We start from the raw sequence: 72,089 nt of genomic DNA, 5'->3' as shown, positions 1-72,089 counted from the left end.
AAACCTCGGTCATCAAATCACATAACTCATAATACAAATAGTCATCGAACGTTAAGCGTGCGGACCCTAAGGGTTCGAGAACTATGTAGACTTGACCGAGACACATCTCCGGTCAATAACCAATAGCGGAACCTGGATGCTCATATTGGCTCCTACATATTCTACGAAGATCTTTATCGGTCAAACCGCATAACAACATACGTCATTCCCTTTGTCATCGGTATGTTACTTGCCCGATATTCGATCGTCGGTATTATCATACCTAGTTCAACATCATTAATGGCAAGTCTCTTTACTCGTTCCGAAATGCATCATCCCGCAACTAACTCATTAGACACATTGCTTGCAAGGCTTATAGTGATGAGAATTACCGAGAGGGCCCAGATATACCTCTCCAATACTCGGAGTGACAAATCCTAATCTCGATATATGCCAACCCAACAAACACCATTGGAGACATTTGTAGAGCATCTTTATAACCACCTAGTTACATTGTGACATTTGATAGCACACAAGGTATTCCTCAAGTATTCAGGAGTTGCATAATATCAGGTAGAGGAGCATGTATAAGTCATGATGAAAGCAATAGCAATAAAACTAAACGATCATTATGCTAAGCTAACGGATGGGTCTTGTCCATCACATCATTCTCTAATGATGTGATCCCGTTTATCAAATGACAACACATGTCTATGGTCAGGAAACTTAACCATTTTTGATTAACGAGCTAGTCTAGTAGAGGCATACTAGGGACACTCTGTTTGTCTATGTATTCACACATGTACTAAGTTTCCGGTTAATACAATTCTAGCATGAATAATAAACATTTATCACGGTATAAGGAAATATAAATAACAACTTTATTATTTCCTCTAGGGAATATTTCCTTCAGTCTCCCACTTGCACTACAGTCAATAATCTAGTTCACATCGTCATGTGATTTAACACCAATAGTTCACATCTTTATGTTATTAGTTCACATCTCCATGTGACTAATACCCAAAGGGTTTACTAGAGTCAATAATCTAGTTCACATCGCTATGTGATTAACACTCAAAGAGTGATAAGGTGTGATAATGTTTTGCTTGTGAGACAAGTTTAGTCAACAGGTCTTCCACATTCAGAGCCATATGTATTTTGCAAATTTCTATGTCTTCAATTCTCTGCATGGAGCTACTCTAGCTAATTGCTCCCACTTTCAATATGTATGCAGATTGAGACTTAGAGTCATCTGGATCAGTGTCGAAGCTTGCATCGACGTAACCCTTTACGACGAACTTTTTGTCACCTCCATAACCGAGAAACATGTCCTTATTCTACTAAGGATAATTTTGACCGCTGTCCAGTGATCCACTCCTGGATCACTATTGTACCCTCTTGCCAAACTAATGGTGACGTACACAATAGGTCTGGTACATAGCATTGCATACTTTGTAGAACCTATGACTAAGGCATAGGGAATGACTTTTCATTCTCTTTCTATTTTCTGCAGTGGTCGGGCATTGAGTCTGACTCAATTTCACACCTTGTAACACAAGCAAGAACCCTTTCTTTGACTGGTCCATTTTGAACTTCTTCAAAACTTTATCAATGTATGTGCTTTGTGAAAGTCCAATTAAGCATCTTGGTCTATCTCTATTGATCTTGATGCCCAATATATAAGCAGCTTCACCGAGGTCTTTCTTTAAAAGAAACTCCTTTCAAACACTCCTTTATGCTTTCCAGAAAATTCTATATCATTTCCGATCAACAATAGGTCATTCACATATAATTATTAGAAAGGTTGTAGTGCTCCCACTCACTTTCTTGTAAATACAGGCTTCACCGCAAGTCTGTATAAAACTATATGCTTTGGTCAACTCATCAAAGCATATGTTCCAACTCTGAGATGCTTGCACTAGTCCATAGATCGATCGCTAGAGCTTGCACACTTTGTTAGCACCTTTAGGATTGACAAAACTTTCTTGTTGTATCATATACAACTCTTCTTTAAGAAATCCATTAAGGAATGCAGTTTTGACATCCATTTGCCTAATTTCATAAAATGTGGCAATTGCTAACATGATTCGGATAGACTTAAGCATCACTACGAGTGAGAAAATCTTATCGTAGTCAACACCTTGAACTTGTCAAAAACCTTTTGCGACAATTCGAGCTTTGTAGATAGTAACGCTACTATCAGCGTCTGTCTTCCTCTTGAAGAACCATTTTATCTCAATGGCTCGCCGATCATCGCGCAAGTCAACCAAAGTCTATACTTTGTTCTCATACATGGATCCCATCTTAGATTTCATGGCCTCAAGCCATTTCATGGAATCTGGGCTCATCATCGCTTCCTCATAGTTTGTAGGTTCGTCATGGTCTAGTAACATGACTTCCAGAACAGGATTACCGTACCACTCTGGTGTGGACCGAACTCTGGTTGACCTACGAGGTTTGGTAGTAACTTGATCTGAAGTTTCATGATAATCATCATTACTTCCTCACTAAATGGTGTAGGAATCACTAGAACTGATTTCTGTGATGAACTACTTTCCAATTTGGGAGAAGGTACAATTACCTTATCAAGTTCTACATTCCCCCCACTCACTTCTTTTGAGAGAAACTTCTTCTCTAGAAAGGATCCATTCTTAGCAACGAATATGTTGCCTTCGGATCTGTGATAGAAGGTGTACCCAACATTTTCCTTTGGGTATCCTACAAAGACGGATTTCTCCGATTTGGGTTCGAGCTTATCAGGTTGAATCTTTTCACATAAGCATCGCAACCCCAAACTTTAAGACACAACAGCGTAGGTTTCTTGCTAAACCACAGTTCATATGGTGTTGTCTCATGGATTTAAATGGTGCCCTATTTAACGTGAATGCAGCTGTCTCTAATGCATAACCCCAAAACGATAGTGGTAAATCAGTAAGAGACATCATAGATCGTACCATCTCTAATAAAGTACGGTTACGACGTTCGGACACACCATTTCGCTATGGTGTTCCAGGTGGCGTGAGTTGCGAAACTATTTCACATTGTTTCAAATGAAGACCAAACTCGTAACTCAAATATTTTCCTACGTGATCAGATCATAGAAACTTTATTTTCTTGTTACGAAGATTTTCCACTTCACTATGAAATTCTTTGAACTTTTCAAATGTTTCAGACTTTTGTTTCGTTAAGTAGATATACCCATATTTGCTCGAATCATCTGTGAAGGTCAGAAAATAATGATGACATCGAGATGAGCACCCCAGACATGGATGATTCGGCCATCCCTAACGTCAAGATGGGCAATGACCAACAGGTAGAACCAACCACTGGGGAAGGAGACACGAGCCACACTGACAGGACTTCATCCAACATGGCCGCCACAAAGAAGAGCAACCAAAAGGCAAGGGATCCAAACAAGCTTCATGAAGGTAAAATTGCAGTCACCGCAGTTGCCCCGGGTGGCAAGCCCATCACCCCATAGGATGCAGCAAAAAGGTATAGAAAAATACTAGGTTGCATCTTGCGAAAAACTGTCCCGATCAGTAGCAAGGATTTGGTCGAACACAAGGAGAATCTGCTACTAGCGTTAAACCGTTGTTATGAATTTACACCTGATGTAAAGAAGTTAGCCGAAAATTATGCTATGTAAAAATGGCCAAAGATGTTAAGGGTCTGGAAGAGCAGTGCTCGTTGCAATCTTGTTGGTAAGGACTTCAAGGTTGTTAAGCGGCTCAATCCAACTATGGATCATGAAGATTGGACGAAGTTTTGTGAATCCTCTGGTAGGGAGTCAAGCAAGGAGATAAGCGACCATTTCCGTAAATTGCGAAAAAATATGCCAGGTAACCACCATTTGGGCCCTGGTGGTTACAAAGCTGCAGAACAAAAGTGGGAGAAGGAGGCCGCAGAGTGTACCAATTCAATCGTACACTAATCATACAAGCAAACATGTACGATCAAGATCAGGGACTCATGGGAAGATATGACAACAAACTCTACAAATAAAAATAAGTCATACAAGCATCATATTACAAGCCAGGGGCCTCGATGGCTCGAATACAAGAGCTCGATCATAGACGAGTCAGCGGAAGCAACAATATCTGAGTACACACATAAGTAAAACAAGTTTTCCTTAAGAAGGCTAGCACAAACTGGGATACAGATCAAAAGAGGCGTAGGCCACCTGCCTGGGATCCTCCTAAACTACTCCTGGTCATCGTCAGCGGGCTGCACGTAGTAGTAGGCACCTCCCGGGTAGTAGTAGTCGTCATCGATAGTGGTGTCTGGCTCCTGGACTCCAACGTCTGGTCCCAGCAATCGGGTATAGAAAAGGGGAAAAGGGGGAGCAAAGCAACCGTGAGTACTCATCCAAAGTACTCGCAAGCAAGGAGCTACACTACATATCTATGCATTGGTATCAAATGGCAAAAGGGGTAACATATGTGGACTGAACCAAAGAATGCCGGAATAAGAGGGGGAGAGCTAGTCCTATCGAAGACTACGCTTCTGGCCACCTCCATCTTGCAGCATGTAGAAGAGAGTACATGGTAAGTTCACCAAGTAGCATCGTGTAGCATAATCCTACCCGGCGATCCTCCCCTCGTCGCCCTGTGAGAGAGCGATCACCGGTTGTAACTTGGCACTTGGAAGGATGTGTTTTATTAATTATCCGGTTCTAGTTGTCATAAGGTCAAGGTACAACTCCAAGTCGTCCTGTTACCGAAGATCACGGCTATTCAAATAGATTAACTTCCCTGCAGGGGTGCACCACATTTCCCAACACGCTCGATCCCCTTTGGTCGGACACACTTTCCTGGGTCATGCCCGGCCTCAGAAGATCAACAGGTCGCAGCCCTACCTAGGCACAATAGAGAGGTCAGCACGTCAGTTTAAATCCTATGGCGAAGGGGTCTGGGCCCATCGCCCATTGCACACCTCCACGTTGCGAATCCGGTCGGTGAGCAGACCTAGCCTCCCTTATGCAAGAGAAGGTGTTCCAGTCCAACCCGGCGCGTGCTGCTCAGTCGCTGACGTCAAGAAGGCTTCGACTGATCCCACGACGTCGAGTGCCCATAACTATTCTCGCGTAGTTGGTTAGTGCGTATAGGCCGGTAGCCAGACTCAGATCAAATACCCAGATCTCGTTAAGCTTGTTATTTTGAAGTAACCGCAAACGCCGACCAGGGCCAGGCCCACCTCTCACCTAGGTGGTCTCAACCTGCCATGTCGCTTCGCCACAAAGTAATAGTCGGGGGCCGTCGGGAACCTAGGCCCACCACTACCTGGGTGGAACCACCTGCCCCTTCAGCCCCCAACATCGGAATCACTAGCGGGTACTCAATGAGCCGACCCGACTTTAGTCACAATATGTATAGTATGTATCTATAGTATATACCCATGATCAACACCCGATGTGATCACAGCCCGTTAGTATAGCATGGCAGACTGACAAGAATGTAGGGCCACTGATGATAATCTAGCATCCTATACTAAGCATTTAGGATTGCAGGTAAGGTATCAACAGTTGTAGCAACAATGACAGGCTATGCAACAGAATAGGATTAATGGACGAAAGCAGTAACATGGTACACTACTCTAATGCAAGCAGTATAGAGGAGAGTAGGTGATATCTGGTGATCAAGGGGGGGCTTGCCTGGTTGCTCTTGCAAGAGAGAGAGGTCGTCAACAGCGTAGTCGAACTGGGGGGTTGCCGACAGTCTCGAGGTCTACCGGAAAGAAGTAAGGGAGGGGGAACACAATAAATAACAAAGCAACCAAAGTAACAAAAAACGTAATATGGCAATGTGCGGTGCTAGATGTGACCGAACACAGTACTAGCTGATACCGGCGAAGGGGGGAAACATCCGGAAAAGTATTTCCCGGTGTTTCGCGTTTTCGGACAAATGAACTGGAGGGGGAAAGTTGCGTGTTTGCTATGCTAGGGATGTGTGGCGGACGAATGGGCTGCGTATCCGGATTCGTCTCGTCGTTTTGAGCAACTTTCATGTACACAATTTTTTCATCCGAGTTACAGATTATTTTATATGATGTTTCCAAGTATTTAACAATATTCTGAAATTACCTTTAATTCGAGAATAAAGGTTAAATTGCTAGGGGTACCCAGCATAGTGTACACAAAGTGTACATAGTGACTGACAGGTGGCCAGGGGGTCCCTGTTGACCAGTCAACGTTTGACTGGTCAACAGGGGGTGGGGCCCCCTGTCATACGCACCTATAGCTAATTACAGATTAGTTAGACTAAGTAATTATGTTAATTAACCCAATTTAATTAAGTTAATTAATCATTTAATTAACTAATTAATTAAATAATTTCATTTTTTATATGCCCTTTTTTATAAACAGGGACGTGGGGCCCATATGTCATAGGCCTAGGGGGGCCTAACGGGCGCTGGTGTTAGTGGGCAGCGGGCGAAGGGGTTAAGGGTGCGACCCGATCGGGCGCGGGCGAGGCCTTAGCGTCGGGGCTCGCTGGAGCACAGCCACGCCGAGCAAGGCGGTAGAGGGCGAGCGAGCGGGTGGGGGCGCACGGTCCGGCGGAGGACGAGACCGATTCGAGCAGCGAGTAGGGGAGGCACGCATGGTGGCTGGACAGCAGCAGCATGAGGCGACACGAGGAGTGGGGCGGCCGGCGCAGCAAAGCAACAGCGGCGGCGGGGGTGCTGCAGGGAAGGGACGACGCGACGCGGTAGAGGTGACCACGGGCCGGTGGAGGGGCGCACGCGGGGCGGTGAGAAGCGGCGGGCGTGGCCGTAGTGATGGGTGCGACATTGCGCACGCAGACGGCGCGAGCTGGTGATGGCGGACAGGGACGGGGCGGCCAGGAGCTCACGGCAAGCGCAGCTAGGGTGCGGTAGGAACGGGAGTGTGTTGGCCTCATGGGAGCTCCAGGAGATCAATCCTCACACATTGCATGATTAGGATCTAATTAAATTGTGGGATGGGAAGTAGATGAGGTAGTACCTATTACCTGTTTATTATCAAACCTTTGGGAGTTACTTCTACGTTTGCTTATTATGCCATGCTATGCTAGTAGACGTGGATTGGGTGAGTGAAATCCATGACAGATGTGAGATTGTTAATTAATGGTTTATCTAAGGTGGCAACCTAACACACATCTGGGTGGATTGAGGCACCTGGGGTTTCTAGGACTTGCCTGTTTTCTTTGGACCGCCACCCAGGCTCAAAGGGATCATGAGATTATTCATAATAGAAACTTCCGTGTGCAGCCACAAGCCATTACGGGCTCTGGCATAGTTGACTAAGTTGTGCGAACTCTTACAGTGGTAGACTAGCAGATGTAGGGGATGTAGGTGGTACGGTCTACCCGATCGTAAGGTGCTAGCGCTTCTGAAAGACTATGTCTCGGTCATCCGTCTTCTCAAACACCCTGTAGTGCAAGAAACCAAACGGAGGCGATCGAGTCTTGTGGGGAAAAGTGCGCAAACCTCTGCAGAGTGTAACAAACTAATCATGGTTAGCCGTGTCCCCGGTTATGGACATCTTGAGTATCTAGTACCTGGATTTTCATGTGAATCTCAACATGTTACTCTAAATTAATTTTGATGGGTTTTAATGATGTTATTTAATTGGGATTGCGAATGCTGTCAACCATTCTCAATGTTTCACAACCACCATGATAGTAATTAATTTTATTCCTTTGAAGTAGGGAAAATTGGCTTTACGCAAAAACTGTAACCATAGAGCTTTCCACCAGCCAAATATGCATATAGTATAGTTGTTGCATTCCATTACTCTATGTGTTACCTTGCCAGCATATTCCACGTGCTGACCCGTTTTCGGGCTGCAACGTTAATGTTGCAGACTTTTCAGACGACGATTAAGGAGTATTAGGTCGTGGTTCTATACTCAGTGATGCCGTTGGAGTTGATGGACTCACTTATCTTCCAAGCCTTCCGCTGTTATCGTTATTAGATGGCCTTAAGCCATATTTATTTTAGTAAGTTCTCTTTTGAGACACTCGATGTAATAAGTGTGTGATTGCTACTCTGCTATAAATACTCCGAGTACTGTGTGGTGTCAGCATTACTGATCCAGGGATGACACCGGAGCACAGAGATCAGACTGTTTGAGGTCTAGTCGCTACAGAGATGGTATCAGAGCACACGCTGACTGTAGGACACGACCACTAAGCTAAAGACCTAGTTCACTAGATCACTCTCTTCTCTTCTGACCTCTCATCTTTTCTACTCTTTAGGATGGCGGATGCAAGGAATAAGTTCACCCAACCGGATGAAGATACACCCTTTGGACGCCACTTGAAGGAAGTCACTAGATACCTGAACATAGGAATACCAAGCTTCACAGGAACCTACAACGCCACTCTACCTGAAGAAGAGCGCTGGATGATTCAAGTTCAAGTTCCAGGAAGGACGTTCATGCCAGTCACTGAGCCCATAGAGTTTTCTTTTGATGCACCAACTTGGAGTCTAGGAAAGAGTATGGCAGCTCACATTGCCATGGGACGCATTGGAGAAGTCTACCGCAAGGATCTTAAGGATACTATCTACCAGATTTGCGGACGCCGAGATGAACACTGGGAGATGATCAGCACCAGGAAAGATAGATCAATTGCAACTTTTATCCAGGAGTTAAACCAGCACATTCGACGACAGGAGAATCAGATGTGCGCCGACATGATAGATCTGAAGAAGGCTAAGACTAGAACTAAGGAACTAGAGGAAGAACTCAAGGCTACACGCGAAGATTATGAAGAAGAAATTGAAGTATTGGTGGATAAGAATGCCAACCTAACTATGAAGATTGGAATATTTATGGGAGGCCCAACACCAATAGATGAAGACGAAGAACCCAAGGAGATTAGCCCGGAAGACTACATCATCATTGACGCCACCGACTCGGAACAAGATAGTAGCGATGATGACTATGAGGATGAAGCAGGAGCAGATATCATGGAGTCTACAACCGTAGAGTATTTCTAGTAGACCACCTCATCAGTAGTAGTAGTCCACCATGTAAATATAGTAGTCCGAGCACCTTTTGCGATAGTTAGATCGATTGTATGCCTTTGTTTGTTTGATTGAAGTGAAATTGTGTGTTTTGCCTCATGTGCATATGGGTAGTGTTTTCCCTTTAGACCCCCTCTATTCTTATATCTCATCTTTTCTAAACCCTCAGATGCCTCTGAGACGTGACCCCGGATTTGCCTTTCCGCCAGAGCTCACCCAGTTGATCCAGCAGCAGAACACCTTGATGCAGTTGCTAGTTCAGAATCAGCATCAGGGGAACAACAACAACCCACCACCACCACCACCACCTGTTGACCACTTAGCCCGTTTTCTTAGGCTGAATCCGCTGATGTTTTCCAGTAGCACCGAGCCGATAGTAGCAAATGATTGGCTCCGCAAGATAGCTAGAGAGTTGACCACAGCAGGATGCACAGATGTGGAGAAGGTTAAGTTTGCCGCACATCAGTTAGAAGGACCCGCAGCATCTTGGTGGGAGAATTTCACAGCCACCTTTCCAGTCGACACTGTCACATGGGACCAGTTTCAGCAAGCTTTTCGTACCGCCCATGTTTCAGCAGGGGCAATGGCCATGAAGAAGCGTGAGTTTCGTAACTTCCTCCAAGGAGGACGGACAGTTGGCCAGTATGTGGAGGAGTTTAGTAAGCTAGCACGTTATGCCCCAAATGACGTTGCTACAGATGCAGCTAAGCAGGAGAAATTCCTGGAAGGACTGAATGATGAATTGAGCATGCAGTTGATGGTAGCCACCTTCAACAACTACCAGGAGTTGGTAGATCATGCTCTTATGATTGAAGGGAAGCAGCAGCAAATTGAGAACCGCAAGAGGAAGTATGGACAAGGAAAGTATAATTCAGGAGCTCAGCAGAAGCCTCGTTTTACCCCTAGACCAGGAGGACATTTTCAGCATACCCATGGAGTAGGTAGCTCACACAATCACAATGGCACCAAGAATGGTAATGGGAATGGAGGAATCAATGGGCAGAACCGCAGCACCTGATCGACCCCAGCCAAGAAGGACTTGAGCCATGTCACTTGCTATAAGTGTTCGAAACCAGGACATTTTGCAAATGAATGTCCTGAAGGCCAAAATGGCAATGGAAGTTCTGAAAAGAAGCCGAACCCTTTCAACAGGGGACAGGTGAACCACGTTAGTGTGGAGGAGGTTGAAGCTCAGCCCGAGGCAGTAATAGGTAAGTTTTTGGTTAAGTCATTTACTGCACTCGTTCTTTTTGATACTGGTGTATCGCATTCATACATATCAAGGGGATTTGTGGATAAGTATAATCTACCAACACAAGCCCTTAGGTCACCCATGTTAGTAACCTCGCTAGGAGCAGAGTATGTGGCAAGTTTATGGTGTGATCGGTTACCATTAAGGATTGGTTACTATGTTTTTCCCTCAGACCTAATAGTATTGGAATCGCAAGGATTGGATGTGATATTAGGCATGGATTGGTTATCAAAGTATAAAGGGAATATTGAGTGTGCTAGTAAGTCAATTTTGCTTACCACACCAGAAGGGAGAAGGATCAAGTATGTATCCCGGCATGTACCAAAAAGGACACAAGTAAACTGCCTAACAGGAGTTGTGCAGGAGGAAGTACCAGTGGTAAAGGATTTTCCTGATGTATTTCCTGAAGAGTTGCCAGGCATGCCACCGGATAGAGACATTGAGTTTTTGATTGAGCTATTGCCAGGCACTGGGCCAATATCGAAGAGACCATATAGGATGCCAGCAAAAGATTTGGTGGAAATTAAGAAGCAGATTAAGGAGTTACTGGATAAGGGATATATTCGCCCAAGTTCTTCGCCTTGGGGATCACCAGTACTTCTAGTGAAGAAGAAGGATGGATCGTTAAGGATGGTTGTTGACTATCGAGGATTGAACGAAGTAACGATCAAGAACAAGTACCCACTACCAATGATCAATGATCTGTTTGATCGATTGCAAGGAGCTAAAGTGTTTTCCAAGATCGATTTGCGGTTAGGATACCACCAGTTGAAGATTCGAGAACAAGATATACCTAAGACAGCATTCACCACAAGATATGGACTGTATAAGTATACCGTTATGTCATTTGGTCTGACTAACGCGCCTGCCTATTTTATGAACATGATGAACAAAGTGTTTATGGAGTTTTTGGATAAGTTCGTCGTAGTGTTCATTGATGATATCCTGGTTTATTCGAAGAATGAAGAGGAGCATAAGGAGCATTTGCGTTTGGTACTTGGAAAGCTCAGAGAACATCAGTTATATGCCAAATTCAGCAAATGTGAGTTTTGGTTGAAGGAAGTAGGATTCCTCGGACATGTTATATACGGAGAAGGTATAGCAGTATATCCCGCTAAAGTTGAAACCGTGACCAAGTGGGAAGCACCAACAATAGTTGGAGAGATCCGGAGTTTTCTTAGACTCGCAGGATACTACCAGAGATTTATTGAGAATTTCTCAAAGATTGCAAAGCCTATGACGGAGTTGTTGAAGAAGGATACTAAGTTCAAATGGACTGAGGACTGTGAGGCTAGTTTCCAGGAGTTGAAGAAACGTTTGGTTACCTCAGCAGTGTTGATTTTGCCTGATCAGACCAAGGATTATGAGGTGTATTGCGACGCTTCACGTCGAGGACTTGGAGAAGTGCTTATGCAGGAAGGAAGAGTTGTTTCGTATGCTTCACGACAACTGAAGCCCCATGAATTGAATTATGCTACTCATGATTTGGAGTTAGCAGCCGTAGTGCATGCATTGAAGACATGGAGACATTTCCTCATTGGAAATCATTGTGAGGTGTACACGGATCATAAGAGTTTGAAGTACATTTTCACGCAGAAGGAGTTGAACCTCAGACAAAGGAGATGGTTGGAGCTTATCAAGGATTATGATATGAAATTGCATTATCATCCCGGAAAGGCTAATGTAGTAGCTGATGCATTAAGCCGCAAGAGCCATGTCAATACACTAATGACGGGAGAAATACCCAAGGAGTTAGCAGAAAATCTTCGTGAACTATGTTTGGAAGTAGTTCCAAGAGGCTATGTAGCAGCATTGGAGATTCAGTCAACTTTGATGGATAGAATCAGAGAAGCTCGGAAAACTGACAAAGAGATTGCCGCTATAAAGGAGAAACTGAGCAAAGGAAAAGCTAAAGGATTTCGTGAGGATGAGCACGACACCCTATGGTTTGAAGACCGTGTTTACGTGCCCAATGACCCGGAGATCAGAAAGTTGATTCTGCAAGAGGCACATGATTCACCATATTCGATTCACCCAGGAAATACCAAGATGTAGTTGGATTTGAAGGATATTTTCTGGTGGACCGGAGTGAAGAAGGATATAGCGGAGTACGTAGCAGTTTGTGATGTATGTCAGAGAGTAAAGGCAGAGCATCAGAAGCCAGCAGGATTGTTGCAACCATTGTCGATACCCAAATAGAAGTGGGATAAGTTAGGCATGGATTTTATCACGGGATTGCCAAGGACTCGTTCAGGCTATGACTCGATTTGGGTTGTAGTTGATCGATTGACGAAGGTAGCACATTTCATCCCAGTAAAGACCACTTACACCAGTGCTAAGTTGGCAAAGATATACATGACCAGTATCGTTTGTCTGCATGGAGTTCCGAGGAGTATCATATCAGATAGAGGAACCCAGTTTACCTCAAAGTTCTGGAAGCAGTTGCATGAGACTTTGGGTACTAGGCTAGAATTTAGTACAGCTTTTCATCCGCAGACAGATGGACAGACTGAGAGAGTCAATCAGATTTTGGAGGATATGCTGAGAGCTTGTGCACTAGACTATGGATCTAGTTGGGACGATAATTTGCCATATGCAAAGTTTTCTTACAATAATAGCTATCAGACCAGTTTGAAGATGGCCCCTTTTGAAGCTTTGTACGGAAGGAGGTGCAGGACACCGTTGTCATGGGACGAAGTTGGAGACCGCCAGTTGTTTGGACCAGATTTGATTAAGGAGTCTGAATAGAAGGTAAAGTTGATTCGCGATAGGCTCAAGGTAGCCCAGTCCAGGCAGAAGAGCTACGCAGATTCTAGACGCAAGGAGACAGTTTTCGAAGTCGGAGATAGAGCTTATCTTCGAGTATCCCCACTTTGAGGGATTAAGCGCTTTGGAGTTAAAGGGAGGTTAGCGCCATGATTTGTAGGACCATATCGAGTTTTGGAGCGTATGGGAGAAGTGGCCTACAAGTTGGAATTGCCAGAAGGATTGGCCGGAGTGCATGATGTGTTCCACGTTTCTCAGTTGAAGAAGTGTCACGCGGAGATGGCTGACATACCTTTGAGAGACACAGTACCATTAGAAGCAATTCAGTTGGATAAAAATTTGACCTATGAGGAGAAACCAGTCAAGATCCTCGAGTTTGCCAGCCGAGTTACTCACAGCAAGGTTATCAAGTTTTGCAAAGTTCAGTGGAGCCACCACACGGAAGATGAAGCCACTTGGGAGCGAGAGGAAGATTTTCTCAAAGACCACCCTCACCTATTTTCTAGCCATCCCGAATCTCGAGGGCGAGATTCATCTTAAGGGGGGTTGGTTTGTAACATCCCAAATTTCCATGGATATCATATTTTATTTTGCTTTTGGTTTTGATCCTAGAAAATCCTAAGCAACTCAAGGACCCATGGAGAGAGTTGGGGATTTCGTTATTTACGTATTTGAGTTTTCTCTAATTATGTAAACAGGATCATTTGATTTTATTAATTTTATCATCAATTATTTCTATTACAAAAATATGAGAGAGGGAATAAAATGACTTTCCCAAAATATAGAAATATTGAGGATTTAATAAAAAATCAAATAAGTTTTATTTCGGAGTTTTTCGGTATTTTTATTTGAATTTAGGAAAAATGCGCGTTTTTCAAAGTTGTAGTTTGGGCCCAGATAAATGTTCACTTTATCGGGCTTGATTTTAGAAACCCGGCAAAATTTATTTCGTGATTTTTGGAGTCCGTTTAGTATTTCTTTTTATTTTTCTTCCGAGCGGATTTTTTTTAAAAAAAACGCGTAACCCACCTCGGGCCGTACCTGGCCTGGACTCCGCCGGCTAAGGCTATAAAAGCCGCCGCCCCGGGGCCCGAAAGCCCAGCCGCCGCCGCCAACTAAACCCTAACCCTAGCCCCTGTCCAGCCGCCGCCGCCGCCCGCCGGACTTGCGCGCCTTTCGAGGTTCGCCGCCGCCTCGTTTTCCGTGCAGTTTTTTTTAAAAAAAAATTCTGTTCGTCGTTTGTCTTTTTCGTCGGATTTTCTGCGGTTATTTTCTGATCGCGATTTCTGATCCGATATTTGTTTTAGTATAACTTTTAGCTCGTTTATCGGAATCAGGCGATTCAAGCGCCTGGAGTTTCGTCTCGAAACCCTCTTTCCGAATAATCAACTTAAACAAGTTTTTGCTACTGTAAAATTTGCCCTAGATCCAGATTACTAGAACGAAGTTGTTTTCTTTCGCCGTTTGATTTCTTCCGCTTCGTTCGATTTGATTCTTTTTGCCAACCAGGGTTCTTAAGTTGAACTTTCTGGTTAGATCTTCTATTTGAGTTTTACCTATGAATTAGATGAGTACTTATTGTATGCTTGTTGTTTGTCTGCGATAGATTACCCGGAGTGCGCCGGCTGTTACGTTGAATCTCTAGGTTACGCGGATCATCAGCAAGGCAAGTAACAATTTGATCATACCTTTTCTACAACCCAGTTTTATTGCATTAGATCAATCCTCACACATTGCATGATTAGGATCTAATTAAATTGTGGGATGGGAAGTAGATGAGGTAGTACCTATTACCTGTTTATTATCAAACCCTTTGGGAGTTACTTCTACGTTTGCTTATTATGCCGTGCTATGCTAGTAGACGTGGATTGGGTGAGTGAAATCCATGACAGATGTGAGAATGTTAATTAATGGTTTATCTAAGGTGGCAACCTAACACACATCTGGGTGGATTGAGGCACCTGGGGTTTCCAGGACTTGCCTGTTTTCTTTGGACCGCCACCCAGGCTCAAAGGGATCATGAGATTATTCATACTAGAAACTTCCGTGTGCAGCCACAAGCCATTATGGGCTCTGGCATAGTTGACTAAGTTGTGCGAACTCTTACAGTGGTAGACTAGCAGATGTAGGGGATGTAGGTGGTACGGTCTACCCGATCGTAAGGTGCTAGCGCTTCTGAAAGACTATGTCTCGGTCATCCGTCTTCTCAAACACCCTGTAGTGCGAGAAACCAAACGGAGGCGATCGAGTCTTATGGGGAAAAGTGCGCAAACCTCTGCAGAGTGTAACAAACTAATCATGGTTAGCCGTGTCCTCGGTTATGGACATCTTGAGTATCTAGTACCTGGATTTTCATGTGAATCTCAACATGTTACTCTAAATTAATTTTGATGGGTTTTAATGATGTTATTTAATTGGGATTGAGAATGCTGTCAACCATTCTCAATGTTTCACAACCACCATGATAGTAATTAATTTTATTCCTTTGAAGTAGGGAAAAATTGGCTTTACGCAAAAACTATAACCATAGAGCTTTCCACCAGCCAAATATGCATATAGTATAGTTGTTGCATTCCATTACTCTCTATGTGTTACCTTGCCAGCATATTCCACGTGCTGACCTGTTTTCGGGCTGCAACGTTAATTTTGCAGACTTTTCAGACGATGATTAAGGAGTTTTAGGTCGTGGTTCTATACTCAGTGATGCCGTTGGAGTTGATGGACTCACTTATCTTCCAAGCCTTCCGCTGTTATCGTTATTAGATGGCCTTAAGCCATATTTATTGTAATAAGTTCTCTTTTGAGACACTCGATGTAATAAGTGTGTGATTGCTACTCTGCTATAAATCCTCTGAGTACTGTGTGGTGTCAGCATTACTGATCCAAGGATGACACCGGAGCACAGAGATCAGACTGTTTGAGGTCTGGTCGCTACATTCTCGAGATACCATAGTGTAATACTCGACGGTAGAGCAGAGTAGAGGGTGGACACGTGACATGATCTGTAGAAGACAAGTACTTCATCTTGTTTGAGAAATGGAATCAAAGGAGAACAATCATGGTCGGAGCCACAGTTGCAAAGGATCAATTCATAGATACCAGATGATATTATATCAAGGAATTAGTTATTATTTCAAGAAGCTTCCATGATAGGATCTACATCTTGTCCATGGGCATGAACACAAAGTTCAAGGTCGACTCCCACTTCTCCAATGCATAACCTTTCATTCACTTCTCATTTTCGAAGAGGTTGTAATGTTGAAATTTTATCTAGCAAAATTCCAGCAGAGTTTGACTCGTGAAAGCTTTCGAGTTCACACATATTAAGGAAGGCATAGGTTCAACCCATCGGGGCATCTTAGAAACATATACCACAAGCTTCAGGCGCGAATAACTCAAGTTCGGGAGCAGAGCATGATTGACAAAAGCAGGGGATACAATTTACCAATGGCATTATGTATTGGAAGAAAAGCTCACAATGTCTAATGAATATGAAGGGCGGTGTCGAACAAAATCCAACAAAGGATCTGGTGGTCCATAAGGGATCTGATGTGAGTATCGGTACTCAACCAGAGGAAGAAAGAATGCAAGGGGATCAGATTATAGAAACAACTGACTGACTCAAAGCTCAAATGCAAAGGAATTATGAATTCCAAGACAAGGGATCAGAAGCAATGATCTGACTAGGGATGGATAAGTTGAATAGCCTTAGAGGTACAATCGATGGCAACTTGATTGGTCGAGATACAGCTCATGTTTAAAATGACGTCTAAGCCGGAAGGATGAAATGAAGGATCTGATTAAGGAATGCGAGCATTCGCAACATATTGAATCAATAGATTGAAACTGATAATGACTAAGGATGCCAATAAGATTACCGGACTTATGAGGTTAATCATAATGCAAGCAAGCAAGAATTTCAAGAGCAACAGGCTGTTGAGGATTTTCGGGGATCGAATGGTATTTTTAAGACTTTTGTGAAATACATAAATCAACTAGGGATGAGCGGATACTCGTTAAGTCTGAGGAATTATCCGTAGGGGTATTTCTGCGGCAAGGAACTACAAGATAGCGGTACAAGGGATTCTTAAAAGTCGGAGAGCAATTCGATGCATATTGTAACAACAAGAGAAACTCAGAGTAATGATATGAACAACGAGGGCTTTCTTTTTTTTCTTCTTTCTTGTAACCCGGTTACTCCTTGTAATCAACTTGTTGTATCTGTTATTCTTCAATAAAGTTTTGATCTGCTGTGGGGGTTTTGACCCACAGTTCCCAGTCAAAAAAATGATATGAACAACAAGTGTATGCCGTTATCCATATGGATATATCGGTAGTAGGGAATTGAAAAGGCAGAGGACACAAGGGTCTTGGGAATGATTGAAGAGTATCTACAAATCTTCTGGTGCAGTAGGAGACCATCTGTGATAAAGGGCTCTTCGAGAGAAGTAGTTATGAGAACCTAGAGTCAGATTTAGTAAAATCATTTAACCCGAATAGAAGAGAGATTAGAGCCCGAGAGTATAGATGAGGAACAAAAAGATCCTAATACCACCCAATGGCAACGTGGGCCCGTAAGCTGCACAGCCATGTTAGTTAAAAGTTTTGCAATGACTAGACTCAACTTCGGCCAAGGAGTGTGGAAGAGGGACTCCTACAGGCAGTTGGCTCTGATACCAACTTGTGACGCCCCCGATTCAATCGTACACTAATCATACTCGCAAACGTGTACGATCAAGATCAGGGACTAACGGGAAGATATCACAACACAACTCTACAAATAAAAATAAGTCATACAAGCACCATATTACAAGCCAGGGGCCTCGAGGGCTCGAATACAAGAGCTCGATCATAGACGAGTCAGCAGAAGCAACAATATCTGAGTACAGACATAAGTTAAACAAGTTTGCCTTAAGAAGGCTACCACAAAATGGGATACAGATCGAAAGAGGCGCAAGCCTCCTGCTGGGATCCTTCTAAACTACTCCTGGTCGTCGTCAGCGGGCTGCACGTAGTAGTAGGCACCTCTTGGGTAGTAGTAGTCGTCATCGACAGTGGCGTCTGGCTCCTGGACTCCAACGTCTGGTCGTAGCAATCAGGTATAGAAAAGGGGAAAAGGGGGAGCAAAGCAACCGTGAGTACTCATCCAAAGTACTCGCAAGCAAGGAGCTACACTACATATGTATGCATTGGTATCAAATGGCAACAGGGGTAACATATGTGGACTAAACTGCAGAATGCCCGAATAAGAGGGGGATAGCTAGTCCTATCGAAGACTATGCTTCTGGCCACCTCCATCTTGCAGCATGTAGAAGAGAGTAGATGGTAAGTTCACCAAGTAGCATTGTGTAGCATAATCCTACCCGGCGATCCTCCCCTCGTCGCCCTATGAGAGAGCGATCACCGATTGTAACTTGTCACTTGGAAGGATGTGTTTTATTAAGTATCCGGTTCTAGTTGTCATAAGGTCGAGGTACAACTCCAAGTCATCCTATTACCGAAGATCACGGCTATTTGAATAGATTAACTTCCCTGCAGGGGTGCACCACATTTCCCAACACGCTCGATCCCCTTTGGTCGAACACACTTTCCTGGGTCATGCCCGGCCTCGGAAGATCAACACGTCGCAGCCCTACCTAGGCACAACAGAGAGGTCAACACGCCGGTCTAAATCCTATGGCGCAGGGGTCTGGGCCCATCGCCCATTGCACACATGCACGTTGCGAACGCGGATGGTGAGCAGACCTAGCCTCCCTTATACATGTGTTCCAGTCCAACCGGCGCATGACGCTCAGTCGCTGACGTCAAGAATGCTTCGGCTGATACCATGACATCGAGTGCCCATAACTATTCCCGCGTAGTTGGTTAGTGCATATAGGCCAGTAGCTAGACTCAGATCAAATACAAAGATCTCGTTAAGCGTGTTATTTTGAAGTAACCGCGAACGCCGACCAGGGCCAGGACCACCTCTCACCTAGGTGGCCTCAACCTGCCCTGTCGCTTCGCCACAAAGTAATAGTCGGGGGCCGTCGGGAACCTAGGCCCACCACTACCTGGGTGGAACCACCTGCCCCTTCAGCCCCCAACATCGGAATCACTAGCGGGTACTCAACGAGCCGACCCGACTTTAGTCATAATATGTATAGTATGCATGTATAGTATATACCCATGATCAACACCCGACGTGATCACGGCCCGATAGTATAGCATGGCAGATTGACAAGAATGTAGGTCCACTGATGATAATTTAGCATCCTATACTAAGCATTTAGGACTGCAGGTAAGGTATCAACAGTTGTAGCAACAATGACAGGCTATGCAACATAATAGGATTAACGGAAAGCAGTAACATGCTACACTACTCTAATGAAAGCAGTATAGAGGAGAGTAGGTGATATCTAGTGATCAAGGGGGGGCTTGCCTGGTTGCTCTGGCAAGAGAGAGAGGTCGTCAACACCGTAGTCGAACTAGGGGGTTGCCGGCAGTCTCGGGGTCTACGGGAAAGAAGTAATGGAGGGGGAACACAATAAATAACAGATCAATCAAAGTAACACAAAACGTAATGTGGCAATGCGCGGTGCTAGAGGGGACCTAACACAGTACTAGGTGATACCGGCGAAGGGGGGGGAAACATCCGGGAAAGTATTTCCCGATGTTTTGCGTTTTCGGATAGATGAACCGGAGGGGGAAAGTTGTGTGTTCTCTATGCTAGGGATGTGTGGCAGACGAATAGGTTACGTATCCGGATTCGTCTCGTCGTTTTGAGCAACTTTTATGTACACAACTTTTTCATCCGAGTTACGGATTATTTTATATGATTTTCCAAGTATTTAACAATATTCTGAAATTACCTTTAATTCGAGAATAAAGGTTAAATTGCTAGGGCACCCAGCACAGTGTACACAAAGTGTACACAGTGACTGACAGGTGGGCCATGGGGTCCCTGTTGACTAGTCAACGTTTGACTGGTCAACAGGGGGTGGGGCCCCGTGTCATACAAACCTATAGCTAATTATAGATTAGTTAGACTAAGTAATTATGTTAATTAACCCAATTTAATTAAGTTAATTAATCATTAAATTAACTAATTAATTAATTAATTTCATTTTTTATATGCCCTTTTTTTATAAACAGGGACGGGGGGCCCATATGTCATAGGCCCAAGGGGGCCTAATGGGCGCTGGCGTTAGTGGGCAGCGGACGAAGGGGTTACGGGCGCCACCCGATTGGGCGCGGGCGAGGCCGTAGCGTCGGGGCTCGCTGGAGCACGGCCACGCCGAGCAAGGCGGTAGAGGGCGAGCGAGCGGGTGGGGGCGTGCGGTCCGGCGGAGGACGAGGCGGATTCGAGTAGCGAGTAGGGGAGGCGCACGCCGTGGCGGGGCAGCAGCAGCATGAGGCGACGCGAGGAGTGGGGCGGCCGGCGCAGTGAAGCAACAGTTGCGGCGGGGGTGCTGCAGGGCAGGGACGACGAGACGCGGTAGAGGCGACCGCGGGCAGGCGCAGGGGCGCACGCGGGGCGGCGAGAGGCGCTGGGGGTGGCCGTAGTGATGGGCGCGACGTTGCGCACACAGACAGCGAGCTGGTGATGGCGGACACGGACGGGGCGGCCAGGAGTTGCGATGAGCGCAGCCAGGGTGCGGTAGGAACGGGAGTGTGTTGGCCTCATGGGAGCTCCAGGAGCTCGAGACCAAGCTCGGGTGCGAGCGACAGCAGCAGCAAGCTTTGTGACGACATGGTCGGCGGCAACGAGCTTCGGCCGCGACGGGAACGGTGGCTACGAACACGGTTTCGAGAACTAGGTAGAGGGATTTTGTGCGGGAGCTCATCGGGGAGCACAAGAAAGGCTCGACGAGGGACTGGGGCAGCAGAGGGTGCCGGAATTGATGGTGGCGCTGTGGTGGCTGGAGGTGGAAGAAGGCTTCAATCCGCTTGACATGGCGCGTTCCAGCTCGATCCTTGGACGTAGTCGAAGCAGTGGACGGTGATGAATGGCGGGGACAAATTCTTAGGTGCCCGGGAGCTCAGTGAGCGCGAGAACGGTGAAGGCCATGGCGGTGCTAGTTTGGCCTAGCGGGGGCAGGGAGGTCAATGGCGGCGCGAGGAAGGGAGGGGAATGGAGCTAGGGTTCGGGGGCGTCGGACGACAACTTTATAGGCGGGGCAGGAGGTGGATGGCTGCACGCACGGCCATCACCAGCGGATGGCCGCCACGGTACCCCTGCCTCCTGTAGGGAGAGGTGAGAGGCAAGTGGGGGTTGGCCTCGGCCGTTTTCATAGGTGGGGCAAGGGACCCAGTAGATTAGGTTTATTTATTTAGCTACTGTTTTGTACTTTCCTTTTTCATCAAAATATTTTTATAAAATGTAAAACCTTGCCATATAATTACTATGCATCATTTTGCACTGCCACAAAAGGTTTGGGTTCAAAATAATTTATTAAGTTTGAGTTTATATTTAAACGGGAAAAAAGGCGTTGTTGGTGCACTATTTTAATATCCAGGGACAATTTTATATTTTCAAAAATGTTAATTCTTCCATGAAAATTGTTAGTGAATATTTGCATCCCACTAGACATTTTTTTACCATTTGAAAAAATAACAATTTGAATTTATTTTAAATTAGAATTTGAGTCGGTTTCGAATCAACGCGAGATTATCAATAGTAACCAAGGTGACGTGGCATCATTAGCAGAGGTTCACTGTAGCTTAATTATCTGGGCGTCACAATATCCACGTGTAAACAACCTCCATTCTAGGAACTTCGAGATCGTACTCGGGACTTCCATTTTCTCATGGCCCATGTAGTGCAAGACCTAGACAGTAAGGAGTTGGTCCTCCCGATGCAGGAACTTCGCTCGACGGAGGAGAACTTGGTAACATCGATCAACACTAATAGTTTAGTCCCCACAACTTATTTATTACATACGATACTAATATATGTATTTTTTGTAGAGACAAATAAATCATGAATTTGGACGGGGTCCTCATGAATCTCCCCATGACTATAGGTATGATGACCCTCTTACCCGTGCAATGAATGCGAGTTTTAGGGTTAACAGGAAGCCCAAGACCGGGCGTGCGTTGCGAGGGGTAAAGATGTTGTGGGATGATGCCTACGCCGAAACCAAAGAACTAAAAAAATACAGAAGGAAGTACGTAAGCAAAACCAAGTTAGATGCAGTAGTAGATGCAATAGTCGAGAAAAAGGTTAGCAGAAATTTTTCCGCACGACGCGCCAACTCCTATCCAGCAGCATACACCTATCTTCACTCATCAGCCACGTGCATCCCACTTTTATTCCATGCTAGCTGCAAGCCAACGTGGACGGGGTGAGGACAAGCGTTGCCAAGGGTCAAATCATCCCGTTTACTGATGGTAGCAGAATGATGCACGGGGTCGTCCTGCCACTTGGCATGAAGAGGGTGCGGGTGCAGGAGGTAGTGACGGGCTTTGAATCTTGTTCGTTGCCTCACCCCCTGAAGACGGCATCACGATGTTATGGCATGTGGCTTAGAGCCACCTACTTAAGTGGCCAATAAATGATATAGAGGAGATTCCCCAAGGATATGCCGACACCAGCAACGTAGTGCCAGACAATCCGCATTCAGGGGAGAAGAATGCACGTGATAGTTGCGGACCATCTGTGGACATACCACATATGCCTGTTATCATCCCCGAAGGGCAGAAAATGAACATATATAAGCCCGGGGAACCGCTTCTATAGGACTCTATGTTGGAGACCCTCTTGATTGATCTGCAAATTCTAGACGCCCATGTGATAGATCAGTCAAAAAAGGTCAACATGGATATGCGACCAAGGTGATAGAAGGTTATAGTTTTGTCCAGGAGTTTCCGGTAGACATAATCGATCTGGCCTTTAATGAGGTCATCCATGCAAATATCTTCTCTGTCAGCGCAATCTCCCCAGAGTTAATGAGGCTCTGGGTACTTCATCGAGCTACACATCCCCTACTACCGCATGGTAAAGTTTCCTTACCTGACCATTTTTATATGCATTGCCACAACCTGGAAAACATAGAAGGCCAGGAGGTCATCTCAGACTAACCGTTCCCGTTCTTTATTGTCAATCATCCACATGCGGACAATTTCCTACTACCATACTATGAAAGTAAGTCATTAGTGTTCACTAATTTATTTTGAAACATATAAATAGCCTTCTGGTTTGATCTCATCAATGCTAATTTCTTCATTATTTTGCGCAGCGACCAACATTAGATCATAATCGCATTATTGTCGATGCAGGGCTTGGCTTACTTCTTCGATTCAAAGAGACGCCCTCAAAAGCAGTGGACCAGACTGAAGAAGGTTCTAAATGATGCTCTCGCCAAGTGACTATAACCGAACATTCAGAATTCAAGTTCTTCACTAGTGCTTTCCAAGTTTAAGAACATCAGAGAGACTATAACCGAACATTCAGAATTCAACTTCTTCACTAGCGCTTGTTGCTATCAAGAACAAAATGTGGAAACCTCTCATAGGTCTGGATATTGTGCCGTGGCTATCATGGATGACTTTTTGAAGAAAAGCAACTATTTGCGTAATCATAACCAGATCATCAAGTGGCCTGAAGAGATGGAGAGGGACATGGACATAGGGGAACTATTAACAGAGCATGGCCTCCTCCAAAAGGTGTTGGCCAAAATCATCAACAAAGAGGTTCTAACTGAGGATGGGAAGTTTCACTTGCAGCTAGAGCGAGATGAAGAACGACTTTACCGAGTCAGAGACATATTGCGGTAATCGATTGCGAGTGATACAGTGCTTCAAAACATCCTGATTCGTTGTTCATTTTATGAGTTGATAATTTTACATGTTTATTTGTTGCCCTACACTTCTTATATTGTATGTTTGCTTCACTAATACCCTTAATTATTGTAACACCGTTGTAATATGATTGTTTGAATTCAGTGGGATGACTGAGTGCAAAATACTTCTTGAACACCAAAATAACGCTGCCGCGGCAACAATTTTTCTATATGCTGACATCACTACGAGTAATGAGCAGCAAAGGTGTCTGCCACTACTAGTACGCACAATGGTGGCAGGCAGTGATTGTAGTTGTGGTGAGCTGTAACTTCTGCCCACCACTACAACGCTGTCATCAGTGGCGAGCGACGGCCCGTGACTGATTCCATAGTAGCAGTGGTAGGAGATTACTGGGGGCGGCCCTGAGAGCCTGGCCTGCCACTACTAGGTTTTTTGCACCCGCCACTATTGGGCAATCCTGCAATAGCGCGTTCTACTTTTATTTGCATTGACTTGAGTTTTAGTTATGTTCTAGCAGTGTTTTTTCATACATATTTGTTTTGAAAGGAGAGTGGAGATGTTTGGTTAGTGTCAGTCGGTGTTGGTTGTGTGAGCCCCTTGAAAGCTATTATTCCATGTTGGAAGTATGGATTTGTTGCTATAATGCCATCACATGAAGCCCTCACTCCCTCAGCTCGGCTCCCTGCTCCGCTCGCTTCATTAATTTATTTCGCTCACTCCAGTGCTAGCTAGAAAAAACCGACTATCATTTATTTACTTGAAAATTTTGTTAAATTAAAGATCTTCCTATATTTTTATTAATATTAATGAATTTAAAAAATAGGAGTGAAAATCTCAAACAATGTGAATTTGAAAAAAGCTTTAGAACTTGGAAAATATTCATAGAATTTAAAATTGTTCACGAACTTTAAATATACTCATCAACTTAAAAAGTGTTCTCTAATTCCAAAAAATCTTCAAGATATTTCTTAAATGTTCATGAGTGAAAATATGAAAAAATAGACAAATAAAAATAAAAGACAAACAAGTGGTAAATTCACCGAGTGAGGAGAGTGCTCCACGCAGCCGGGTGGAGGAGGGCTCTTCATTTTGAGCGGGCATAGTTACAAAAAAATACACTTCTGTGATGATACGTGTTTGTCACAGTAGGTCGCTTTTTTGTCATGCATGTACATCCATGACAAATTTATGACAGAATCAAGATAGTCAAACCTGTGCTGTCATAGAAGTGTTCCATGACATTACCAAAATTATCATCACGGAAGTGTCCACTTCCATGATGATAAATCGCGCGTCACAGAAGTGCTTTCGTCAAGGGTGACCGACACATGGCATCCACCGTAACGGAACGCCGTTAAGATATCGGGTCGGGTTTTGGATCCGATAACCCGTTAACAGCCCCGACCAATGGGAAATTTCCACGTGTAAAATTCTTATTGGCCGGATGAAACACATGTCAGCTCGTCAGTGGGTCAGATAGGCGCCTATGATATGTCGACACGTGGCACGACACAATAAGTTTAAATGGGCCAGCCCAACTGAAGGCCCACAAGATTTTACGGCCCATAATGGGCCGGCCCAGCTAAAGGCCCACGAGATTTTGCGGACCGTAATGGCTGGCCCAGCTAAAGGCCCACAAGGTTTTGCGGGCCATAATGGGCTGGCCCAGGTAAAGGCCCACAAGATTTTTGTGTGCAATAATGGGCCGGCCTAGCTAAAGGCCCACGAGATTTCGCCGACATTAATGGGCCGGCCCAGCTATAGGCCCACAAGATTTTGAGGACCCTAGTAGGCCGGCCCATTAACTGGCTGCCATGTTTTGGGCCAAATGCCGGCCCATATTTGATCCGGTTCATTAATGGCCTGCCACGCTCCGGGCCTAATAGTGGCCCATATAAGATCCGGCCCGTCAAAAGCCTACCACATTCTGGGCCAAATTACGGCCCAGATCAGGTCCGGCCCTTTAAGAGGCTTTGGGCTCAATTATGGCCCATATCAGATTAGGCCCGTCAACTGGACACTATGCTTTTGGGTCCACTTGCTAAAGGCCGACTTAGTAATTCGGCCTGATATTAGTTTTGGCCTGTTAAGGGCCCGTTTAACATTTCGGCCCTATATTAATTTAGGCCTGTTAAAAGCCAGTCATATAGTTGGGCCTAACTACGGCCCTATTTGCATCCAGCCTGCTCGCAGCCGATATCTGATTGGGCCAAACAAGGACCGAGACAATTTTTGCCTGTTAAAAGCCCGTGATTTAATTCGCACAATCATGGGCCGAGGTTCATTTCATGCTTCTGCATAACTAGTATGAATTAAGAACAAAGCTACTCTATACAATAAAGAAATTACGGCATAGTAACTTAGAATAAACCTACATTATACAATAAAGGGTTTAAGGTATATTACATCCACTGGGCATCGAAGTTCGCCACCAGTGATCACAAAGCGCAACGTAGAAGCAGATTACAAAAACTGGGCACCATTGCAGCGTAACAAAATAATACTGAACCGAGACCACTTCCAAGACAGTTCAAGAAAGGTTAGCCTTGCGGGGGAACTGCTGCGCAAGCTGTTGAGCAAGGCTGTGAGACCGGCCTAGCATGTCGGTCATAGCTTCCAGGTGTAGCTGTTTAGCGACGAGGTTCTCATTGGGTGTTCTCTGCAATCTTTCTTAGAGATAGGACTTCAAGTAGAAGTTGAGTTGCAGAATGCCTTTCTGCTAGAACTTGGGACTGAAGAAGTCGAATTGATTCAGACAACGAATTCTGTGAGCTTGTGTGACTATTAGTGTCAAGTAACTTGAACACTGCATCAAGACAAGACTTTGGGGTTGTCTAGCTATCTTCAAGATGTTTTGCCTTCTTTGCTGCAATATATGTTGGGTTTGTCTCACAGCCTTCACCAGACTTGTGCATGCCATTAGGCATATCACCCTGAAACAAAGCAGAGGGATGACAGGTTTTCCACGTGTATAAACAAAGATGATAACTGTTCTGTCAATTCTATCCAATTTCAAATTAGAAAATAAAGAGTATGTTCAAAATATCAATAGCATAATTTGGCATTGTTTATAATGCGGGGAGCTTCACCACACTACTGGATTACCATGTCAACATAACAAGCATAGATGAAGGGCAAAGAAAATCATTGTATCTATTTTGGATAATGTGCATGGCATGTTGTTCATATCATCAGCCACATCAGTAAGATAAAACAGGAGATGACAAGGTGCAAACGTGGGCTGCTTCACCACACACTAGATTATAGATCCACAAAAACAAGCATACATATAGGGAGTATTAAGTAATGTGCATGGTATGAATAAGGAATTTGGTTTTACAAGTAAAACTTAGAACTTACGGTTCTTATTACGAACATGCATTTTGGTAGAAATAGGAAAGTAAACAGTAGTAAACGATAGGGAGTATGAGCAAATTAAACAGCAGTTGAGGATAAAGGCTTTAGAAGGACTGACTTACATTAACAGTTAACACCGGCTTTATAATGCCCTTCTCCATGTCAAGGGAAGGATAACTCAAGATAGCACAAAATCTTCTTCATAAGCATTGCATGTACTCTACATTTTGTAGAGAGTAATTATAGATATGATAATACTAGAAGGGGTAGATGATAATTAAGATAAGATGCAGATTGATGCTACATGATCAACTACCAATCCCTGGAAGTACAAGCATTACAGGACAAAATGTACTGACAAGAGAAATGGGCTACACTTCTGCACTGGCATTATCTGTGTATTCTACTTGTTGGTAAGATTAAATATAGATCTGATCTTTTTTAGTAAATGGTGGGCGAGGGAGATAAGATGCAGAATGCTACAAATGAACCAATCCCTCTTCCCATAATACAAGAGTGTTTTGAACACTGGTGTACTGTACAAAACGTTCTTATATTATGGGATGGAGGGAGTAGCTGTTAATGTAAGTATAGTGATAGACCATGTTCAGTCCTTACAAGAGGACTACAGAGCTAAACCTCTTCAAAAGCATTGCGTTGATTCTAAATTTATGTAAGAGTCCATACGGATCTTATAATGCCCACCAAATGGACAATTACGAGGCTAACATGTCCAGTGATGCTACATAATCAAACAGCTATGAAAGTAAATATGGTCATACATGGCAAGAGGTACTCACAAGAGCAATGCAGTGTGCAGTATAGTTGCGAGATTCTGTGGTCCCTTGAGAACGAATGTTCTTCTGCTAACAGTTTTCGTACAAGTGAGACATTAAGGCAAATGCAGAAATGTAGTTCAAATTGTGATGTCATATCATAGATAGTACCTTACGCTGCAGCCAAGACCAATGTGTAACAAGATTATTCCAGTCACTGTCGGATAAATGTAGCACCGGAGACTTCACAAAAATTTCGTTCAGAGGCTTTCCATCGAAGTGCGCTTGCCTCAGGTAGGAACGATACTTCATCAACGAGTGCTTGAAAAGAGCAACCAACCCTTGCTCGTCATCACAATCCAGTTTGCGCCTCATCTATTTAAAAGAATGAAATCTTGTGTCTTCTGTCAGCAGAAACATATGCAGTAATAACCATGAATAACATTAGTACATTACTTACGCGTAAGTTGCAGAGGAAGACTGGAAATTGTTCTGTGTCTGCGGTATAATATTTCCATGAAGGAAAGATGCGCACAAAGTTCCTGACAACAACATAAGCTTCGTCTTCTAACTGGGAAGAAATGGAACAGGGGTCCTATTTGCTGCAATTGGGGCTCTCTCTGGTTCGAAAAGGGATTTGACAATTGGATTTGGTGTACTCTTTGCTGGAATGGGGGTTTTGCGTCGTGCAGCTGGTGCTATGTCAACTGGCATAATCACACTGTTTGCTGTAGTTGGGGTCTGCTGAGTTGGGGCATCATAAATGACCAGTGTAGTAGGGCTAGAGTCTGCTAGAGTCGGGGTATTTTGTGGGTCAGGTGATATTTCAACTACACCTAATGGGCTATTTGATTTATCAGGTGCCACTACCTTTTCCAAGTACTTTGCTTGTGCTCCTCCACGATCAGCAATCACCCTCTTCCTTTTGAACGTATGATACACAAGAACAACATTTGAATGGATAAATATGGTATGATGACAGATGGAATATGTACTAAAAATGGATAGGCAGTGCGTATTCACATACACGATGTGTAAACTAAGCTAATGGCAGTTTAACAAAGTAGAAGCAATGCAAAGCATCAGTTGCAAGATATGTGCGAGCAATGTAACCTTGGAAAGTTAGAGCAAGTACCTTGATGGGTGAATAAGATAGGGCATCTTCCTCTAAGTCCTCCACTAGGGAGCTACATTGACTTAGGTCTCCCTCTAGCTCAGAATCACTGTTAGGATCATATTCTGAGCATGAATATGTAGGTGGAGAGTGTTCGCATTGCATTGCATCCAGACTTGATTTCAGTCCATTAATGACAAGTTTGACAAACATGGCATTGTTCTGCTTTATTCTTTTCATGCGCACAGGCTCATAATCATTATGATGCTGTTCAGAATCTGAGATTCATGAAAACATAAAAAGTAGTCAGATTATCTATGGAATGCATTGCGGTTTCAACTCGGAGAGTGTCTCCCTATAAACCCCTGCATATGCAAAGTTCACCTCCCCAACCGTGCTGACCGGACCACACACAGAGATACACACCCGAGTGGCGAACATGCATTTTCAGAACTAATTTAGGAACATTTAGCTGACCAATTAAAGAACTCTGTTTTAATAATATCATATTCGTATTTGAACAACTAAGCTTGTTTAGCTTGATGGGTGGAGCAGTGTTATTATGAAACGAAGCACGTATTCTGATCGTATAGTGATCATAAAAGGGGGAAACTCTAAGCATATATTTTTTTAGCAAAAGAGGGTTTCCCCTCTGATTTCTATTAAAGAAACCACCACGGAACCAACATGATCAATTAAACCCTAAGCATGATCAATTAAACCGTATTATGTCTGTGCCATGGCAGATTTGAAGCTGCGAACCGGAGAAATGATATTTAGCATCCATTGTTTGCTTCGAACTAAGAACTAAATTCTAAGAGATGAAAAGAAAGTAGAGTAACCAAGTTAAGATCTATTTTTTGGTTGAGATCAAAAAGTTGAGGAGATATGAAGTACCACCTCTCTTGCGGCGCCGTGTAGGCATCGGGGGTGCGATGGCTGTCGGTGGCGTTGAAGCAGATCTGCGATGGTAGACGGGTGCATCGGGGGATAAGTCCCGTTGCGGTGGAAGAGAAGGTCGTGTGAGTGCCCCCGGCAAAGAGGACGACGGAGCCGATGAAGCGAGAGGACGCGATGCAAGGCTATTGGTCCGTCACCGTGGATGAGAAACATCCATCTCTAGTAGTGGACGATGCGGTCTTGGTAGGCGCTCCGGCATGGTGGAGGACGGTGGCGATGGATGTGGTGGAGGACGGTGGCCGGTGTGGGAATGGGGTGTTCTATCGCGGACGGCGTATGAATGGGAAAATGGAGGTAGAGGTACGGGGAACCATGTTTTTGGGACACGCCTGTCTTAAATATGGGAAAGTTACGAACTTATCCCCTATTTCAAATTTGGATGTCTCGTCGGTTGGGGATAGGACGGTAATCTCGCATCTCCCAAATATTTGCCGGTAACTATTTCGGGCGAGGAGAGGGTGTTTTGCCGCCCACGGTTGGCGCCCATGGTGTATGAACGGGGCTGACAGGTAGGGCGGTTGTGTCACGTCTGATGGAAGTTACGCATTGCCCCTATTTAAAATATTAGCCTACATCTATTTCGGACGAGGAGAGTTTGTTTTGCCGCCCACCGTGTATGAATGGGGAATGGAGGGAGAAACAGAGGTCTTTCGGAGTGGGCTCAGAGGCGGTCGTGTCACGTCTAATTGAAGTTACTAACCTACCCCTATTTAGAGCAGTGGAAATTAGGCTAATGGATTGTTCGTGTAACGGGTAGACAGTAATTTCCATCTCCCAAACACTTGGCTTCGGGCAGCCGATGTGGCAGTGGACATTTTGCTATTTCTTTCGAATTTTGGGACAATAAGCATCCACGTTTACCCTGGCAACTAAATTCGAATCCATTTTGTATTCCTATATGAATCTTTATAAATCATTCTATGTGTTTTTATATATCTTCAAAAGGATGACAAAGATGTATTCTACTATCATATATGAATATGGTTTACAAATGCCGATACTCAAATTCAGAAACTAGAATGCAGTTTAAGGTGAATTCGAATATTTGGAACACTTCATGTCCAACTCAAATGTCAGACGCATCATAATGTGTACTCCCATTTAGATATGTACACAAGCGATGTATCAAGATTCAAATACCGAGTCAATCAACCAAGAATGTACGGAACTAACAGACATATAAACACTTATAGAGTATATGCATCAATAATATCAACTAACATACATAAGCCAGGCCGCTGTACTTTTTTTTGGCTACAACAGCATCCTTTTTTTAGCCAGCATCTTGGCCCTTTCCGATGCGTGCCACTTATGGTCCATCTATACTAGTATTGCTGAATGCACATTCAGCCCGATTGGCGTATTTGTAGGTCTGGCACAGCAATCCAAATGAAATGTCTGCGAGTCTTATCAATTAATACAGACTTGTGCTCAAATAAAATTACAAACAAAAAGACAAAAAAAACAATTATTACATGATCTCTAAAACAAATGGTTTGATTGATTACATGAACAGACAACACAAAGGTTATTCAACTATGGAAAGAACATTTCACCTATGATTTACGAAGTAGGAATTTAATTTCCTTTTTTCCTTTAGGACCTTAACAATCTGGTCAGTCTCAGCTTTCTTCGTTTTGAAACGCACCTAATATTTAATGGTTGTCTTGAGTACTGCTTGTGATTGTGCTGTTTGCTTCCTGAACATGTCAACTTCATCTCTAAGTGCAGAAGCAGAATCTCTTTCTACCACTAGTTTAGCCTCTAGAGCATCAGTAGTTGGCAATTCATAATGCACGATTGGGCTGGCGCCACTGCTGTGGGATGATGCGACGTCCATGGGGACCTCGCTCTTTGATCTTGGGCTAACCTGTTTTGCCACTAAAGTTCCGATTGGATTCAGAAAAGTTGAAGTTAGCAAAACATCTCAACTGGGAGATATAACAGCAATCCAGTTAAACAAACAAGGAATTAAAGAGTTTCAATTGGATGCCGAAAAGTAGTTATTAACATCATTGTAACCCGCTATTGCAGCAGCAATGCAGTTAAACAAACAAGTAGATATTTAAGTTAAGGCAAATAGGTAATTCTTAACAGTAAGTATCAAACACATAGATAGGCGCAGTCTACAATATGATTAATAGGCTGTGCCGTTATGTAATTAGTAGCAAACTAAATTAAGCCAAGCAACCTAATTGAACAATTTTGCAATAAGTGGCTAACTAAAATTCCGAGAAGCAGGTAACTGAACTTACGCTAGTTCTTTGCACAGGCACACTTCAACTTCTTTTTCGCTTACATGGTTGTACGAAGGAGTCCATGGCATCAATTGCTTGGATACGCAGTCTAAATACTTCTTTCTTCCCACACTGCATGGGTAAGTCGAATGGTTAATCTGGTAAGATGGTGCGTCCTTGATATGTTATATGAGGACTTGTAGTCAGACTAGTTCTAGCCAAACACAACACACTGGCTTTTACTGTATATTTCATGCGATTACTTTTGGCATATCGAGATCTAAGCAATCTACAATAGGATGAAAAGACTGGCATCCTTCACATTATTGGCGAACTCAGTTCATAGAAACAAGCAATTCAACCATTCTGTGGGTAAATCAAAAGCGCCACTGGAATATTTTTCACTATCCAATCATACACGCAAAAAGGGGCGACGCCACCATAGGGGCTGGTATGGGCGGCCGCCTCAGGTGGCTGGAAAGTGTGCACCTAGTTTGAGTCGTCCAGGTTGTCCCATGCTAGTTTTGTTCGTCCCAATGCACGAGCAGGCAATGTAAAAAATGAAGAAAAATGTTTCAATTTGGATGGGCCAATAACATAAGTGCAAGGCAGGCCCTATAGCAGGCTCGCGGCCCAAACGAGCGCCTCCCATATTGATCGACAGTAGGAAAAATCCCAATTCATTCGCTCCAGCCTCCAGTCTGGTTCGCTCCTAACCTAGCCGCCACTGGACAGACCGACACAACACTTCCTCGCGCCCTCGTTGGAGGGTGGTCACCGGGCTTCAAGCGAACGGAAGGACAAGAAGATGAAGATCCAACCCTGGGTGTAGCCTGTGTGGGAGGCAGCGGCGGCAGCACGGGCATGGCATCGAGCTTACGCAAACGAACAGTCGCTAATTGCAAGAGTAGCATGCGCAACAAGCAGGTACATCACATACCTGATTATATCTAATTCAACTCTTCAAATTCTGGCCAATAGTTAAACCTGACAGTGTTGTAAAACTGCTTGTATGTAGGGAATCTATGAGAAATGAAACCAATTTCTACTTATTTTATAAATCCCCCAATCAATACTGAACTGACTGAATCTGATGTATCTAATAAAGTTTCCGGTGCAAACATACAAGCTCATGTTATTCTTGAGCCTGAAGTGTGTAATGAACAGACTGCTAATGAAGGATTTGATGCAAACATTTTACATGCTCCTAGTGATGAACATATAGTGTCTAATGAGGGATCTAATGCAAGCATTTTGCAAGCTCATTAAAGGATTTAGTGTCTAATGATGATCTACTATGTTGAGATAGACAGAGATTTGCAGGCATTGGTGACAAGCAAATTATAGTGCATTTTCATAGCTTGAGGAAACGTCGAGGCCATCTACCAGAAAGTCCCCGTATCATGACAACATAGCTTAAATACTTTTCTAATCTGTTGTTTGAAACTATTGGCATACTTGTGCAGGATAGATATATTGATATGCAGTTTGCGCACTGGTTATACGTGCAATTACACTTCGATATTTTCAGCTAGAGAATGAATAATTCAAGCAGGTACAGACCATGTTTGTAGTCCTTGTACACCATATTGCATTTTGTGTTTTTTGGTGCTTGCATCATTTAGTGCTTATAATCTAAACTACTTTGGATCATTAGCTGGTTTTCAAAGTGCATGTAGCTTCACATTTCTCAAGTTATGTTGATTTATGGAGTGCAAGTGCCTTCGTATTTTTTAAGTTAAATGTTCGCCACTGGTAACTTGAATTCGTGGATCAGCCACTACACACAAATCATACACGAATGCCAGTATGAATTAAATGAAATGCAGGGACTTACGCTAGCTCGTTGTACAGGCTCACTGCAGCTCTGCTTGCGCTTGGGATGTTCCATGTACAAGTCCATGTTACCACTTGCTTGGATGTGCATGCTTTGTTCTCCTTGCATCCCCCTCTGCATTTTTGACATGGCGAATGGTTGATCAAATAAGAGGAATCGACCTTGATGTTGTATCGGAGGACAGATACTTACAAGGTTATACGGGTGTGCAAGATGTGTACCAGATCCCGTAGCGCCGTCATGCTTTGCTAAAATATGGATTTGCTTGTTTCAGATGATATCTCCAGAAGAAATAAGAGTTAAGGTCAGAGTTGCATAGGCGTGTAAGCTAAGAGAGAAGTGAAAGGATATCCAAACATCGTCGGAACAGTGCACAAGGGAGTGATGTGTGGATACCTAGTTCGGGCTGGCATTTGGGCATGCTCGCCTAGATAGAGTGCGGGTCACTTCAGAGCCGTTGAGGGTGATGCGCTGGCATTGGGTGGCCGTGCACGGATGCAGATCTTGAGTGGTAGCGGAGCGCTACGATGTGGTGGACGAGACCGTTGGTGAAGCCCCAATGGCCTCGGGGGGCGGAGGTGCGACGATGTGCTCGGTGAAGTAGCCCCGGTGAGCTGGGAGACGGCGTCGGTGAAGCGCACCTGATGCGGTGGAACTCGGTTTCAGTGAGGCACGCCGGTTGCGGCGGCCGACGTTGTCTGTGGACCACCCGGTGCGGTGGATGAGGGCGTAGATGAGGTAGCTCCGGTGCGGTGGTGAAGCGTGACCGTCGTCTTCGTCGTCGCCGTCCGGCACAGAGGTGGGGAACAGTGGAGAAAGAGACGAGATGAGGGGCGATTCGAGGGTTGGCGGCGAATTAGGGATTTGAGCAATCTGGTTGCGGAAGGGGATGGTGGAGAACAGAGATTTTGCAGGGCTGGAATTGGGGCCGCCAGATATTTCAATCCGAAACGTGGAAGCGCGAACTTATATTGTCGTCGTCCTTTTTTTTGGGGGGAGGGGGGTGGGTGGCTGGGTGCTACGCGTCCATCCGACACACGCAACCACCCCAACAGGACTATGCTTCGGTGCCTTAAGGCACCTGCCTTTGTGTCCATGACATATGGGCCCAACAGGTGGCTGGCCCACATGTCAGTGACGCAAAGGTAGTTGCCTTTAAGGCACCGAAGCAGCGTCCACAATGACACGACCCTGGTTTGCCTGGTGCGCCTACATTTGAGAATGCAAACGAATCTTCTTTCATTTGCAAGCGAATCTGTATGTATTACCATGCCCGTGTTTTCCTTGCAATAATTAGTCATTCGAAACGAGATACACCATCCGTTCACCTTTGTAAGTTGTTTCAAACAACTTAAAATGAACTGTTTTGCACATTGTCTGAAATGTCTTCAAGGTCTTATAAAAGTGAACAGAGAGTTATTTGAAAAAAATCAAAATGTTACCCACACTAACGTGGATTAGAGTGTGTCTCACATAATTAGTTATTTGAATTAGAGTGTGTGTCACGTAGTTAGTTATTTGAATTAGAGTGTGTGTCATGTAGCGATCTCCAATTCTAACGCGGATTTCGCATTTCACTGTATCCACGCTACTTTTTTAATAAATGCATATGTATATGATGAACACCATGGTAGTGAGAAAACTTTTGGATGGATTCAAACATATGACCTACAAAATAGCACAACAAACCGAGTCAATGTCAACTTTTCGAAACTTAGTATGGCACGGATTCGAAATAATTACCCGTATGCCTGCTCCTCGGTTCAAATCTTACAATGTACACCAAATTGAAACATTGATATTAAGTCTCGTACTATGTACATTCAAATGTTACATACGTTCATTCTTTCTCTCCATGTTTCGATCTCTAAGTCTCTCAACTACACAACCCCTTTTTCCACTCTGTTACCAAATGTATTTACCTCACACACCCGCCATTTCACCCCATGCCGAGCTCTCTCTCCCCCCTCTCCCACTCACCCTCTCGCGCTAAATACATGCATTGCCTATCTAGCCCCCCAACCTCTCGTGCATACGCACGCACGCACGTTGTATATCTAGGTCACTCCCTCGAGACTGTCTCACTCTTTCTTCCGCACGGCGGGCCACACTTGCTCAATCTCGCTCTCTTTATCCGAGTCTCCTTTAACCTCGTTTTCTTTCACACACAAATGATATATCTCCCTGTTCGAGCCTTGATCGACACACTCTATACTCTCTCACGCATATTGTCTATCTAGGTCAGTCCATCCAAGCCGCCACCACTCTTTCGACCTCATGGTGGGCCACGCTCACTCAATCTCTCTCTCTCTCTCTCTCTCTGTCTCTCTCTGACGAGCTGGCTCCCGTCGACCAGGAGCGGGCTCTGCAGGCGGTTGCACCATGCATCACCAACGTCGTGCACCTCGAGAAGTAGAGGGACTTCGGTGGTGTTTAGGCGCCCTCTGCATGGGCATGTCCATGTCTCGGCGCAACATGACCCTTGGATCAAACTCAGACGGTGCAGATCAGTCACTGTAGCACAAAGCGTGTGGGTGTGTTTGGTTGCATTCTCATCTCAATATAGTTGTTTCCTCTTCGTGTATTTGTTACATATAGGAGTAGTTGACATGCGCACAACATCATTTGTTATCGTCATATCTTACTACACTAGCAACAAGATTGTGTAGTACTAACGTATGAACCACTGCACATGCCTAGTAGTAGGAGCACTGTGTATGTTCAAGTGGCTGCCGTGTTTCACACTCCTCCGTCGTAAGAGTGGAAACGCTTGCTGTAATCATTTTCTTTTGAAAAACTGTGGACACGCTCTACCGTGCGGATCCTCCTCCAGCCATGCACTAAATTACTCACTTTCACCGACGTGTGGGACAGCCAGCATCGGGGTCCACCAGCCATGCACTAAATTACTCCGTAGTAGAGTGACGGTAGACTACCCCGATCGAAGCGCCGCAGTAATGCCCAATGAGTCATCAAATCACAAAACCCTCTCCTTTCCAGCAGTAAGTTGGACGGACGAAACAACCATCATTTCACTCTTCTCTCTCAGCTTCCTCTCTACCCAACCCTCGTTTCTGCCTCATCTTGTTCCTCATTTCTTCAAGAAAACCCCGACCTGCTTCTGCCATTGTTCTTCTCTCCCAAAGAAGGAAAGGTGAGCGCATCAATGGTGTTGATTCTGGCCAAGGCCCGGTCTTGCAACCCCGAGACTGATCCTATAACTCCCTCTCTTTTCTTCTTTTGGGTTTGTGATTATGGTTTCTTTTCTTTTATTTCTATTTGACAGTTTCTTGATGGATGCTGGAGCACCGGCCGAAGTGATGTCTATGGCTCCGGCCAAAACCGTCGAGGCTCATGGTACGAAGAAGCGCAAGCACCACGTCGAGACTACCACAGACAAGCTCAAAGCCACCGCCCTGTCCAAGCCCCCCTCTCTGGGATCCCTCATTAAGCAAGTCCAGGTAATATCTCTTCTTGACAATCTTTTTCTCGATCTTGATCGTGTTTTTTCATCTAAGACACAGTACTGGTACTAGTAGTACAACTTTCTGGGTGATCTTGCATGTGATTTTTGTGTGTCAAATGACGGTTCTAAATTCCTATTTTGACCAAAACATGCGAGAGGTTGACACTTATTTCTTATAGATTACTTTCAACTACTCCCTCTGTCCCAAATTTCTTGTCTTAGATTTGTCTAGATACGGATGTATCTAATACTAAAATGTGAGTTGATACATCTGTATATAGATAAATCTAAGACAATAATTTTGGGATGGAGGGAGTACTTTATGAACATCAATGCTACCTTTTAAGAGGGTATATTTGCCTCAGTAACTTGTGTTATAGATTTTGCATGTAATCCCTCTGCTCTCATGCCTTTGAAGACATGTTCTAGTGTCTTTGTTCACTCATTCTGTGCGTATATGTAGTCATATATGGAGTATAATATCGAAAATCATCTTATATTTCTGAACGGAGGTAGTAATAAAACATGGATTCTGTCTGAATTAGAACCAGGTCCGCAGTGGAGATGAAGTTTTCAAAGTCATGCCGTGTGAACTGGAAGATCTGATGATGAGTTCTACTGCTGAACTATCCAGCTGCTGTGTCCTTGTCACCATGTGTCCTGAACTAGTGTTTTCCTGTAGCATTGTTGTTAGGCGTGTTCTCGAGGTTGTACTTGACCACAACAATTTCCTGGCTATGCCTTTGAATACGAAGGGTGTGGTTCTTGTAAAGCTTCCCAAAAAATATGATGCGGCCTGTCTTCATCATCATGTTTATGAGTGGAAAGACCACGCTGTTAGGTTCTCCAAAGTTGACAAGATGGTGGTGGTGCGTGTAGACATCTCACACGAAGTCCATGGCCTAGTCAGTTATGCGGGGTTCATCCCGTAGGTCGGGGGCAAGAAATAGTCTGCAGAGTTTAGTTAGTGCAACTTTGCTTGTCTGTAGTAAGTACTATTGTTCAGTACTTGATTTGTGTTTGTGAACCCTGTATTGTTTATTAGTATTGCCGCTTTTGGTGTGTGGTCAGTCCAGAGAACGGTCTATGTTAATGTCTGTCCACTCAATTCAGTCTATATATTTTGAAGTATCCAGATCATATTTTTTGTGAGGACGGTTTATCAATTATGGTTACACTCCAATATATGTATGCATTGCAGGGTTTATCGCACCCACCAGGATTTCCAGTACCATGGATGTTCGGTCCATATGATTTGTCACGACCTTTGGACTGTCCTGCTTGTGGGAGTAGGCAAGGCCCCTGCATGCCACGCGTAGTTGGACGATCAATCTTCCGTTTAGTACATCAACATAGTGATTTCCTGGTAAGGATTCACTTGTGTCACATCAAGTAAATCTTATTGATTTACTGTCTAAATCTTATTGATTTAATGTCATGTTTTCTTTATTTTCCTGCAATTTTACGATGCAGGTTTTGCCATGTGACATTCATCATAGAATAAACCGTTTGGTTTGCTCTACGATGGCTATTTTTGCAGGTTTCACTTCTTATGTCGTGTGAGTAACGAAGGCACTGTCCATCACTTATATTACTGGAAAAAATTGGATCAGTCTGTTGTCTGACTACAAGATGAATCCCTATGATGAACTGCAGTTTGGTTTAACAAAAACGCCACAATTAGTCCTTCTCGCGTTTAAAAGAAATGAAGAAAAAAACTGGATCACGGTCATGGATCCTAGTCAAGTTAGAAAGCTGATCATAGCAGACCAGACACGATCGCCGCTGTCTCGCACAGATCGAGCACCGGCAGTTGCTCTAGCACTGACAGCAGCAGCAGCTCAGTCTGATCTAGCTGAGGATTGGGCACCGACCGCGTCAGCGGATCAGTCTGATCTACCGGAGGATCGGGCATCGACACCGGCACCTGCTCCGACACCGGCACCAGCTCTACAAGGAGCACCATCTCCGGCAGTAGCAGCGGCTTCGGCACCTGCACCAACACTTGCACTTGCATCTCCTCCGGCCCGTGCAGTTGCACCGGCAACAGACTGGGCTACAGTTCGCACTTCATATACCAAAGTCCTTACAAAAACCGACATGTCCACCTTCTTGGTAAGCATTGGCCGCCCAAGTGCTTCGTTCTTTTTTCTTTCCATGTTGTTTCACATGATTCACTGTGTTGATCTAACTGTTTGGGTATGTCTTCTTGTTTGCAAACAGAGAATTCCTAGAGCAAGGAGGGAGTCGTTCAGCAATCCGGGCGACCGCGGCCAAGTTTCTCTTACCATGCGCAGCCTTGATGTCAATGAACCTGCTCAATATACCGTAAGTACAAAGGATGGTCGCATGATGATTGATGCTAAAGGATGGTCAAGGTTCAAATGTAAATCATATCTTGCGGTAGGGGATGATGTCAAAATCAAACTTTCTCGGCAAGGAGAGCTGGTCCAAATCAACTTTGAAATTAGCAGCACGCAACTGCCGAACTGATCTATCCTCCGAGAGATTTTGATGTAATAATCTGGCATGGTGAAACAAGTGTCCTGTGTGTATAAGTAGTACGACAGTATTATTTATTACATGGTATATCGTTGATAGAATTGCAACTCTGATTGCTGGTTAAGAACTGTCGTTCGATTTCATTCCAACAGTTGTCGTGCTTTATTCAATTTTGTGCATTCGCCTTGCGACATCATCTAAAACCAGCGCCGTACCGATCGCTTGCAATATGAAAAGCGCTGAGGTAGAACACATGGGCCCCCAAAATGCAGGGTCGGCCTACGGCCCAAAGTCCAGAACCGTGAGCCTATTTGAGTATTATATTCTCAGCTGAACCCCCATAAAAAAAGCTGAACCCCCATAATGCCCGTGTGTTGCAGAGGGAGTATATTTCTCGGCAAGGTGAGCCTGTGATATAAAAGATTTGTATATTTCTTTACAGAGGGAGTATCTCTCTGTCAAAAAATATATTTATGTGTAACTAGTTACTCCTGTCTGTCTACTTCCTTTCGCTGATATGTGGGGCAACCGGCAACGGGGTCCACGTGCCATATGCACAAATTAGAGTGCACAACTTCACGGTAGACACACCCCGGTCGTAGCACCTCAGTAATGCCCAATGAGCCGTCAAATCACAACCCCCTTTCCAGCTTTAGCAGTAAGCTGGACGGACGAAGCGACAATATTTCACTGGGCCTGAATCCCCTTCTCCCTCGTCTGCTTGTTCAGAGAAAACCCCCTCTCGGCGATTGCATAGGGTTTCCTCATGGAGAACCAGGTACGAATTCTTCATCCATCCCCAATAAACCCAAGTCCCTTGGTCGTAGGTAATCCTAGGATGGCAGGCGCCGCCGTTGATGCATTTTTCTTCCTACTAAATCTAGTGTGTTTCATTTGCAGTGCCCAAAGTGCGAGTACCCTACAGGTTTCTGCGCCCTCGGCGAGACGCCACACTTGTTCCTTCTCATCCTAACACATCATTTTGAAACGCGCACAGTATGTTCCTAGAATCCTCTTTTCTATCCAGGAGGGTTGGGTTTTTTTGAACATGCTATGTTCTCATATTATTTTTCCTGGAGTGTATTATTTGCTCTGCCAGAACACATGTACTCAAGATGCTCGGCCTTGCCATAACTGAATACACTAGTTTAATGGTCACAGTGAAGACAAGCCATGGATATAAGTTCCAAGTTGGGTTCATGAACCAAGAAGATCGCTGCTTTTTTTATGGACGAACTTGGATAAACTTTCTCAAGTGTTACGGACTGAAAGTTGTCGCACGAATGTTGATGGAAATAGCAGAACCTGGTCTCATCTTCACTGCGATCTTCCACCCCGACGTCGTTCCAATTGTTCATCCATGTTAGTTTTGTATCTGGTTCTTGCTTTTTGCCTCGATTACTTCTTAATCCACCTATTCTGTCTAACTAATCACAATTTAACTTTAGAAGTAGCAACGAATCTCTCATGAAGATGCTACTTCTAACTAATATTTTCTTATAATTGGTGGCACGTGTAGGTTTTTTCAGAGTTAAGAAGTCTGCTCGTTTGTTACTCTGTAATAACTCAGTTGTTACTAATGGCACTGAAGTTGACTGGATCGACATCCACAAGTTCCTACACTTTATTGATCATCTTGAGGTCCTTGTGGGGCATTTCAATGGTGGAAGGCCACGTGGGATATGTGTGCCACTGCTGCACTCGTTGAACAGGTCCAACTGTGTCGAGAAACTTATGGTACGAGCTGTTTTCTGTTATATATGTTGTTCATAAACTATTGCTTATACACAGTTTTATAGCTGTGATCTTCTTGAAACAGGAACTGCCAAGTTCTATTGTTCCTATACAGATGCCTGACCATGGTCGGGTCAAACTTGCGCTTGGTCACAACATGATGTATATGTCGACCTACTCAATTCCCCTTGGAGGTGAAAAGATACTTATTCATGGGTGGTCTCAAATAATGAAGGCCCGTCCATCTTGGAGAATAGGACAGAAGATTATGTTCATGCTTTTCCATGGCTCTAAAGCGAATATCCTATTTATTGACCACATTGCGACATGAAGCCGCTTTCAGAAGGTTGTTGTAATGCCCTCAATGCGGCTATATCTCCTACGTGTCGAAGCACGACTTAGAGGCATAACCGCATTGAAAGCAATGCCGCAAGTAAGGTAATCTTCACAACAACCCATGTAAATAAATAATAGGGGAAAAAGGTACATAGTTGGCTTACACTCGCCACGTCACACAAATACATAAATAACATTACAATCATCCAATACACTCATGGTCCGACTACGACACCAAAATAAAAGATCAACCCCAACAAGCGACATGGTCCCGATCACCCCAATTGGGCACCTCTACTAATCATCAGGGAAAGACACATAGTAGCAGTGTGAGTCTTCGTCGAACTCCCACTTGAGCTCAAGCGCATCATCTAGAATGGAATCATCGGTCCCTGCATCTGGTTTGGAAGTAAACTGTGAGTCACAGGGACTCAGAAATCTCGCACCCTCACGATCAAGACAATTTAAGCTTATAGGTAAGGCAAGGTAATATGTGGAGCTGCAGCAAGCGACTAGCATATATGGTGGCTAACCTGTTCGCAAAAGAGAGCGAGAAGAGAAGGCAAAGCACGAACAAAGAACTATGATCAAGAAGTGATCCTATAACAACCTACGTCAAGCATTACTCCGACACCGTGTTCACTTCTCGGACACCGCCGAGAAGAGACTATCACGGTAACACACATAGTTGATTCATTTTAATTAAGTTAAGGTTCATGTTATCTACAACCGGACATTAACAAATTCCCATCTGCCCATAACCGCGGGCACGGCTTTCGAAAGTTTAAATCCCTGCAGGGGAGTCCCAACTTAGCCCATCACAAGCTCTCATGGTCAACGAAGGATATTCCTTCTCCCGAGACATTCCGATCAGTCTCGGTATCCCGGTTCTACAAGACATCTTCGACAATGGTAAAACAAGTCCAGCAACACCGCCCGAATGTGCCAACAAATCCCGATAGGAGCTGCACATATCTCGTTCTCAGGGCACACTCAGATGAGCGCTCCATACAACTAAAACCAAACCTCGAGTTTCCCCGAGGGGGCGCTGCACAGGGCTATAGTTTGGACCAACACTCAGAGGAGCACTGGCCCGAGGGGGTTTAAATAAAGATGACCCTTGGGCTCCGGAAACCCAAGGGAAAAAGAGGCTAGGTGGCAAATGGTAAAACCAAGGCTGGGCATTACTGGAGGAGTTTTATTCAAGTCCAACTGTCAACGGGTTCCCATTATCACCCAACCGCGTAAGGAATGCAAAATCCGGGAACATAACACCGATATGAGGGAAACAAGGGCGGCAAGAGTGGAACAAAACACTAGGCAAAAGGCCGAGCCTTCCACAATTTACCAAGTATATAGATGTATTAAGATAACAAGATAATATGGTGATATCCCAACAATAAACAATGTTCCAACAAGGAACGATCTCCAATCTTCACCTGTAACTAGCAACGCTATAAGAGGGGATGAGCAAAGTGGTAACATAGCCAATCAATGGTTTTCTAGGACATGGTGGGTTAGAGGTTTGACATGGCAATTTGGGAGGCATGATAAGCAAGTGGTAGGCATCGTAGCATAGGCATAGCAAAAGAGCGAGCATCTAGCAAGCAAAGATAGAAGTGATTTCGAGGGTATGATCATCTTGCCTGCAAAGTTGTCAGAGTTGACTTGATCCTCGAAATAAAACTCAACAGGCTCCTCGTTAGCGAACTCGTCTCACAGCTCTACCCAAACAAGACAAACAAGCAAAAAGGAACACAATCAACCACGTGCAAAGCTCGAACAACATGATGCAAACATGGTATGCTATGCGGGATGCGATATGTGATGCATATGCAAGATTTGACAAGGAATGATTGAACCTGGCCTCAATGCGGAAATCCAAGAGTGCCACTGGAAAGGTGAGGTGATTTCGGTTGAAATCGATATAAAGGTCACCGGAATCGGATGCACTGTTTGGAAATGGCAAGCAAAACAAATATGGCACCAGTCTGTGATAATCAGCAAGTAGCCATCTAAAAGCATCAAGATAAATATGCTACAACACTCAAACATGACAACAAAATACATGGTGGGGATCCACTCATGATGCTTGAAAAAAGATGAACACTGAGCTACGGCCAATTCATCCATTAACAGGTTCAAACAAGCATGGCAAAAGTGCTAATGATAAACAGGTTTCAGACTAGGTGAAATTAACACAAGTCTGGAATCTAACATCAGGTAGCACACTTTGGAGCATGAAAACTATATGCTACAGGAACTTAACATGGCAAAGCAAGGCATGACAGGAAGCTACTCAAAGCACTTAACAAAAGTCCCTTAGTGACCTTGAGCCGAAAGGGATCAGAAAATCCAATTGTAAGCATGTGAACATGGCAAAAACGTAATCAGGTTACAGACTTAGTGAAAAACTGGAGCATGCAAATCTGTTAATGAGTAGGCATGTTCACGAGCTCGATGCACTCACTACGGAGCATGACATGACAAAATAAGCATACGCACATCAAGAATAAATATCATAGAAGCTAGAAATGGCAAGAACAACAACATAGCATGCACGGATCAATGGCAACATCCTCTGCAAAATCGCTAACAAGTCAACAATCTGCCAGGATTCACGAAATAGCAAAAGTAGAGCTCGATTGACTCAAGCTAGGTGCTCCATAATTGCAAACAAAGACATGGATGGATATATCACCACAATATTAACAAATCATCCTTACTGATCATCCTCGAAAGAGGCTCGGATCACTAGGAAACAACATGAACATATGGCATAATGACACAAATCAGGACAAGGACTTAGAGAAATTCTAAGTCCCTGAAATCAGCATTAACGAATGCACTACTTTGCAAGCTTGTGCTAGTCACCACATATATCACAAAAATACATGCAGAGCTTAGGAGCATATCATGCACACATTAATCATGGCAAAAATGACAAATAGCTATTTGATGAAACAGATCTGACAATTATCTCATATAGCCCTCTTCCAACAGCATTTCGGACATCAAGATGAGCTCAAATAAAAATGATGCAATGATATGAAATGATGTACTCTCTGAGACGAACATTTTTATATGCTACACGCGCAAAACGGAGCTATGGATGCGGAGTTACTATGCGATGAGAAATGCAAAAAAATATGCAGACTTAGGAAAAAAACGAGGTCAACCCCTAGGGTTTCGTCCAGATCGGGATCGGGATCGAAAAAAATAGGAGCTCGGAGTCGCCGGAGTTTGCTGGGAATTGCCGGAATCGATGAGGACGGCGGGGAGAGGCCGGCCGGGACTTGTCGAGCGGCGCTTGGGTGGCGCCGGAGTTGACGCGGCGCGGCGGCGGCGGTTGGTGAGGCAGCGGCCGGCGGAACGGCGACGGCGGCACAGGGCGGCGCGGCGGCGCGCGGGCGGTGGTTGAAGCGGGGAGGCGCGGGGGCGGCGATGGGCCTCGGGGGCCCGATTCGGGCTGCCTGGGCCGGCGACGGGGAGGACAGCGGTAGGCCACGTGGCGCCCTATCACTGGCGCGGTGTGGCGGCGCGGGATGTCCAGTGAGCAGCGGACATGTCCGGCGGCGGAGGGGCGAATTTTTAGGGTTAGGGGAGGAGAAGATCCGGGATTTGGAATGGGGGTCTATTTATAGACGTAGAGGGAGCTAGGAAGCTCCAAATGGAGTGTGGTTTTCGGCCACGTGATCGTGATCGAACGCTCTAGACGATAGGAAGGGTTTAGGTGGGTTTTGGGATAAATTGGAAGGGTGTTGGGATGCAACACGCACGAGGCCTTCTCGGTCCCTCGGTTAACCGTTGGAGTATCAAACGAAGTCCAAATGGCACGAAACATGACAGGCGGTCTACCGGTGGTAAACCAAGGCCGCATGACAAGTCTTGGTCCAATCCGGAAATGTTTAACCCCCACAAATGAAAAGAGGTATAAAGGACCACCGGAGGAGATAGGAGCGCCGGAATGCAAAACGGACAATGGGGAAAATGCTCGGACGCATGAGACGAACACGTATGCAATGCAATGCACATGATGACATGATATGAGATGCATGACAAAGGCAACAACACGCGGAGACAAAAACCCGAACACAAGGAAAATAAAATAACTTAGCGCCGTAAACGGCAAGAGTTGGAGAACATATAAGGTAAATTACATCCGGGGTGTTACAACACTCCACCACTACGAAAGGATCTCGTCCCAAGATCTAGGACTGGAAAAACGCCGGGTACTCAGAACGGAGATGATCTTCGCGTTCCCAGGTAGCTTCACGGTCGGAATGGTGTGACCACTTGACTTTGAGGAACTTGATTGACTTATTGCGAGTTTTGCGTTCAGTCTCTTCAAGAATAGCAACTGGGTGCTCACGATAAGAAAGGTCTTCTTGGAGATCAATGTCTTCGAAGTTGACGGTGCGGTCAGGAGTCTTGAAGCACTTGCGGAGCTGAGAGACATGGAACACGTCGTGCACATTTACAAAGTTTGAAGGAAGCTCGAGTTGATAGGCGAGATCACCTCTCTTGCTGACGATTTTGAAAGGACCCACGTATCTAGGGGCAAGCTTCCCTTTCATACCAAAGCGACGAGTACCTTTCATTGGAGAGACGTGGAGGTAAACATGGTCTCCGATCTCGAAAGCCAAATCACGATGCTTACTATCATAGTAACTCTTCTGGCACGATTGCGCTGCTTTGAGGTTATCACGAATGACTTTGCACATCTCCTCGCCTCTGTGATCAAGTCATTTCCAAGAAGTTGACGTTCATCGGTCTTTGACCAGTTAAGAGGAGTACGGCACTTCCTGCCATAGAGAATTTCAAATGGGGCCTTTCCCAAACTTGCTTGAAAATTATTGTTTTAGGAGAATTTGGCACATGGAAAACAATCTTCCCACTTCATACCGAAGGATATAACGCAAGCCCTGAGCATATCTTCGAGAATCTGATTGACACGCTCGAGTTGACCGCTAGTTTGAGGATGAAAAGCTGTGCTGAAGCAGATGTTGGTGCCCATGGCTTTCTGAAAAGAATCTCAAAACTTGGAGGTAAAGATGCTGCCATGGTCTGAAGAGATCAACTATGGAATGCCGTGCAGAGAGACAATTTGAGAGGTATAAAGCTCCGCCAATTGAGCTGCAGTGATAGACTCTTTGATAGGCAGAAACTGAGCCACTTTAGTGAGTTTATCGATGACAACGAATATAGCATCATTGCCACTCTTGGACTTTGGAAACCCAGTCACGAAGTCCATCTCAATGTGGTCAAACTTCCATTCTGGAATGGCAAGAGGTTGGAGGAGACCAGCTGGTCATTGGTGTTCTACCTTCACTCTTCTGTAGACATCACATTCATTCACGAACTGAGCAATCTCGCGCTTCATTCGGGTCCACCAATAAGCCTGCTTGAGGTCTTGGTACATCTTTGTACTCCCAGGGTGGATGGAGAGGAGTGAATTGTGCGCCTCATTCATAATAACTTTACCAAGGTCACCTTTAGGCACAACAATTCGATCCTCGAAGAAGAGAGTATCCTTGTCATCAAGGCGATAGCACTTGTACTTGGGTTGACTCTTGGCAATCCCAATCTTCACCTTCTTCACCATAGCATCAAGAAGTTGAGCCTCGCGAATCTGATCTTCCAAAGTAGGAGAGACTTGAAGGTTGGCAAGGAAACCTTGAGGAACAACTTGCAGATTGAGTTTGCGGAAAGCTTCACAAAGCTCGGGTTTGTAAGGCTTGATAATCAGACTATTGCAGTAAGCCTTCCTGCTCAAAGCGTCAGCAATCACATTGGCCTTGCCTAGAGTATATTCAATACTCGGATTATACTCTTGAATCATTTCGACCCAACGAGTCTGCCTGAGGTTGACATTAGGCTGAGTGAAGATGTACTTGAGACTCTTGTGGTCAGTGAAGATGTCCACTTTTCTACCCAATAAGAGATGTCTCCAGGTCAAAAGAGCATGCACAACTGCCGCCAACTCGAGGTCATGAGTGGGGTAGTTCTTCTTGTTGGGCTTCAACTGGCGACAGGTATAAGCCACAACTTTCTTCTCTTGCATCAACACTGCACCAAGACCTTGAAGCGAGGCATCGCAGAAGACCTCGAACGGTTTGGATTCATCAGGAGGAGTCAGAACTGGAGCAGTGACCAATTTCTCTTTCAAGGTGTTGAAAGCGATGTCACATTCCGGAGACCGAATGTACTTGACGTGCTTCTGGAGAAGGTTTGAATGAGGCTTCGCGATCTTTGAAAAGTTCTCAATCAACCTTCGACAGTAGCTTGCGAGACCAAGGAAGCTACGGAGTTGCTTCACGTTCTGAGGTGGTTCCCAATTCACAATTGCAGACACCTTCTCAGGATTCACCGCTATGCCCTTGGCAGAGATGATATGCCCAAGATAAAGAACCTCATCGAGCCAAAACTTGCACTTTGAGAACTTGGCATAGAACTGATGTTCTCTGAGCTTATCGAGCACCAAACGCAAGTTCTTGGCATGATCTTCCTTGTTCTTCGAAAAGACCAGAATGTCATCGAGATAGACCAAGATGAAGTCATTTGTGTAGGCGTTGAAGATGAAGTTCATCATGCGAGAGAAAGTCGGCGGAGCGTTGACGAGGTCAAAAGACATGACAGTGTATTCATATGAACAATAGCTTGTTCTGAAAGCCGTCTTGGGAATATCTTGCTCACGGATTCGAATCTGGTGATATCCCATACGGAGATCAAGCTTGGAGAATACTTGAGCACTTTTGAGTTGTTCGAACAGATCATTGATGTTGGGAAGTGGGTACTTGTTCCTGATAGTCTTCTTGTTCAATGGACGGTAGTCAACACAAAGTCGGTCTGTTCCATCCTTCTTCTTCACAAAAAGAACTCCACAACCCCACGGAGAAGAACTAGGTCGGATGAGACCCATTCGCTCTTGAATATCGAGTTGCTTCTTCAGCTCCTTCAACTCTTCAGGTCCAAGCTTGTAAGGACGTTTGCAAACCGGTTCCGTACCAGGCTCAAGATCAATGACGAATTCAACTGGCCGGTGCGGAGGCATTCCTAGAAGCTCTTCTAGAAAGACGTCTTGATATTCGCAAACGACTGGAATTTGAGAGATGGCATCCAGTTCACCCTTCTAATTGAGAGAAAACAGACGGATTGTATCATCACGAGCGGCAAAGACAATTACATCCTCAGACGAATGAGTCAATTTAATCTGCTTGGCAGCACAACCAAGATGAGCCTTGTGCTTAGAAAGCTAATCCATTCTGAGAATAAGATCAATATCCGAGTCGCCCAGAACAATAGGAGAAGCCAGAAATTTGTAGTCGCCCATCGTGATAGTAACATCCGGGACGCAGATATTAGCTGTCATTTGCTTGCCCGGTGACACGATTTGCAAAGATCTTTGCAAATACTGATAATCGCACTCATACTTTGATGCAAAAGGTTTGGAAATGAAGCAATGCGATGCACCAGTGTCAAAAAGAACTTTTGCAGGAACATGATTAACAGGAAGGTTACCCATGATGACATCTGACAAGTTCTCTGCTTGAGCTGCATTCACCATGTTGACCTTGGTGTACTTGGGGTTATGCTTGACCACAGCTGTACTTGCCGATCTCATAGGAGGAGGAGGAGGGAGATGCCTCTGATTGAAGCATTTGTTGGCGTAGTGACCCTTCTGTTGGCACTTGTTGCACGTGACCTCTAAAAGCGGATGGTGATACGGAGCACTCGATCTTGGAGCTTGAGACGAAGTCTTGTTCTGAAAGCCAGGGTTGGGTGGGTGGGAAGATCCACTGCCACCTTTGCTCTTCTGCTGATAAGGCTGACGAAACGGAGGAGGGGGAAGCCAATACTTCTGCTGCTTAGCCACTTGAGTTGAGGAAGAAGGAGTAGCATCTCTAACTCGCTTCTTGGAAGCATCACACTTCAGTTGAGCAGTCTCTTGCTTCATTGCCATGTTGTAAAACTCATCGTACCTATTGGGCTCAAAGAGAACGAGAGCTAGCTGGATTTCTTCTCTGAGACCACCCCTGAACTGGTATATCATGATCTTCTCGTCAGGGACGTCCTGCTTAGCAAAACGGGCGAGCTTCTGAAACATCTTGTTGTACTCATAGACAGACATAGAGCCTTGCTTCAGGTTGCGGAATTCCTCACGCTTGCTTTCAACCACGCTCTGAGGAATATGATGAGCTTTGAAGTCTTGACAAAATTCATCCCAGGTAATCACACGGCCTCCTCTGGAATCTTTGTACTGCTGAAACCATTCTGCAGCTTGGTCTTTGAATTGGAAGGAAGCGAACTTGACAAAGTCCTCAGGCCTGACGTTACTGCACCCAAAATGCTTGCCTATGTCCACGAGCCAATAATCAGCGTCTGTTGCCTCAACACAATTGCTGAAGGTCTTTGGCTGGTTAGAAAGGAACTGGTTGAGTGTAGCAAAGTGATTCTGATTGTTGCCCTGGTTCCTTTGGTTGCGCTCTTGAAGAAGTTGCATGATCAGCTGCGTGTTTGCATTGGTAGTGGCCATCACAGCTTGCCATGCCTCCGGAGGTGGAGGTGGAGGTGGTGGATCAGGATTTGGAGTCGTGCGCGTTGGAGGAGCCATCCTGAAGAGGTTGACATCCATTAGCACATCGACAGACAAATATTGAAGCTGAATCAAATGGGTTGAAATTGCAACATATAGTCTTCACATCCGAACAAAATGAATGAATGCATTCCAATTGAAATGGTCACATATCTGTAAATTGAGAAGCCACTTAGAATTGATGTAGAAGAATAAAAAACAACAAGGTACAGAACAAGAACAAATAATCAGTAAGGATCACCCAATCTCAAACCAATTATCCGTGGAAGAAGAACTAGAGCTACAAGAATTCCCACCTACGAAACTCCCGAATCTTTCCAGTTATGCAATCAGGTGTTGGGGATACAGGGGAAGCATGATATCTCACCCAAAACTAACAAATCCTACATCCAGTTGTATCCATATTTCAACACATAACCAAGAAATCTTCGGAAATCATTTACCTCAACCTTCGAAAAGCATCCGTTATACAAGTTATGGCAATACTCCCAAACTCCCGCCCCAGTACTGGGTGGTGTCGAGGTTATCTCACCAATAACTGCATAAAAGAGATTTTCGATGTCGGCGAAACTAAACTCAGGTATTGTAGAACTGCAACGATAAAATTGTGACGACAAAACCTCGGAGCTCAACTACCCGGGACACTGCCACAACCCCTAAATGACAAGAAGCACCAAGAACAATGTTCTCGTCACAAATCGATCGGAACGATTCCAAGATACCCGCGTGATCCTAAATTTTTTTTAGTGAAATTTGAGAAGAGAAGAGTCAAAACTCTACGTCAGGATGCCTTACCAGAGTGATGAAGGGACTGGGGAGTAAAAAGCATTCCTAAACTCTCCGATATATAATTCCTAAATGACTCAAAACATTTTTCTAGACTCAACAACGCCAGCTAATTCGATCAAGCAGGGGGCTCCTAAGGTCGGGGAAGGCTCTGATTACCAACTTGTAACGCCCTCGATGCAGCTGTATCTCCTACGTGTCGAAGCACGACTTAGAGGCATAACCGCATGGAAAGCAATGTCGCAAGTAAGGTAATCTTCACAACAACCCATGTAAATAAATAATAGGGCAAAAGGGTACATAGTTGGCTTACACTCGCCACGTCACACAAATACATAAATAACATTACAATCATCCAATACACTCATGGTCCGACTACGGCACCAAAATAAAAGATCAACCCCAACAAGCGACATGGTCCCGATCGCCCCAACTGGGCACCTCTACTGATCATCAGGGAAAGACACATAGTAACGGCGTGAGTCTTTGTCGAACTCCCACTTGAGCTCAAGCGCATCATCTAGAACGGAATCATCGGTCCCTGCATCTGGTTTGGAAGTAAACTGTGAGTCACGGGGACTCAGCAATCTCGCACCCTCGCGATCAAGACTATTTAAGCTTATAGGTAAGGCAAGGTAATATGTGGAGCTGCAGCAAGCGACTAGCATATATGGTGGCTAACCTGTTCGCAAAAGAGAGCGAAAAGAGAAGGCAAAGCACGAACGAGGAACTATGAGCAAGCGACAAGCATTACTCCGACACCGTGTTCACCTCCCAGACTCCGCCGAGAAGAGACCATCACGGTAACACGGACAGTTGATTCATTTTAATTAAGTTAAGGTTCATCTTATCTACAACCGGACATTAACAAATTCCCATCTGCCCATAACCGTGGGCACGGCTTTCGAAAGTTTAAATCCCTGCAGGGGAGTCCCAACTTAGCCCATCACAAGCTCTCACGGTCAACGAAGGATATTCCTTCTCCCGAGACATTCCGATCAGACTCGGTATCCCGGTTCGGGGGCCCGATTCGGGCTGCCCGGGCCGGCGGCGGGGAGGAAAGCAGCGGGCCACGTGGCGCCCTATCACTGGCGCGGTGCGGCGGCGCGGGATGTCCGGCGAGCAGCGGACATGTCCGGCGGTGGAGGGGCGAATTTTTAGGGTTAGGGGAGGAAAAGATCCGGGATTTGGAATGGGGGTCTATTTATAGACGTAGAGGGAGCTAGGAAGCTCCAAATGGAGTGCGGTTTTCGGCCACGCGATCGTGATCGAATGATCTAGATGATATGAAGGGTTTAGGTGGGTTTTGGGCCAAATTGGAAGGGTGTTGGGATGCAACACGCACGAGGCCTTCTTGGTCCCTCGGTTAACCGTTGGTGTATCAAACGAAGTCCAAATGGCACGAAACTTGACAGGCGGTCTACCAGTAGTAAAACAAGGCCGCATGACAAGTCTCGGTCCAAACCAGAAATGTTTAACCCCCACACACGAAAGAGGTAGAAAGGACCACTGGAGGAGATAGGAGCGCCGGAATGCAAAACCGACAACGGGGAAAATGCTCGGATGCATGAGACAAACACGTATGCAATGCAATGCACATGATGACATGATATGAGATGCATGACAAAGGAAACAACACACGGAGACAAAAACCCAAACCCGAGGAAAATAAAATAACTTAGCGCCAGAAACGGCAAGAGTTGGAGAACATATAAGGTAAATTACATCCGAGGTTTTACAGTTGTGGATGCGCGGGGTGGCACCTGGGCCTCACCCTTGGTTAACTATAGGCAAAGTAGCACTGTTCGAGGTGTCTTTGTACGGTTGAACCTGTATAAGTACTCATACTGCTTTCAGCTTTGGTTGTTAAGTGCCCCTGCTGGTTTGAGTTAAGGTTGTTAAGTACTTCTGCTACTTTTATAGTCTGTCATGTTTCTTCAGTCCTGTCTTTATCCAGCCGCCAAAACTAAACTAGCGCGCGGCGGGGCCACCTGCTTCCGCCTCCCATGGCTGGCTGCGCCTCAGCGCACGCATCACCGCCGCACCGTCTCCCAAATCGTTAACGCCGACGTCCTCCACGCGCTTTGGTGCGCTCGCCGCGGCGCCGCCCTCTCGCATTGTCAACATGGTCAACAAAAAACAGGAATCAGCAGAAGTACGTGGAGAGGATGACAATAGAGGCCCACCACCTCAGCGTATGGAAAAATAAAATGCTTCCTCCTAGTATTTTCCTGACATCTGGGACCCATGACATTGTGAGCATATATAGTCAATAGACAAGAGAACAGCACAAGATCGGCTGACACCTGGGACGTAGCTACTCGAGCAGTATTTTTTTGTTTGGTATTGTTGAGGCGGAGCAGGGTTTGAACTGGGCTGTGGCCCGTCTAGCCCAGGCATATATTTTATGTTCACCATGTGACCAGCCTAGCTATTTTTTCTTTGTGAAAATGAGCCCAGTTTATTTTTTCTGAAGAATACCCAATCCAGGCGTACTTATTTTTCTATGCCCTGATGGGCTGCAACTCTTTGAAGACGCCTGCAAATCTTGAAAGTAATATGAAATGGGTTGTAAATATAAAAACAGATGACAAATTGGCAATTACTTTATAATTTCTGAATTTTATCACATTTTCAGATTCCTATTTCACTGGGCATTAACCTAATTTAAATATATCTTCAAAGTACTTTAAATCTGGCTAGACATTTCAGTATTAAAAATAGTTTGGAACCCATAGAAATATGAGAAATTGGCCCTGGCCAACCAAAAAAAACGACTGCAATAAATTGCATAAGAAGTTTCCATGAGCTATATAAAAATTATTATATATAGCCCTGGTGCGCTCGGCGCTGCGTGGTCAACGTGGTCAAGGAACGGCTTCCATCGGACGTGGACTGTACATGGAGAGGCTGACAATTGGGTCCACGGCCGCAGCAAGGAAGTGCCTCCTTATTGCGTGCAAAATAATTATTCCTCCACCTGACAACAGGGACCCACCGAACGGGCCACCAGTATTTTGCGAAAAAATCGTTTCCCCTGACTGCTAGGACCCACCGGACGGGCCATAGTATTTCGTGAAAAAAAACGTTCCCCACGCTGTCAGCTCGGACCCACCGGAAGTGCCTCCTTATTACGCACAAAAAAATGAATACTCCCCCGGCTAGCTGGGACCCACCTTGGTGGGAGGCTGACTTGTGGGCCTACTAAGTTGATGGGGACGAAGGGCTTTGTCAACTTAGTCAATATGAACAATTCTAGCTCCATTGACCATACGATGTCCATCCAACGGCCGTAGTGCTTCTTCAACCTCTGGTCTTCTTGCTCTAGCCGCCCAAAGCAGCGCTGGTCGTGCCGCATGCTCCTGCCTCCCGTGGCTGGCTGTGCTACCGCGGAGGCCTCACTGCCCCCTACTATTCCCACTGCTGGCCAGGCCCTGCAGCGACGGCAGCCTCACACCGTAGCCGAACCAGTGAACCCTCGTACTCCTCTCTGCGCGTGCGGGCTTTCACTTCCGCGTCTTCCCCGGCTCCTCGTCGTCCCCTTCCTAGGCCTCGTCGTCGTCCACCGCCCTGGTGCTCTCGGCGCGGCGTGGTCAACGTGGTTAAGGAACGACTTCCATCGGACATGGACTATACGTGGAGAAACTGACAGCTGGGTCCACGGCGGCAGCAAGGAAGTGCCTCCTTATTACGCGGAAAATAATGATTCCTCCACCTGACAACAGGGACCCACCAGACGGGCCACCAGTATTTTGTGAAAAAATCATTTCCCCCTGACTGCTGGGACCCACCGGATGGGCCACCGTATTTCGTGAAAAAAACGTTCCCCCCGCTGTCAGCTCGGACCCACCGGAAGTGCCTCCTTATTACGCATAAAAAAATGAATACTCCCCCGGCTAGCTGGGACCCACCTTGGTGGGAGGCTGACTTGTGGGCCTACTAAGTTGACGGGGACGAAGGGCTTTGTCAACTTAGTCAATATGAACAATTCTAGCTCCATTGACCATACGATGTCCATCCAACGGCCGTAGTGCTTCTTCAACCTCTGGTCTTCTTGCTCCAGCCACCCAAAGCAACGCCAGTCGTGCCGCATGCTCCTCCCTCCCGTGGCTGGCTGTGCTGCCGCAGAGGCCTCACTACCCCCTACTATTCCCACCGCTGGCCAGGCCCTGCGGCACCGGCAGCCTCACACCGGAGCCGAACCAGTGAACCTTCGTACTCCTCTCTGCGCGTGCGGGCTTCCACTGCCGCGTCTTCCCCGGCTCCCCGTCGTCCCCTTCCTAGGCCTCGTCGTCATCCACCGCCCTGGTGCTCTTGGCGCGGCGTGGTCAACGTGGTCAAGGAACGACTTCCATCGGACATGGACTGTACGTGGAGAGACTGACAGCTGGGTCCACGGCGGCAGCAAGGAAGTGCCTCCTTATTACACGGAAAATAATGATTCCTCCACCTGATAGAAGGGACCCACTGGACGGGCCACCGTATTTCGCAAAAGAAACGTTTCCCCCCTGACAGCTGGGACCCACCAGCTACAGCTTCGCACGCAAGGAAGTGCCTGACAGTTGGGACCCACCTGGTCGAAGTGTACGTAGCGTTGTCATTCTGGTGACGAACGTGTACGTACATATATACTGGTGGATGTAGATGCGCACACGTGTCGTAGTAGAGGCGCGCACGTAGCATGTAGACGTACGTACAGCGGCTAGGGTGCAAGAAAGAAAATATGGCCACGTATGTATACATACGGGCGGGGTCTCGAATGCCTACTCGCGCATACGTACGGCGAGGGCTCGTGTACATGGCTGGGTTGGAACGGAGAAACATCGTCGTCGTCGTGTTCATGGGGAGGCAACGGAATGCGTCGTGTTCATCGGGAGGCAATGCGGTTGGGTCGGAACGGAATGCGTGGTCGTGTTCATCGGGAGGGCTTGGAGGGAAGAGGCGATGGAAACGAGGCCTGGCGTACCGCACAACAGAGGAAACAGACTTCCTACGGTCAAAACGGGGGTCCTGTTGATTGGGAGGGGTGTGGCGTACCACAAAACGGAGGAAACGGACCTCCTACAGTCGAAACGGGGGTCCTGTTGATAGGGAGGGGTGTGGCGTACCGCAAAACGGAGGAACCGGACCTCCTACGGTCGAAACGTGGGTCCTGTTGATCGGGAGGGGTGTGGCATAGCGCAAAACGGAGGAAACGGACTTGTGTTGGAGCGTTACGGTCGAAACGGGGGTCCTGTTCATCGGGAGGGGTGTGGCGTACCGCAAAACGGGACTCCACAGGATACTGTTCATCTCCACCGTCGACCCCCTCCAGCCTCCACGAGCTACTGTTCATCCACCGTCGACCTCCTCCAGCCTCCACGGGCTCCTGTTCATCCAGCCTCCACCGCGCACTACTCCACTGGCTACTATTCAACCACCCCTCCACCGTCTACTGTTCATCCAGCCCTCCACACCACGGGGTCCTGTTCAACCACCCCTCCATGGACACCCCTCCACCATCTACTGTTCATCCTGCCCTCCACACCATGGGGTCCTGTTCATCCACCCCTCCACGGGGACCCCACCATCGTCTACTGTTCATCCAGCCCTCCACCACACCACGGGGTCCTGTTCATCCAGAGGCAACGCCACCGCTCACTGTTCATCCCATCGATCGGCTTTAGTTAGCAGCAGTAGCCAAGGAATCACTCGATCGGGTTCAGTTAATAGCCATCGATCGATTGCTCGGGTTCAGTAACGCGTAGCCTGCAGTGCAATCGCTCAGGTTCAGTTAGAGCCCAACGCCTCGCTCGGGTACAGTTAGAGCCAACGCCTTGCACACACGCGCGTATGTGTACGAGAGAAACGCACATCGCTTGGCCCCCGACCTCCCACCATAACCGGGAACTCCCCGAAATTTTCCTCCCCCTCGCTTCTACCATGGTTTTTTCCGTCACAGACGGCCCAAAGAATGTCATGCAGCTGCATCTCTGGCCCACCCAGGATGAAAAGCCCATTTTCTGTCATGATTTTTTGTCATAGAAGTAGAGCCCACCACATCTATGATGATACGGGGTTTAGTCACAATCATCATCATAGAAGTGTCATATGTATGACAAAAAAAAATTCGTTCGGCCCAAAATGTCACGGATGTGTCTTCTTTTTGTAGTGTAGATACTAACTAGAGTGTGTTTGGTTCAAGTCCAGAGAGCTAGAAGCTAGCCTGGCCTGGTCACGTCAAAGCTTTGATTAGCCTGGCCCATGACCTAGGCCGCATGATTAGCCTGGACCAGGCGCTTGGAATTGGTCGCCTGGGAGCAGCCATGGAGGGAATCTGTCTTTAATCAGCTGGTTTCTCTTGTGGGCCAGGTATGAAATGAATGTTGTGTTCATAGTAAGCTTCTCTTAGGCTAGGTACGTAACCAAACACACCATGCCTCACCGGGCATAGAATTGCTACTTTTCAGACTATGTTCAGGCATCGCTTTGGACGAGGCACAGAAGCTAGGGTGGGAACCAAACATGCCCTAAGTGCTAAAATCACCCAGTTGGACTATCTGGGGTAATCTATATGGACTATCCGGGTGCACAAATATGGATGGCTCTCTATTAGGCATGAGCCGGACTGTTCGGGAATTGGTGTTGAACTGTCCAGCTGAAGCTTAGGCCTACTCCAAGGCGCCCATCCAAAGGGTTTTCTTCGCATTTTGTCCGTTTGGATCGACTAAGCGGACGAGTGTGTCCGATTTTAGCCCTAGGGGCGTCGGTGCGCGCAACGCGACTGATGCATTTGGTTCGTGCGGAAACTTAAAAAAACTAAATAGGCATAAAACATTTGAAATAAAAGCATGCATATTAAAACGCCAGACAAAGTCCACTTAGACATTAATTAAACATAAAACACTAAACACACAGAAAACTTGCAGCCACCAACAGCCCTAGGTAGCGGCGACACCCTCTGTGGTCAGGTCGACGAACTCTGGCGGCACTGCCGATGGGAAGGCCTACTGGTAGGATGCCAGTGCCGCAGACTTCGACGACTTTGTTGTTGCACTGCCTGGCGCTGCACTACCGCTGCCTCATCCTCCTGCTCACGCCGCTCGACCTCCTTCTCCTGCTCCCACTGCATCCAACGCCCCACCTTGCCCGCTCCTCCTCCCCCACCGCGCTCGACCAAACAGGTGGCGCAGAGAGGTAGAACGACAGCTTGCTCATCCACATATAGCTTTGGGGGCGACTACCTGTGGCGTTGGTGGTGCTGGTGGTGGAGGTGGTGCCTTGGCGACGAACACGGACTCCTGGAGTGCTTGCTCGAGGCCAGGCCGCATGGCATTCTCTGTGCGCACATATTCGTCCATGGCACGCAACGTCGCCTCCTCGAGGGCCGCCTCGAACATGATCTCATCCTTTTTCGTCTTCCTCCTGCACGACGAACGCCGATGGTGGAGGGCGAGGATCAATCTGGACGTCTCCATGACGACACATGTCGAGCTCCGTGACGAACCTGATGTCCCAGTTCGGGGAATCCGATGCGTACATGGGGTCACCTCATTGCTTCAGTGACAGGAAGGCATGGTGGTTGTGAATCTGCATTGCACACGCGCGCTTGGTCTGTAGCACGACTGGCACTGGAATGTGGTTGGGGTCGAGGTGCCAGCCATGCGGGAGGTTCACGTCTGGCCACAGCAGCGGGGCGCGGTGCTCCCAATGGTAGTGCGCATGATGCACAAGGATGTATAACCAATCGCGTGGGCATGGCAGTCGCCTTCGTCCCCCAGGCACCAATGTGAAGTTGGTCGGGCGGTGCGATTTCCCAGCTTTGTGGTCGTGCTTGCCATTGCGGCTGAAGAAGCACGTGGTGACAATGGTGATCTAGGGTTCGTGGTAGGTGGTGGGGAAGCAAGCTCTAGATGTGGACTGGCTTGGCGATAAGTGTGTGAGGCCGGCTGAGAGTGCAACTAATCCCTGAGTGGTTTTGGTAATTAATAACAACATATGAGCCATTGATCTAATGCTCATTGATAATAGATTTTAGAGAAGATAAATGATTGGCATGGCAAGGACTAGTGAATGTGGGCCCCTTAAAATGCTAAGGACATGAAATTGGAAAAGATCCAAGACTCTTCATTTTTGCTTAAGTGGTCCAAGATCGCATTGAGTCCTATAGGAAAGCCAATACTATTAAAAGGGGATGAGGTATTGATGATGAGTTTGTTGCTCAAGTGCTTAGTGATATTGCTCCAAAACCCTCAACCACAATCTCCAAATCAGATTTGTCCAAACCCTAAAGTATCATCTCGGTCCCACTGACATTCCCTATCCCGGACTCACCGAGTTGATCAAATACACCGCCTAAGCCAAACCCTAACATTTTGGTTCTACCAATATGGATCTCAATCCCATCAAGATGGCATGACCAAGTTTCTGTGATGAAGTTGATTCATTTCGGAATTACTGAGATGAGAAGATGCAAACTACCAAAACGAGGTTTTGCCCTCACAATTGCACTTCGTCGCTCAAGATGTTCTCCTTCGGTCTCACCAAGACCTCCAGCTTTTCAATCTTTTACACAGGTCGGTCTCAATGAGATTTTGGTCCGGTGTCACCGAGTTGGGTCAAATGGTTGTAATGGTTGTATTTTTGGGTGAAGCCTATATATACCCCACACCCTCACCTACTCTCAAGGAGAGCCACCAGAATGAAACTTCACTTCCACTACTTATTTTCTAAGAGAGAACCACCTACTCATGTGTTGAGATCAAGATATTTCAATCCTATCATTTGAACATTGATTTATAGCCTTCCCCAAGTTACTTTTCATTCCAATCCTTCTCCTACCCAAGCCAAATCTATCAGAGAGTGATTAAGTGTTGGGGATGTTGTGTTCTATGGTAGGGTGTGTCGATTGCAAATTAAAACTTTCCTACGCACAGAACAACCAAGAACATGCTATGGGAGATGGATCACAGTTCGTTACCACTAGACGCGTAGTGCCGTGCAGCGGAAGAAGAGTTGGGGTAGCGCGTCCGCGTGGATCGTCTCCTCCTTGTCCGATCTCCCTCGTACAGACGGTAGTCGGTTCCCACATATAGGTTCGCTAGAGCGGCACAAGTGCACTGTCTCTAACGGTATCCACGCGTGCAGGAGGAACATCGTGCGGCGGACTGCTAGGTGTGATCAGACAACCGGCGGCGAGTGGAGGTGTCTATTCGCAACACATGCAAACCCTAGTGACAGCGCCGAAGCGATCAAAACGCATGAGTGTGCAGCACCTCCACTTTATATGGGTGTCCGTCGCGGGCTCAAAACTTGGGCCTTTCACGGACCCTAAAGCCCATAAGTATACTTGGCCACAATCCGAATACAGCTCGGATCACATCCGACCAGTGTCCTTGGGTCCGACCTCGTAGGTTCCTTGCCTTAAGCACGCGACTCCTTAGGTTGAAGCCGGCTTGGTCGCAGTTCGGAACACCTCTGAACTGCATAGTTGGTAGTGGCCTCTAGCAAGGCATGCCGAACACCAAACAGACTATGAAGCTGGTTAGATGAACCTGTAGATCATAATTCTATTCCTTTTGCCACACGATATATGTTGTCGGGCTCAAGGCGAGTCTGTCATCCTTGTTCTAGCCCGACCTCTTTCTCGTTCAAGTGATGCCGACCACAAACCGGATTATCTCATAATCCTTGTCGCATGGCTATGCTTATTCTGGTCGTATCACACGAGGGGCCCAAAATATATCTCTCCTGATTGGAGGGGCAAATCCCATCTTGCTTGACCACATCTCGCAGAATGGTTCTGGACAAATCCGAAACCTACCTTTATAACTATCCAATTACGGAGTCGCGTTTGGTCGGCCCAAAACAAGTCTGTCATCATCCCGAGTACATGCGTCAGCTTAGGTCTTAGGACATAGAACATATGTTGTACTAGAGACTCACGTATGACATATCACTGCGTCTCATAGTTGGGTCTGTCCGACTCGGACCATATCTCGACTCGGATCTGGCTACGTCGAATCCGACCAGATCCTTCCAAGTCCATATTATCCGGTTAGCATCCAATGCTCCATGGCTAGTGAGACCAAGCCATCGATCGTGTCATATGCTAGTCGAGTTGGCTGCGCGTCCACACAACCCTTTCAACTAGGGACCTTTTAGGACAGTTGTCATACAATGCATAGTCCCACAAACAAGTCATGTATTTGCCGATACACATCATTGATAATGTCCAAGGACTATCTTTATTCATAAACACATAGGAAATATCATCATGCATGATTGCCTCTAGGGCATATCTCCAACAGGGGAGCCTATCATTTGAAGCACAAGAGCAAGGAGTTCATCATCAACTACGCAGCTAATACCTTTTGGAGAGTGGTGTCTCCTAGATTGGTTAACTGTCACTTAAGAGCCTCCAAGAGATTGTGGACTTGAACCAAGGAGTATGTAAGGGCAAGGAGATCGCCTACTTCGTGAAGATCTACCCGAGTGAAGCTAGTCCTTCGTGTGCGTAAGCCATGATGTAGACAAGGTTGCTTCTTTGTGGACCCTTCATGGGTCGAGCCCTCCATGGACTCACGCAGCCGTTACTCTCCGTGGGTTGAAGCCTCCATCAACGTGGATGTAGGATGGCACCACCTATCGGAACCATGACAAAAATCATCGTGTCTTCATTGCATTTGATTTCTCTGATCCCTCCTTTACGTTCATATGCAAAGTCTTTATTTTCTGCTGATTAACTCTTAGACTTGCATGTTTAGGGTGTTCTTGACTTGGTAGAATTGCTAAAACTTGCCTACAACTAGAATTGGAAAAAAGATGGGTTTTTATTTGGTCAAGTAGTCTAACCACCCCCTCTAGACATACTTTAGATCCTACACCGGCCCCTCCGCACGCTTGCCATTTAAAAAGACGTGGCCTGGATGCTTCTAGTGGCTGATGTGCGGGCCTGAGGTGAGTGGGTGGCATTGACTACCACCGGGGTGGTGGTTGGTAGGCCGACATGCGGGCCCGAGGTGGACGCCGAGAGGATGTGCGGCGCGAACGCCTCCATGTGGATACAAATCTGGTGCAAATTTGAGTCAGATATGCATCCAAACAAACATCAAGCAGACCAGATTTGCATATGAATCGTCACCTTCGGCCGCTGCTTCTGTCTATTTTGGCTCAAATAGACAGAATCGAACGAAATTTGTCGGCACGTTGGAGTTGGCCTTGGTCCTACTCGTAGGGTGATGCCCCGACAAGATATTTGAGCGCTTGTTTGGGTCGCGTTTGGGTACTCTTGGTCTCGGGTCAGACAAACCAGACAATTCTGCCGGACTACCTGGGCCTAAGTTCGAGGGAAAGCCTTTCCTACCCTATATTTTTTTCTTTTTCTTACCTGAGCACTGAGGAGAAGAAGAGAATTGCGTAAAAAAGCACAGTTTAAACTTTTATCATTAATTTGGTTATGTAGGTGGGGACATGGTATTTTTGGAGTTCTTATGTGAAAAATTACAAAATATGTTTTTCAAAAAAATGTGAGTTAGGAAGGATTGATTGACAAAATATCAATCAGAGGTGACAGTTAGAGCATCTCTAACAAATCCCGGAAAATACCCCCACCACTATAATAACTACTTTTTTAGGCACCGTGGCGAAAATACTTCCTGCGCGGGTCGTAGAAAACAACTCCTCCTAGATTTTTTAGGGGGGGAGGGAGAATATTTCAGACCAAGTGCCGCATATGCCTAGTTTTTGCCGCCCCATTTGTCGTTTCCCCAATTGTTAGAAAATATTGGCGGAGCAGAAGTTTCAGCTCATGCCCTCCATTTTGTCGCTGCCACTGCCACATCTCACCGTCGACTCCTACTACCCCCGGTCACCTAGTGGTCGATTAGCTCCCCCAGTCTACCGCATCTTTTCCACCACTTTGGGAGCTCGGGGGTGGCCATTCCTTCCCGCGTGTCTGTGGCCGCCACGACCGTCCTGGATCCGTCGTCGAGCTTTGCGCGAGGCCGGCTGGAAGAGGTTGCTCTGGGTGTGATTGACCGCGGATTCATGCCTGTAGCCACCGCGCCTGCCGGCGCCGCAGGTTTGGATCGAGCGTCCATGGGGAAGTCGAGGCAACGGATTTGCTACCAGCTATCCATGGGGAAGAAGCAGAGCTGCTCCAAAGGTAAGTTTTCTGGTAGTTTTCATCAGTTTTAATTTTAGGAGACGGGCGATATGAAGATTAAATTATGGATTTATTTTTCAAATGGATATTGATTGGAGTTCCTCATCGTAGTCAGAGTTGTAGGCGTTCTGGGAATGGGGGTCCCTAGACTTGCCTGCCTGCGGCCCGCGGCGTGGCTGAGCCAGCAGGACGTACGGCCCATCTTCACCAACAAGGCAGCCAAGACCCTCGCGAGGGGCCAAGCCTCGTGAGGCGGATGATGCAAGACCCCCTCTGGAGTTGCCGAGCCAGGCAGGCTCACGAGGAGCGGAGATATCAAGGTGAGGTGAACCTCATGAGGCTCTCGTGATGTGAGCCATGATGCAACGTCCTTGTTTTCTCTTTGCTGCTAAGGAGGCAAGCGCAGCCGCAGAGTACTGAGGCCTCAGGCAAAGGTTGCCATTTTGGTGCAACAAGACCAAGACCAGAAGGATGGCAGGACGAAGGTCATCGTGGAGCCCAAGACGGCGTCACCACCAGAGATTTGCGCAGGCGAAGACTACTTTTGTCAGGATAGCTTGTACTAGCTATCCCCCTTCAAATTAGCTCGCCATTATTGGCTCTCTTCCCGCTCAATATTTGGGAAGAGGACCAGGGCCTCTATAAATAGGACTAGCCACCACAATAGTGGGGGCATGAGATCGGGAGAGACCCTACGAGTTCATACGCACAAGAACACCTCAACCTCAGGAGGCTGTTCTTCCCCTTGTACTATTCATCATCAGCCCGTGAGGCAATCCACCACCAGCACACTGGAGTAGGGTATTACACCACAACAATGGCCCGAACCAGTATAAACCCTGCGTCTTTCTGTATTGTGAGTTTGTCGAGTTCGTCCGCAAGATCTTAGCGAGCTAGAGCGTAGATCGATGGGAGGGAAAGACTCCGCGCGCACCCCAGTGTTTGAACCTTAAGGGTTTGCCGGAACCCCACATCCGACATTTGGCGCGCCAGGTAGGGGTGCGCTGTAGCCTCCTTTCTGTCAGTTTGTCGCTCCATCGTCTCCATGTCGGACGCTTGACGTGCTCGAGCTGAGCGTCAGGCTGCCCTCGCCGCCCGCGTCGCTCAGACGGCTCCCGTCGATGGGCCACCTCGTCGTTCTCCGTCCCCCGCCACCAACGCTGCCACTGGCCTGGTGGGGAATGAGCACCAGGGGTCCTCGCAGCATCCTTCAGTGCTGCAGGACGGCCGCACCACTACTCCATCACTGACCCCTGCCGGTTCTTTGTCTCACGCGCGCTGCGCTCCTCGTGGCGAACGAACTCCTGCGCTACCGCCCCATCGATGACCTCTACGAGGAGTGGCTCGACCGCGTCACCGAGCTCGTCCGTGCCGTAGGGGGCTCTCCGACGCCGTCCCGCTCTCTGCCTCCCCCTCAACCAGCCGCGGGTAACGGGGCTCATGGCATGCCTCCACCGCCTCGACCCCAAGATGGTGCCTGCCTCCACGGCATGATCCACCGCGCCCGGCGCCCGCGCGTGAAGAAAGAAGCTGCCAAGAAATCCCGCGGTCGCGAGAAGCTGCACCGGCGCTCCCCGCGCCACCTCGTCAAGACCGCATGCCGCGTGCAGTGGCGCAGCGCGGATGAGGGAGTCCTGGATTAGGGGGTGTTCGGGTAGCCGGACTATACCTTCAGCCGGACTCCTGGACTATGAAGATACAAGATTGAATACTTCGTCCCGTGTCCAGATTGGACTTTCCTTGGCGTGGAAGGCAAGTTTGGCGATGCGGATATTCAAGATCTCCTACCATTGTAACCGACTCTATGTAACCCTAACCCTATCCGGTGTCTATATAAACCGGAGGGTTGTAGTCCGTAGGCAATCAACTCCATATACAACAATCATACCATAGGCTAGCTTCTAGGGTTTAGCCTCCTTGATCTCGTGGTAGATCTACTCTTGTACTACCCATAACATCAATATTAATCAAGCAGGACGTAGGGTTTTACCTCCATCAAGAGGGCCCGAACCTGGGTAAAACATCGTGTTCCCTGCCTCCTGTTACCATCCGGCCTAGATGCAGAGTTCGGGACCCCCTACCCGAGATCCGCCGGTTTTGACACCGACATTGGTACTTTCATTGAGAGTTCCTCTGTGCCGTCACAATCAGGAAGAATGCCTCCTCCCGTCTTTAAAGACGGCGCCGTTGCTAAGGGAGCCCTGGCTGTCGGCCAAACCCTCCGGCTAGGTGGTTTCCTCATGACCGCCTGTTTGGCTGTTGCGCCGACGGTGACCTCTCGGGTCATCAAAAGCAACCTACACGTCAGCTCGGAGCTCGTCGAGCAGCTAGATCCAATGGAACTCTCTTCCGTAAACGAGCTCTTGGATCGCATCGCCGCCCTGGGGGTCGCTACGGATTACGACCAGGTTGGGCTTAAACCCGATCTAAGAGAAATTAACTCTCCCCAAGTCACCCACCATGTTGCCATGGTAGAGGCGCAGTGCGGCGACCCATCATCTATTTTAAGGACTAGCTACGTCCAAATTCCCGACTCCTCCAAGCCGGATACCCGCGGAGAGGAGGATGTAACTCAAGACCTGAGCTTAGGATCAGGCAACGGGCTAGATTCGTTGGACAACATCCAAGAATCCGAACTTCAGAGTTCGGATACTCTTTGGCCTCCGAATCTTGGATTGGGTGAGGTTTCAGATTCAACGACACCCGCCCACCCGAACATAAGCGATCTCTCCCAAATCAGGCAGAGGCCCGAGGAAACAGTACATCATTAGTGGGCCAGATTCTTCCTGGTTATGAACATGATAAAGGATTGCCGCGAGGGAGACGCAATCTCAATTTTCTGCAGTAATTGAACGGACGAGGGAATCCTTAACACCGTAAGTCGTTGTGATATTACATGATTCGCTGACTTGGCGTCCATAGTACAAAAATACTGTGCGATGGAAAGCGCCTGGAAAACCGAAATAAAATTTTGGGATAATCCGGCCTTGAATAGTAATCCCATCCGAACTAAGAGGGTGCATCATCATAGGACACCCGGGATAAACACCAAAAAGCTAAAACCCTCTACAGGGCATGGAACCGTACTGGAAAGGTGGCTTGATGGACCCTGTAGAATTCACAGTACAGAGGACGCCACACCAACTCACAGCCTTAGAGCATGTTGGATACTCCGGCAGGTGGCCAAAATTGGCGAGGACCTCTTAATTATGGAGGACGCAGAAAGCCAGCCCGAGGACACCAGTACCGTTCTCACAGTCTTCAAGACTTTCGCATCAAACAATATGCGAAAAAGAACACTCCGCAGCCTTGCCGAAGTCTATCAAGTTGCAATAATAAATCCATGGAGCGACACTGCTATTACCTTCAACGCAAGTGATGAACCTAGATTCTGAAACGCCCGAGCACCAGCCACATTGGTCCTCAGTCCCATAGTGGATGGCTTTCGCCTCACCAAGGTGCTCATGGATGGAGGCAGCTTACTGAACCTCATTTATGAGGAAACCCTTCAAAAAATGGAAATAGACTGGAACCGCATCGAGCGAAGCAGCACAACCTTTAGAGGAGTAATCCCCAGTCGGTAAGCGCGTTGCACAGGAAAAATACACTAGAGGTGGTGTTCGGCACGCCGGATAATTACAGGTCCGAAGAAGTCACGTTTCAGGTGGCCCCATTTAAGAGCGGATATCACGCTTTACTAGGGCGGGAAGCATTCACAATCTTCCAAGAAATACCCCATTACGGGTACATGAAGCTTAAGATGCCCAGGCTGAATGGAATTATCACTCTAGCTAGTGATCCAGACATAGCACTCCGCGCCGAAAACAAGACGGCCGCATTAGCCCCTGAGGCGCTATCCGAAGCCTTAGTGGCCGAGGAACTGACTTCGCTGCGCTCCACGGTTAATAGGGATGATGTGATACTCGATAAGAGATCCAAATCCACATCCTTCAAGCCAGCCGATGAAATAGTCAAATTCCAGGTCCTTCCAACGGACCCCAATAAAACAGCTTCAATCGGGGCATGACTGAACCCTGATGCAGACGCCGCACTACGAGAGTTCCTACGAGAGAACTGGGACATCTTCGCCTGGCACCCTTCAGACATGCCAGGGATCCCACGCAGGCTGGCCGAACACAGCTTAAATATCCTAAAAGGATTTAAACCTGTGAAACAAGCCCTTCGGCATTTTTCCGAACCCAAGAGATAGGCTATGGGAGAGGAGCTAGCCAAGCTATTGGAGGCCGGATTCATCAGAGACATAAAACATCCGGACTTGGCTAGCAAACCTGGTGATGGTACCAAAGAAGGACAAATCCTGGCGCCTGTGTGTCGACTTTAAAGACCTTAACAAGGCTTGCCCAAAGGATCCCTTCCCCCTCCCCCGCATCGATCAAATTATCGATGCCACCGCAGGACACGATTTGTTGTGTTTCCTCGACGCATACTCCAGTTACCATCAAATCAAGATGGCAGAATCAGACCAAGCTGCAACAGCATTCATCACACCATACAGCCCATTCTGCTTCAACACAATGCCCTTCGGGCTAAAAAACGCCGGTGCAACATATCAGCGCATGATCCAGACATGTCTGGCAAACCAGATCGGCAAAACAGTGGAGGCGTATGTGGATGATGTGGTCGTCAAATCAAGACATGTCGAATCCCTAGTAAACGACTTGAGGCTTACATTCGATAACCTCCGACAATATGACATCAAGCTCAACCCAGAAAAATGCGTGTTCGGCGTTCCAGCCGGAAAGCTCTTGGGCTTCATTGTATCCGGTAGAGGAATTGAAGCAAACCCAGCCAAGATCCGAGATTTGTCACAATTGGATGTCCCAAAGGACCTTAAACAAATACAAAAATTAACCGGGTGCGTGGCGGCTTTAAGTCGCTTCATCTCCCGCTTGGGGGAAAATGCACTACCCCTTTATCGCCTCCTTCGGCGCACCGAACACTTCGAGTGGACGGATGCCGCCACGGCCGGACTTAATGAAATAAAAGCCATATTGGCAACAAACCCAGTCCTGGCCGCGCCAATCACCGGCGAACCAATGTTATTGTACATTGCAGCAACACACCAAGTTGTCAGCGCAATGCTCATTGTCGAGTGTGAAACGGACGGACACAAATTCCCCCTTCAAAGGCCAGTCTACTACGTGTCCACTGTCCTCACTCCATGCAAATCACGGTACCCGCATTATCAAAAGATTGCATACGCGGTATTCATGGCATCCCGGAAGCTACGACACTACTTTCAAGAGTGTTCCATAACAGTAGCCTCGGAACTGCCACTAAACGATATTATCAACAACCGTGATGCAACGGGCCGGATTGCAAAATGGGCCATCGAGCTTCTCCCGTTCGATATAACCTATAAGCCACGGCGAGCTATTAAATCGCAAGTTTTGGCCGACTTCGTCGTAGAATGGACGGAGGCCGAGCTCCCTAAAGAGTACGGCACATATTCAAACTGGATTATGCATTTCGACGGCTCCAAAATGTTGGCCGGACTGGGGGCTGGCGTCGTCCCGACATCCCCCACAGGAGACATAGTCCAATATGTGCTCCAGATCATGTACACGGATTCCAACAATGCAGCCGAATACGAGGCCCTCCTACATGGTCTCCGGATAGCAGTATCCATGGGTATCCAGCTCCTAGAGGTACGCGGGGATTCAAACCTCGCGATATCCCAAATAAATGGAGACTTCGACGCCAAGGACCAAAAAATGGCAGCTAACCGCAACACCGTCCTAAAAATGTCAGCTCGGTTCGAAGGGCTGGAGTTTCACCATATAGCCCGAGAAAACAATCAAGCAGCGGACGTCCTGGCACGCATCAGAGCAAAGTGCGATGCAGTCCCCCCCAACATCTTTTTGGAAAGATTGTTCAAGCCATCCGTAGCATGGGAGGGGGAACCCGCAAATAACAGCCCGGACCCAGCCGCACCACTCGACGCCGAACAATCTGACACAATTGGAGGCTCTGCCAATGAAATTACACCTTCAGCCCACGTAATAATGGCGGTTATTGCCCCGTGGACAGAACCATTCCTATCCTACCTTACTAGGCAGGAACTCCCGGAGGACCAAAACGAGGCCCGCTGCATAGTGCGGCGATCTAAAGCCTATAGAGTCCATGAGGGAGAGCTCTATAAGAAAAGCACTACCGGAGTCCTTCAAAGGTGCATCTCTGAAGAGGAAGGGCGGAACCTTCTGGCTGAAATTCATGCCGGACTCGGTGGTCACCACGCCACCGCTCGGTCCCTTGTTAGCAAGGCTTTCCGTACAGGCTTTTATTGGCCGACGGCCCGGGCAAACGCTTAGGACCTAGTCCAACGATGCGCTGGTTGCCAACTTTTTGCCAACCAAAGCCATATGCCACCCACCGCACTCCAAACTATACCCATCACCTGGCCTTTTGCGGTCTGGGGGCTTGACATGGTCGGACCCCTTAAAGGTGGGACCGATAGGAAAAAATACTTACTGGTCATGGTGGATAAGTTCACCAAATGGATAGAAGCCAAGCCTGTTAAAACGGCCGAATCCGGACCTATGATAGACTTCATATCCGGGGTTGTACACCGTTATGGCATCCCCCACAGCATCATAACCGATAACGGTACAAACTTTACCGCCGATGGGGTAAAACTCTGGTGCAAAAACATGGGCATCAAGCTCGATTATGCTTCCGTCTATCACCCACAAACCAACGGCCAGGTCGAACGCGCAAATGGTCTTATCATGAGCGGCATTAAACCCAGACTGGTGCGGTCCCTCAAGGAATCTAAGACGCACTGGGTAGAGGACCTCGACTCCGTGCTATGGGGGCTGCGGACCACGCCAAATCGCACCACCGGATACACACCATTTTTTATGGTGTACGGCGCAGAGGCAGTTCTAACCTGCAACATAATTCATGACTCACCTAGAGTGCGCATGTACGAAGAAAGAGAAGCCGAGCTCGATCAGCAGGACAACTTGGACGCCTTGGAGGAGGAGCATGATGTGGCAAAAGCCCGTTCCGCATTTTACCAACAGCAGGCCCGAAGATATCAAAGCAGAGAAGTACGGGCCAAAAACTACAACGTTGGTGAACTAGTTCTACGCCTGCCGGAGAAGTACGGGCCAAGTGGGAAGGTCCATTCATAATCGACCAAGTCCTGACTGGTGGGGCGTACCGCCTGCGAGATGCGTCGAACATCCGACTCGAGCCGAACCCGTGGAACGCCACCCGTCTCCGAAGATTCTATGCCTAGCGCCGGACTCTGTGTTCGTCTCCTTCCTCTGTCCATCCCTTTTTGTATTTTTCTGTCTTACATTTCTCTCCTTCCCCTCTTTTCTTTTATAGCCCTTAAAGGCTCATCCAGTGACGCGCCACTCGCGCTCATTAAACCTGGGGGCTTCTTTAACAGAAGCTTGTTTATACGGGCTTCACGCCCAACACATGCATCAAACTTCCGCATGTACCTTTTTCTTCACTATTATATGCATCGATATGACTTAAGTTTTGGCCAAGCTGGGTTGCCTCGCTCCTGTGCTTACCCCTACGTTCCCGATTGTTCGGCTAGGTGGTAAAGGGAGCACCTCTACGATTGTTACTGCCGGGTCAGCCGGATGTGTACCTCAGACTGGGTGAAGCCGAAAGCTATCGTTCTTAAGAGAATATTCGGTCGATGAAATAAAAGATGATCTTTTTACTCATTTTATGCGCCCCCAGATGCTTTTTCTGCATCTTTTCACACAGTCCGGACATGCACTTTAGGGCATGCCTCCCAGCGAAAGGAACCCTTAACGGAACTATTCTCTCTGGAAGATGTTTCTTACTAACCATGTTGTAACACCCCAGATGTAACTTTCCCAATTTGTACTCCAACTCTTGCCGTTTCCGGCGTTAAGTTATTTTATTTTCTCGGGTTCGGGTCTTTGTCTCCGTGTGTTGTTGCCGTTGTCATGCATCTCACATCATGTCATCATGTGCCTTGCATTTGCATACGTGTTCATCTCATGCATTCGAGCATTTTCCCCGTTGTCCGTTTTGCATTCCGGCGCTTCGTTCTCCTCCGGTGGTCATTTCTACCTTTCTTTCGTGTGTGGGGATTAAACTTTTCCGGATTGGGCCGAGACTTGCCAAGCGGCCTTGGTTTACTACCGGTAGACCGCCTGTCAAGTTTCGTATCATTTGGACTTCGTTCGATACTCCAACAGTTAACCGAGGGACCGAAAAGGCCTCGTGTGTGTTGCATCCCAACACCCTTCCAATTTGTCCCAAAAACACACCTAAACCCTAGAGCGTTCGATCACAATCGCGTTGCTGAAAACCGCACCTCATTTGGACTCTCCTAGCTCCCTCTACCTATAAATATAGCCTCCTCCCCAAAAATTTCGGATCAAGTCGACCCTAACCCTAGCTCCCCGCTCCTCTCCGTGCGCCGGACGTGTCCGCC

The sequence above is a fragment of the Triticum urartu genome, chromosome 3A (genome assembly GCF_056163025.1).
Source record: "Triticum urartu cultivar PI428250 chromosome 3A, HENAU_Tu73, whole genome shotgun sequence".
Taxonomy (NCBI): Eukaryota; Viridiplantae; Streptophyta; class Magnoliopsida; order Poales; family Poaceae; genus Triticum; species Triticum urartu.
Note: the sequence above shows the minus strand (reverse complement) of the source record.